At 36.7% G+C, this 71369-nt stretch overlaps 6 protein-coding genes and 1 long non-coding RNA gene across 12 annotated transcripts in view; 2 read left to right on the top strand and 5 right to left on the bottom strand.

The window, feature by feature from the left end:
* Positions 1-14539: 14539 nt before the first annotated feature.
* LOC111921768 (non-symbiotic hemoglobin 2) lies at positions 14540-15558 on the bottom strand. Its single transcript, XM_023917355.3, has 4 exons — positions 15400-15558; positions 15179-15293; positions 14948-15064; positions 14540-14857 (listed from the first exon to the last, which is right to left on the bottom strand). Exons 1-4 carry the CDS (start codon positions 15492-15494, stop codon positions 14699-14701), a joined length of 486 nt encoding a protein of 161 aa, XP_023773123.1. The 5' UTR covers positions 15495-15558; the 3' UTR covers positions 14540-14698.
* Positions 15559-16547: 989 nt separating this feature from the next.
* Positions 16548-19752, bottom strand: LOC111921761 (uncharacterized). Of its 3 annotated transcripts, none has more exons than XM_023917345.3 (4): positions 19594-19752; positions 18627-18812; positions 17764-18448; positions 16548-17127 (listed from the first exon to the last, which is right to left on the bottom strand). In XM_023917345.3, the coding sequence occupies exons 2-4, from the start codon at positions 18758-18760 to the stop codon at positions 16981-16983; spliced, it is 966 nt and encodes a 321-aa protein (XP_023773113.1). In that variant the 5' UTR covers positions 18761-18812; positions 19594-19752; the 3' UTR covers positions 16548-16980. The 3 variants fall into 3 exon arrangements, with proteins under 3 accessions (XP_023773113.1, XP_023773116.1, XP_023773114.1); XM_023917348.3 differs by having other exon boundaries at positions 18627-18807; positions 19594-19743; XM_023917346.3 differs by having other exon boundaries at positions 19497-19716.
* A 2123-nt stretch (positions 19753-21875) lies between these two features.
* On the bottom strand, positions 21876-25407 carry LOC111921760 (phosphoglucan phosphatase DSP4, amyloplastic). Of its 2 annotated transcripts, XM_023917343.3 has the most exons (14): positions 25250-25407; positions 25092-25164; positions 24950-24994; positions 24120-24219; positions 23924-24000; positions 23773-23849; positions 23600-23680; positions 23166-23298; positions 22995-23054; positions 22861-22917; positions 22616-22711; positions 22412-22471; positions 22237-22344; positions 21876-22143 (listed from the first exon to the last, which is right to left on the bottom strand). In XM_023917343.3, the coding sequence occupies exons 1-14, from the start codon at positions 25273-25275 to the stop codon at positions 22018-22020; spliced, it is 1119 nt and encodes a 372-aa protein (XP_023773111.1). In that variant the 5' UTR covers positions 25276-25407; the 3' UTR covers positions 21876-22017. The 2 variants fall into 2 exon arrangements, with proteins under 2 accessions (XP_023773111.1, XP_023773112.1); XM_023917344.3 differs by lacking the exons at positions 24950-24994; positions 25092-25164; positions 25250-25407 and having other exon boundaries at positions 24103-24219.
* Positions 25408-29618: 4211 nt separating this feature from the next.
* LOC111921759 (ATPase GET3B) lies at positions 29619-33507 on the bottom strand. 2 transcript variants are annotated; one of them, XM_023917342.3, is made up of 12 exons: positions 33173-33507; positions 32667-32878; positions 32493-32555; positions 32293-32403; positions 31780-31854; positions 31614-31682; positions 31452-31517; positions 30570-30644; positions 30367-30465; positions 30154-30288; positions 29905-30087; positions 29619-29816 (listed from the first exon to the last, which is right to left on the bottom strand). In XM_023917342.3, exons 1-11 carry the CDS (start codon positions 33360-33362, stop codon positions 29950-29952), a joined length of 1233 nt encoding a protein of 410 aa, XP_023773110.1. In that variant the 5' UTR covers positions 33363-33507; the 3' UTR covers positions 29619-29816; positions 29905-29949. The 2 variants fall into 2 exon arrangements, with proteins under 2 accessions (XP_023773110.1, XP_052624587.1); XM_052768627.1 differs by having other exon boundaries at positions 29619-30087.
* Positions 33508-60052: 26545 nt separating this feature from the next.
* LOC111921758 (SEC12-like protein 1) lies at positions 60053-63269 on the top strand. Its single transcript, XM_023917339.3, has 10 exons — positions 60053-60442; positions 60545-60642; positions 61382-61514; positions 61600-61691; positions 61820-61919; positions 62010-62082; positions 62163-62283; positions 62457-62576; positions 62723-62793; positions 62898-63269. The coding sequence occupies exons 1-10, from the start codon at positions 60269-60271 to the stop codon at positions 63089-63091; spliced, it is 1176 nt and encodes a 391-aa protein (XP_023773107.1). The 5' UTR covers positions 60053-60268; the 3' UTR covers positions 63092-63269.
* A 6756-nt stretch (positions 63270-70025) lies between these two features.
* LOC122196526 (uncharacterized) overlaps positions 70026-71369 on the bottom strand; it is a 1461-nt gene continuing 117 nt past the window's right edge. The window contains exons 1-3 of the long non-coding RNA XR_006188423.1: positions 71350-71369; positions 70760-70809; positions 70026-70682 (exon numbers count right to left, since the gene is read on the bottom strand). The exon at positions 71350-71369 is cut by the window's right edge and continues 117 nt beyond it. This is a non-coding gene — a long non-coding RNA (uncharacterized LOC122196526). The remainder of the gene's footprint in view (positions 70683-70759; positions 70810-71349) is intronic.
* The window catches only part of LOC111921757 (phytol kinase 1, chloroplastic), a 2893-nt gene continuing 2879 nt past the window's right edge, over positions 71356-71369 (top strand). For both annotated transcript variants that reach the window (XM_023917337.3, XM_023917338.3), the window contains exon 1: positions 71356-71369. This exon is cut by the window's right edge and continues 442 nt beyond it. The gene's annotated coding sequence lies outside the window, so the exon portion shown is untranslated.

Here is a 71369-nt window from a genome sequence, read left to right on the forward strand (position 1 = left end):
GAAACCCTTGTCTAACAGCTCCTGAAGCTGTGTAGACAACTCCTGCATCTCAGGGGGAGCAAGTCGATACGGTGCTTTGGCTATCGGAGCCGCACCAGGAACCAGGTCGATCCTGAACTCAACCTGCCTCTCAGGAGGTATCCCCGGAAAATCCTCGGGAAACACATCCGGGTAATCTCGAACAATAGGAACATCATCGATCGTCGTCTTGCCCTTATCCCGGGCATCCAAGACGTAGGCTACATAACCGGCGCAACCCTGCTGAACGTAGCGCCTCGCCCTAGCGGCCGAGCAGAAGGTCAATCCTCGCTGGGGCCTCTCGCCCTGAACCACTATCTCTCCCCCACTGGGAGTGCGAACCCTCACTAGCTGAAGCTCACAGTCAATCACCGCCCCGTTGGGGCTTAGCCAATCCATTCCCACAATAACTTTATTCCCGCGCAGGGGAATCGGAACCAAATCCACTGAAAACTGCTCCTCAAATATCTGAAGGGAACACCCTCTATATACTTTGTCGACCCTCACGGTCCTATCATCTGCTATCTCCACCTCTAACGGACAATCCAGTTTCCCTGGAGCTCTACTGAACCTCTTGCTAAGCGCAAGAGATACGAATGATCGGGTAGCCCCCGAATCGAATAATACCAAAGCAGAGATGCCGTTCACAGAGAACGACCCTGAATAAAACATACAACCATAAGCAACATTTAATCAATAATAATAAAGAGATAAAAGGGAAGATACATACCCGTCACCACATCAGGAGTCGCTCGCGCCTCCTCTGCTGTCATCTGAAATGCCCTGCTCTTCGCCACCGGCGCATCAGCTCGGCCCTGACGGCCATCCGTGATCCTCAAGGTAGCAGGGGCGGGTGCATGCACCTTCCCTGCTGTAGCTAAACTGGGACACTGGGACCTTTTGTGTCCCCTCTGATTGCACTGAAAGCAAATCAGATCCGATGCTGTAACCGTAGTGGCAGGGGCCGTACAATCCCTACTCAAATGTCCAATCCGACTGCACTTGTAGCAGCCGGAACTCCCTGCCTTGCACGCTCCCTCGTGCAATCTCCCACACTTTCCACATCGACCGTGGCTCTGCTGACTCCTAGATCTGTGATCTGAAACCTTGGGCTTTTTGCCCACACTGCCTGCACCCGAAACCGCCTCCGGTTTCCTCTTCCTCTCCATCTCGAGATCAATCTCCCTCTCTCTGGCTCTAGCAATCATGTCGTCCAGTGTTTTGCAACTGGACCGGCTCACAAACATACGAATGTCGCTCCGCAACATCTCGTGATAACGGGCCTTCTTCATCTCCTCGTCTGCTGCATACTGAGGAACAAGAAGGGCCCGCTCCCTGAACTTGGCGGTGATCTCCGCCACTGACTCGGTAGTCTGGGTAAGATCCTGGAACTCCCTGGCTAACTGTTGCACCTCAATGACCGGTGCAAACTCCGCTCTGAACCTGGTAGAAAAATCAGCCCAGGTCATGGCATCCAATGCCGCATCATCCCTGATGGTATGTCCTACCTCCTCCCACCAGTCACGTGCCCTGTCCTTCAGGAGACAGGACGCCAATCTGACCTTGTCCCCCTCGGGACATCTGCTAGTGCGGAATGCGTTGGCCACATCCGCCAACCACCTGGTACTCGCTATGGGGTCCCGTGCCCCGTGGTAGTCAGGAGCCCCGCACGCCCTGAACTCCCTGAAAGTGAGGGTGCGCGACCCCATCACGGCCGCCATCTCAGTACGGAAGGTACTCAGTCTCTCATCCATCATCTCCAAAATGCCCTCCTTGATCGAACCGAAGATCACAGGAGTCTGCTCAAGTATGATGCGAGTAATCTCAGAAGAAAGGAACTCTCTGGTCTGCTCATCCATCTGTCCGACCTCCGGGTCAGATCCCGATCCTGATCCTCCTCCGGCATCTGAACTGCCGGCTGCTGGCCTCGGACGCAAAACTACCATTCTGAAACATATCATAACAACATCAGAACATTGAAATATTTCAAGGGATCATAATACGACTACTAGCTTCCTGGTCTAATCTTGGCCTTCCTTGACTCGAGTACGGATCCTCTGTTTCCAGTAGTATGGGCCCCTACTACCTTCCACATCTATCCGTACTTTCCTCAAGAACTGCCTCGACTTCCCCAAGTCGCTTCTACCGCTGCTATTTTCTGCTACCCTCACCCTAGGCTTGCCCTAGAGAAAACTCGAGCTCAATACGACTAGTCCTCAGCTGCTGTAGGTCTCCTTGCACTGCCAGTTAGCCATCACCTGAACACCATCACATGTGATGAGGATCGGATAATCCTTCAAGTAAAAGATCCGTCCCTACAACGGTTGGACTCAAACAAGAGCTGCGCAGTAGGGCCAGTTCCAACACTCTGGGATTATTCAAACCTGATTACATGTGGTGTGACGTGTCCACCTAATGGCTAACTCCCATTACTCGAATCCCACTAAGCACAAAGCAAGCAGCATTCGGACAAGGGAAACAGACTCACGCAAGCTATTCTTATAACAAGAAATTGCACTAGCATAGGATGCTAAGCTCACACTATCAGGCATAACCTAAACAGGCTATCCTACTGCTGTCTACTCAATTCTAGCATGCAATATTCATAGAGCTGTAACACATAAGCAGACATATAAGGCATTCTCCTACACCCTTAGTCCTATTCTAGCATGCTGTTCTACTAAACTGAAATTGAACAAATAACTTGTATGGGTAATTTGGGAGTACTTACTTGAGCTCGGTTGACCGCATGCACACACCTCTATCTTAAAACAATTCTTTTCCTCCTAAGTGTTTTCAAAATTCTTTTGTAAAAACATTTTATTAAAAATCTTTTATTTCCCCTTAGTTTGAGTTCAGATACACCCGAGAGTGTATCCGAATCCCTCAAACCAGGGCTCTGATACCAACTTGAAACGACCCAAAAATACGACCCAAAAATTTTGTTTTTAATATAATCAAAACTGCAATCAGAGCATCATATAATAAAACCATACGTGATGTATTCCAAAACATAATAAAATACTGTGCGGAAAAACTGTATCATACTACATCAGATCAAACATTTAAATCAATCCCAGGCTAAAGCTGAGGCGGTGGTGTGTGCGATGCCGTCATCCAGAGCTCTTCCCTTTGCTTGCGGAAGTACCTGAAACCAAAACTGAAACTGTAAGCACGAAGCTTAGTGAGCTCCCCCAAACTACCACATACCATACAATAACACATAAACACATATTGGGCCTTGCCCACTGCATCGGGCCGAAGCCCGGAAACTGCATCGGACCAAAGTCCGGAACTGACTGGGACCTTGTCCCCTGCATCGGACCGAAGTCCGGAACTGACTGCATCGGACCGAAGTCCGGAACTGACTGCATCGGACCGAAGTCCGGAACTGACTGGGACCGTGTCCCTTGCATCGGACCGAGGTCCGGGACTGACTGCACATAGCATAGCATATCATAACCATTTATATTGCATACTGCATCGGGCCGTGGCCCGGAACATAAACACATACACATAGCACATAAAACATGTATGAACCACGAAGGCACCAAACATACGAACTACTACATCGGGCCGAAGTCCAGAAACTACTATTAACTGGACGGGCCGGCATTGTGGCCTTAGACCCGTCCCTACGGAAAGGAGACTCACCTCGTAAGCTAGCGGATGAGTGTGTGGCTCGGAAAGCTAACGGCTGCTGCTCCTGAATCTCCTCGGCTACAAATCCATAAACACACTCAATCAATCACTAGCACTATACTCAGGGTAAAATGACTCTTTTACCCTTGGTCAAAGTTGACTTACTCAGGGCTGACTCGCCGAGTCGGGATACCCGACTCGCCGAGTCCTAGACTCTCCGTTCAACTCTTACATGCTGTTACTCGTCGAGTGTGGCATCGACTCGACGAGTACCCTCTGGATCCAAGAACTCAGATGATCTTCATCCGACTCGCCGAGTCAGATGAACAGACTCGACGAGTTGTTCTTAATCCTCAAGGAGATTGCCTTGGACTCGCCGAGTTGTATGAACAACTCGCCGAGTCCCTCCATTACTGAGTCTACTCTTAACTCGCTGAGTCCACTCCCTAACTCACCTCGTCCACTCGACACTGAAGAAACTGGAGAACTCGGGACCCGCGACCTGACTCGTCGAGTCGTCCTTCCGACTCGCCGAGTCGCCGCCATGCAACATATTTTTACTCGATTTCTCTTGAATCCAACACATGCAAATGATAGATCTAGGTCCATTAAGCTGTTTTACCACGTAAAGTTTCCAACTTTACGTGCACAACCACATGAATGAGGGAAATAAGACTAAAATATGCACAATAAGGGTAGATCCATGGCTAATAAGCAATGTAACCCCAAAAAGACAGTGGATCTGGACTCTTCAACACCCCAACACTCAGATCCAAAGGTATTTCGGCTTAATAATACAATCAAGCAAGCATAAAGCTTGGAACAAGCATCAAATAGCCCTTAAAAGAGCTCTAATGGAAGTTTAAGCATGAAACCAGAAGAGAACTCCGAAAATACCTGAATAAGTTCACACTTGATCTTGGATCTTGGCACTAGAACTCGTTTCCTTGCTTCCTTCTTCTTCTCCTTCTTCACCCCTTCACAAAATGGAACAAGATCACTTATAAGCTCACAAGAGGAAGGTTTAGGGTTTCTCACAGTGCTCTCAGGGGAAAGTGACGAGATGGAGGCTATAAAGGGGTTTAAATAGTGAGCAAAACCCGGGGAGTTAGGGTTTCACCCAGACGGATGGACTCGCCGAGTCCAGGATATGGACTCGCCGAGTCGCCGGCTTCCGCTTGCCCAAGATGCGCGACCCGACTCGGCGAGTCAGGCTAGAACTCGCCGAGTCCCTCTTGAAAACTTAGCCCAAAACAAATTAATTAACATACCGAAAACGGGTCGTTACAATAGGAATTGAAGCTCTTGGTTTGGAACATTTTACTTTTGTAACATGAGGCTTGTCGCAAACTTTCAACTCTTCTTCCATCAACTTTTCAATCTCCTCTAGCTCATTAAGACTTTGTCCTTCCAAATTAGTCATCCTAAGCACTTCATCTCTTGGCATGTCATAAATCACTTTTGGATTCATTTCAAAGGTAATTTCTTCATCTTCAACACAAAGTGTGAGTTTTGATTCATGAATGTCAACAAGGGCTCTCGCGGTACTCAAAAATGGTCTTCCCAAGATTATGGGAAGTTCTTCGTCTTCTTTCATGTCTAGAACCACAAAGTCGATTGGAAAAATAAATTTTCCCACCTTTACCGACAAATCTTCAATGATTCCTCGTGGGTGAGTGATCAAGTGATCCGCCATTCTAAGGTAGTGTTTGTTTTTTTGTCTGCAGATCTGCGTGACCTCTTTTGTCTGCGCCGCGCAGACCACACGCAGACATTGGCCTTCGCAGACTGTTTGTTTTTTTGAAGACTGCAGACCTAAAAATGTATGCGTGTCATCTTCTTGGCGCAGACATGGACCAGAGTCTTCTAACATCTTCAGACATCTTCTAGCCTAAAAAAACACATATATCTTTATTTTTTTTAAGTTTTTTTAATTTATATTTTTTCCAACTTTATTCATGATAAACAATTTGAAAAAAAATACAAAACTTAAAAAAAAAACGTTCGACGATACAAACATGATATTTTTGAGACAAATTTATAAATAAAGATTTATTACAATAATAGTCGTTGAAGTATTTTATATAAATATGAAAAAAAATCATAATATATTCTTATATTTTTTTGCCAAATTTCGTAAAACATTATTTAATATAAGAGCGTCAATTTCTCGAGAAAATATTTATGGTATGTTTTTAATGGATTTAATTGAAAAATCGAAGTTTTCTTCCATCCATTTATGTATCAAATTCTTGATGCCTAATTATAATGTTTAGTTATAACTTTGCAACCAAAGTTGTTAGTTTTTATCAAATATATATGTTAATTCATACCATTTTTATTTTTATTTTTTATACAATAATACATAAAAGTTGATGTAGATTCGTTAATTATTTATAACAAAGTCATAAAAATATTTAAAAAATCATTTTGAAGTTTAAAAAAATCAGTTTATTTTAGTAGCCCGCAGATGTTAAAAAAACAAACAGTCTTCTTTTTTCAGACTGCAGACATTTTGTTCATCTCTTTTACTGCAGATGTTCACAGATGTGGTCCGCAGACTGCAGACATTTTGCCTCAGAAAAAACAAACAGCACCTAAGGGTCATCCTCGTGTTGTATAGCTTTGGTAGACCGAGCTTCTGGTAGAGAGAATGTGGCATAAGATTGATGCTTGCCCCCGAATCGGCTAAAGCATTTATGGAAGTGGAATTTCCAAATTCACAAGGCAAAGTTAGTGGCCCTGGATATCTCATTTTGATTGGCAATCCACTGATGATTGCAGCTGAACATAACTTATTAAGGACGATTGTGGATGCTTTCTCCAACTCCTTTTGATTAGTCATTACATCTTTAGCAAACTTAGGAAGCTTAGCCATGGATTTGAGGAATGGAGCATTAATAACGAGAGATAGTACTTGCCCCATGAACTTCTTATGTTCCGGCTCCAGAGCATGCTTAATTACACGAAATGGGAATAGTAAAGGAGAATGATACGAATTTAAAAGAGAACAAAATTCCAACGACCAGGACGTGGTGAATCGTCAGAACGTGATTCACCTTTTTGCTTCGATCTTTTCTTCTTCCCCCTGTCGAACGTGTCTTCGTATTCTTTCGCAGAAAAAGGTATGTCCTTGAGCATTGATAGAATATGTCCCTTGAGCTCAAAACTTCTTTCACCTGGAATCTTTGGTGGTATAAGACATGGTACATTATCCTCACGTATATGCTTCTTGTAATCTCCCATAGTCATTCTCGTGATGTCTGCTATATCTTCAACCTCGCTTTTTATCTTGTCTTCTGAGATTTCGTTAGTAGATGTTTATGGCTCGTATCCTATTCCATTTGTGCAGGTGTTCTCTCAAAACTTTCAAAACCCTTTATGTGATTGAAAATTGCTACTTGACTCGTTGACATTCTTGTCTTTCTTTTATGAAAAGTTGATTCTGGATCGTGAAGTAATGAGACTATTGAAGTTTTAGATCCTCGGGTCATAAATCGTTGAAACAAAAACAAAATAAAACAAAATGCGTAAAATGAATAAAAATTACTAAACTAAAAATTGATTAATACATTACCATGACGTGGCAAGGATAACCACGACGTGGTTGCAGCTCATATGGAAAAATAAATGCAGAAAAATAACTTTTTTACGGCTTTTACCCCACAAAAGGATCGAATAACTAAAACCAATTAAATTAACAATCAAATAAGTCATTCCCAGGAAAAGGCGCCAAAAACTTGATGTGCACAATAGTACCTATTTGTTTTAAATTTATAATATAACTAACTTAACTAAAATATGCACCTATAGGCAGTGTACCTAGTCGGATTATAGAATAGTTTGGGTTAGTCGGGTGTTGAACACAGGGAACGAAATTTAATCAATTAATATAAATACTTCTAATTAAACTAGAAAACACACTTAAATGAGGGGTTTTTACAGATTTTTCAAGATCAGAAGAACTTAAATTAAAATACCAAATTACCAACTAAGCAAGCAAATAAACACAAACTTACTTCAAGAATTAAAGAGTACTTTTGTTCAGTTCTGATTTCACCTTCTCCTATGGTTGATATCTAGTGGATGGAATATATTGACTACCAAATTATTAACCAACTATTATGATCAAATATCTAGACATACCAATTTATGAATTACCATGCAATGATAAGCACAAGTTAAACACCAAATTGATAATAAGCACAAATTAGACAATGAATGATAATAGTTACTTTCCTATGATCAAGTTAAGTAACCAAGAACAAATTAAGATTAATTATTCTCTCTAACACAGTTAAAGTTACTAGCTTTGATTACTTTATCTAGTATATGATTAATCCTATCTTTAATTATTTAATGATCATAAACAATTAGGTGACTAATTCATACAATTAGAATGATCAACTATCACACAGAACTTGATTAGTAAGCAATATAAACTATAACTAAAACATGTTAGGGTTTTAATTATCAAACACAAGTAACACCAACATATATCATTCAATAATCGAAATCAACACATGAGTATTAGATTCATCTTCACCAAACAGAAGTAAAAGGTTTCTAGCCTCTCATGATAGCAGAAAAACACACAAAAGGCATGCAATAAAGATTAGACATGAGTATGATTAGCAAACCAAATAGTTATGTGTAGAATTCTTTTAAATCTTCTTCAACACTTAAGATCCAATTGCTTCTTGATCTTCTTCTAAGTTTCCAAAGGTTTTTGGTCGCAATTCTCCTTAGAAAATCGGTCAGAAGTCTCTCCATTCAACCTAATGATCAGATATATATAGTTGCCTAAAATCCAATCACCACGTCATGGTTAACTGCCACCACGTCGTGGTCCTCGTGGATATCCCGTATTCTCCAAGTAAGCTTATTGGTCGAGAATCTTCCATTCGCCACATCATGGTGAAACATCACCACGTCTTAGTCTTCTATCTTTAAGCTTTATTTGTATTCCTTTTTTCCTTTAGCCCACATTTTCCTGCTTCCATCTTTTTTATCCCGAGTATGTCTTTGCTAATTCAAAACATAGTTCAAACATAATAAGTACCTTTTTATCCCAAATTAAAAATAATTGTACCTAAAAATATTAAGATGGTGTATGAAATATATGGTTAAATATGCATATATCAGTAACGTCCTAAAAATTACAAAGATATTTTTGATTCATAAAATAGGTTAACCAATAAAACCCTTGTTTCAAAAACCTTCGAGTGGAATTTATTTGATTAAAACCATACATTATCAAATTCAAATTAAAAACCGCGGAAACGAATATATTCGATGCGTATGTACAGTCCCGCCGAGCTCTTCTCATGAATAACCTGAAAAACATTTCATCCACAATTGTAAGCATAAAGCTTAGTAAGCTCTCCAATATGACCCGTATTTCACCATACATACAGTGTATACACATAAAGTCCTCGGCTCTAGCGTCGACCTATCAACAAACATACACATACATATCAGTGCAGAATGTGTGAGTGTTGTGGTCCTCCCACGGTCTTACGTATGATTACCATGGTCTTTCATACAGGTTTCATGATCCTCGCATGGTCTTTCATGTAATTGTCAAGGGCCAAATCCTGGTCTTTCATACATTTCGTAAAGTCATACGTAGTTAGGGATCAAATAGACAGTCGAATAGATGACCCGCCTGAGAGCAAAAAATTAGACAAGAACATCATAATAATGCATTAGACCAAGAGTTTTCATGTTATTCAACTTAAACTACATAGAACCCAAGATATCATTACCACATAATCATGTAACATAAACCAATAACATATAATAGCATATTACATATCTTTGGCAACTAGCCTTCCTTAGTTACTCTGTCATTAACCACTACTCAGTTAAGTCCTTCGCTGGTCAATCATACATAATCCTGATAACTGGCCTTCCCCAGTTAACCTAACCAAACATAACTCCTAATAGTATCATACAATCAATAGGCAAGACCCTACCAGTCTGGCATACCAAGTCACCAAGTGTTCTAACCGCATATGCATAACAAGGAGTTATCCTAGTCAACTAGCATAAATGTACTTTAACAGTACCCCTATTCTACCATGCAAAGGATATAGAATGGGATACGTAGCATAGTGAGAAACTCACATGAACTAAAGAACCGGAGAAACACAACAACACTTTAACACCTTGCATTGCTCAATCCAATGAACGGACTAACATCGAAAGAGATAAATCCTCCATCAAAACCCAAATCCTCAAGTTTGACCGCAAGTAAAATGGTCAAAAGTTAACTTCAACGAAATTCAACGGTCAAACAAGTCAACAGCCACCATGACGTGGAGACCTCCTGTCGATATCATGGGCATGAAAGGACAAAATAGATTACATGCAGGACTTCGCCACATTGTGGACCCTCCTTGGCCATGTCATGAGAATGCCAGGACAACTCAAATGCAAATCAACATTTCACCATGTCATGGACCCTCCTTGGCCACGTCGTGGTTGCTGGATAATTTTTCTTTCTTTATTAAGAACTTAATCCTTACATATCTAAGCCCAAAACTTCAGATCTAGTCCTTCTCAAAGACTTAAGTGATAAAATTTCCAACTTTATCCATTAGGAACTCACCACTAGCATACTTGTACTCTAAAGGTACCTCTATCCTACCATGCAAAGGATATAGAATGGGATACATGTCATAGTGAGAAACTCGCATGAATGAAGAACTGGAGAAACAGATCAACACTCTAACACCTTGTACTAATCAATTCAGAAAATAGACTAACATCAAAAGAGATAAATCCTCCATCAAAACCCAAATCCTCCAAGGTTGACCCCAAGTCAAACTGGTCAAAAGTCAATGGTCAACAATCAACAAAAGTCAACGGACAACCAAGTCAACAGCCACCACGATGTGGAGACCTCTTGGCCATATCGTGGGCATGAAAAGACAAAATAGACTACATGCATGACTTCGTTACATCATGTACCCTCCTTGGCCACGTCGTAGGAACACCAAGACAGCTCAAACATGAATCAACATTTCACCACATCATGGACCCTCCTTGGCCACGTCGTGGTTGCTGGCAAAACTTTCCTTTCTTTATTAAGAGCTTAATCCTTACAAATATAAGCCCAAGACTTCAGATATAGTCCTTCTCAAAGACTTAATAGGTAAAGTTTCCAACTTTATTAGGACCTCACCACAAGACAAAATCGATCGTAAACCCTAAGTCCATAAAGTCCTTAATATGACCTCAACTTGTGCATGGAGCGAAGGGGACCAAGACTTAACATTTTTCCCATCACCTAGGACCAAAAGATGTTCACCAAACAAGCCTAAGGTTCTGGAGTTGTCCAAAACTCCAAGATTACTTCTTCAAGGGACCTATGGCTTGAAAGAAAAAAGAGAACGATAAAGGTGGAAGCTTTATACCTTCCGAAGATCCACAAGATGCGGGAGATGCAAGGTCTGAAGTAGATACACTCTTCTAACTAGCAAGCACACCTTCTTCATCATCTAGTGTAAATTAAGACTTCAAACCTCAAGAACACCAAGAGTACAACAAGAATCATAAAAGAAGGGGAGGTTATGGTTGCGTTTAGGAAGTTTGGAGGCTGAAGAAGATGCCCTAATCTTGAAGTTAAAGGATTTAAATATGGAAGAATCCATAAAAGATCATGGGCTTGGGCGCGATCATAAAACCTATATCATTTGACTCCTTCAGGTCACCAACTGGTCCATTCTGTAAAACTGGTGTTAGAGTCAAAGTAACCCAACTAGTTTGGTGCATCTTGTCCTGAACCGAAATACACCTTTTTAACTCCAAAAAATAAACATGTGGGCACCTATCTTTTAAAAGAACATACCTACCCATATATCATCCCAAAACAAAGATAAAGACCCTTTTTCTAACTCTTTTTTTGCAAAAAGATAAAAGATCAATACATTTCTCCATAAGTTTTTGACCACTTTTAAAATATTCAATTGAGTCATTTTAGAATTAATAGAAACCACTAGACCTATACTGCTAGAATCGCAATCCTACACTGCCTTCCTAAGTACCTCATGTGTCACATCCAAGGTTCTAAACGGAGTGAAGCACCTTGGCGGCAATGTTAAGCCTCAAATCATGGCGAGACATGGTGTTTTTCAAGGTGTGACGGTTTTATATACATTAAAAAAGATAAATCACATGATTATAGAATTCTTATAAAATATATCAAATTTTAAGAGTGTTATATTAACACTTAATATGAAAAGGTTAACAAAACCTTAATTACTTTAGGCTCGACCAAAAAAACTCGCACCTTGAAAAAGAACTCGTGTCATAACGCACTAAGGCACACCTTGACACGTTATTTGAGCACTACACTTAACAACCCCGTCTTAGACGTTTTCATAATTGCTACATCATGTATCATGTCATGACACACATTGGCGTGCGCCTTGGCACGCCTTTTAGAACCATTGTCACATCACATTCAAGATCAACAAACTGACAAGGGAACTCCAACAACATAGCTGACTGTGGCTGATGTTTGAGCTAAAACGACTATAAGTACATAAAAAATTAATGTCTAATTATATTCAGAGATGAAATCCAAACCCCACCAACCAAGATGCCACAAATATCAAGATGACGTCTTTTTTTATTAAATACCGTAAAAATATCCAATATCAGTCGACTAATGAACTTTGGACTTTTACGCCAAATCCAAGGCATCAACACGATCAAGATCTAAGATGGCTTTTAAAACTGTAACACAATATCAACTTCGAACTATTGGCCTATTCTGCATCAACTTCACTTTTAACATCGGCCAAGGATCTAAAAAGGTCCGACTTTTTTACTTTGATGCATGGTTCTTTGTTCATACTCCAAGCTCAAATATTACTTTTCAAAGCCTTTAAATTATATTTAAACGCAATCATGACATTTCTATCATCAACCATCAGACCTCCATGAGTCTTCCACAAGTTTACTAAAATCTTCATCAAGAAACCAGAAATGAAACACACGAAAAAGCATTGGACAGTAATCCACCTTAAGTTCATGACGATGATTGGATAACTTTCGATCAAGCACCATACCTAACAGATTTGGGATCGCCTCCAAAAGAAACTCAAAAGAACATGTCAAGTTTTCTAATTTTGGAAGCCCATTTGTTAGTCCAAATAGTTCTCAAGAACATGTCAAGTTTTCTAATTTTGGAAGCCCATTTGTTAGTCCAACTATATAACCACCATGAGGAATTGTCAACCAACCCCTCAACCTTCCTAATAAATAAAAATAATTTTGCTACATGTCATTCTCTTATTAACTTGGACACATGTCATTTTTTTTGTATTTTTGAATAAATATTTTTTTCATTTGTCATTTTCTCATTTTTTTTTATCTTTTCTTAATTAACCCATTATATTTACATCTCAATTAATAATTGTCTTAATTGAAAATAACCAATAATTACAATATTACTCATATAATATTTAATATGTATCATTTAAAATCCAAATTTTAAAATTTAAATTTCAAATTTAAATAAATTTTTATTTAATTCTTTTTATTTATCTAACCCGTATAAGATACGAGTCTTACAACTAGTTACTAATAAATTTATTAAAAGGATTTGACAAGTTGAGTTTGGAACACCGAGCCAAAATGTTCAAATATGCCTATCACGAATATGTTGGATTAACCAAAACTCACCAAACATGCCTCTAATGACTATCATTATAGTTGTACTATTATGGGTATAAATTCAATAAAAGTATCCACCAAAACTCACCAAAGAGGCAAAGATACCTATCATGAGTGTACTGGATCCTATCATTATACCCTTCTGGGCCTAACTATAATACTCATCGACTATATCCTTGGTCCACTTAACGTATTAGCATCACCTCTTAAAAGAGACTATAAAAGTCTCAATAGTGACGATCAAGTATAGAAACAACATGACTCCATAAATTAACACCAAGATCTTATCATATTTGAACATAATATGTAAGAACTTCCGACAAATAAAATATAAGGTTACGATGTTATGTCTCTCATCGATGCTTCCAATATCCCAAAGCCCATATCTACTTATTTCTTTTGTTGCTACAACTATCCGGTAGCTTCCAAGGTTTCTTATATTTTTAAATAGTACAAGTTATGTGTCCAATACTCTCTACATGGTAATAACCATCTCTACATAGACTAACAAACTTGAAAATTCTTAATGAATTCCACCTTAGTACATGGACATTGTGTACATTGATTTATCGTGTGGTTGAATTCCCCCCACCCACCCACACACACGTCCCCTTCAACCAACCAAAATTATTCGTTTTCTATTGTTCTTAACTATAAGCCTATCAACTCATAGGACCATATAACAATATTCATATGAATTCCCGAATAATAAACATGTCCGGTTTATAACAAATTTAATCAACACCTTACTTGTATGAAAATTTTAAATACCACAATATATTGCAATTTATATTATGACAAGTAGAAGGTAACATTTAATTAATATGGACTAATTCAAAAAATTTAAAATTTTGACAATTAACTTTAGGTGTCTAAAAATATATTAATTGAGATCTTGATCAGATTCCACCGATTTGCAAACTAAAATTATAATAATATTCCAATATTTAAATTTATGTCTAAAGAGACAAAAAAAAAGCGGGCTTACCCCATTGCGATCTGGGCCATATGGTTGCAATCATTCTGGCCTTCAGCCAACTCCTCCGTTATTTTGTCAGACAACTAAAAATCTTAAATGACATTAACCTACAAAAAAATGGGTTAACCCAAACCCGATTTGTTCATGTCCCTTACCCGAGAACATAGAATAATAGGTCTTATATCATAGATGACAGATGTAAATACATATATATAGACAAGAAGAAGGATAGATATTTTTATTGATTCAAGATGAAAAAGACAGTGTACAAATCAACATTTTATAGATCTTATATCACATATACGTACGAATAGCTCCCTATATAATTTTGCACTTTATTCGAAGACCATCAATAAATATATCTCTCAGTATTCAAAGTTGAGTTTGAATTTGTGCAGCCTCTTGCTTCATTTCAGTTTTAATGGCAGCAGCCAAGTGATCATAAGCTTCACACCAGGCACTCTTCATTTCCTCACTGCATTTTTCTCCCATTGCCTTCTCCACTGTTCTTATCAAAGCCTCCTTCACCACCTTTATTCATTCATTAAAAAATAAAAAACTTTTGTTTAATTTAATTTATTTAATCAAAACTCGCACTTCTTAAAACATTTAATAAATTACCTCAAAGTGAGGATCAACTATTCCTTTCTGAAGATGAACGGATCCCAAATACTTGAGTGAAGAACCAGAAACCACGACTTCACCTTTCTCCCTCAGTTGAATTGCTGACTCACATACCTTTCATCACACATGTACATATAATAAGCAATCGTGATACATGTACGTATAGAAAACAAGGGTAACAATGGGGAAAATATACATATAGATCGATGTAGTATAAGTATAACTCACCATCTTGAAAACTTTAACAGCATGGGATTTGAGCTTGGGGTTATTTTGGGGAATTTCATTCGTGTCTTTCAGAAATGAAAACAACCCTTTTGCTTCCGGGGCTATCTCCAATATCCTGTATGTTACAATTTTATCATTTTATTTCATACATACATATATTAAAATATTACAAAATAGGAAAATTTTGTTGATGCAGATTTCATGAAAACAATCAAACATACATCGCGTAAAGATGGAGACTAAGAGCAGGAATGTCTTCCTTCATCACCTCCCATGATTCCTTCACCAATGCTTCTTGCTTCTCACTAAAACCCATCTCTCTCTCTTTTCTCTTGTTGTATCACACACTGTATCTGGTATATCTATCTATGATCTATCTTATGTATGTATATATACACATATACAAGATCTTACATTGTTGAGTATATGGCAATAATATCCTTAGGGATAACGATGTAAATTGATCTCAATGTGTAAAACATCAGGCGGCATGAGCGGTTTTACCCTTGGACTTCATTAAGGGGCGCTGTGGCTTAACAAGTGGTTGCATATGTATGACCATATGTCAGTATAATATTTAATAAATGCAAATGGTGCTCTTCCAATAAAAATTGGTTACCCATTATACCATATTGATATTGCTTTAATTCTATAATTTGTGCGATTGAATGTTTGATATCGTTTCATCTTAATGTCAATGAGTAACTCGGTGAGTGGGTTGTTAGGAAAATATTACTGACACCCAAGTGATAAAATATTTATCTTTTTTAATGGATCTATTCTAATAAATAAATAAAAATTTTGCCACATGGTACACTCTTATTTTTATAATATGTCATTTTATGGTTATTTTAAATTATATTTTTTTTTCCACATGTTATTATATTAAATTCTATATAGTATTTAAATATAATAACCATAATAAATATAATAATAAATATATATATCAATTTCATTAATATAACTTTCTGTTTCAATAATTCAAAATTCTTTTTCATTTTTTTATTTCAAAATTTCCAAATTAAAGTTCAATTATTATTTTTTTGTTTATTTCTTTAAATTTAAAAGATAAATGAACATTTCAATTTCAATAATTCAATATTTTTTTTCATTTTTTTGATAAATTCAAACTCTTAAATGTTTAGACTTTCATACTATTTAACTTTTTTTAGAATAAATCCGTGTAGTGCCTGGGTGTCACAACTAATAATTAATATTTGAGTTGTTCACTAAAACTACCTTGAAAGGTAGCCGTGTTTTGTTTTTTTGTTTGTTTGTTTTTTTTTTTAAAACGAAAAGGTGGTCATGACTGGTGCCCTTGTGGAAAACTACTTCTATCCGAAATTTAATAAAATGACCATTCTGTCCATAAATAGTAAATCGTGCATACGTTTCTATTACTTTTTTTGAAATAAAGCCAAACTGCTTACATTTTCATGCTAAGGACATCATTCGCAAGTCAAATAAGGATACTCTTTCTAACAAAAAAAACCACGCTATATCTTCGCGAGTTTTTGGCATAAACGAACAAAACATTTCCAAATATTTTGAATAATAAACGGATGATGCCAAAGCCATTACAGGTTTTGCACAAAGAAAATAAATATTACAATACATATTTATGTTTCGCCCCGCAACCAAAAATGGAAGTTTGCCTCCTGTCTTCTATTGCTAATACGCACATTAATAACCCAACTTTGAACCTTAATGACTTTCTTTGAAAGAAACATATCAAAATTATTTTCTTCCAACCCCAATTAATTAAATCCATATTATACAGGAGCAAACCTGAAGTTGAATATTTATTCAGACCATAACTTCATGAATGCAGCAAAGAACGTTTTGGTGAATGACACAATCGGATTAGTTTCTTGCCTCTCTGATTTCTTTATTCCTGCTGCTTCCCTTGATTCATTGCTTAAAGAACCATGATTAGGGATACTGGATGCCTGTCATAGTCCATAAATGTAATTTCATTTACTCCAAATTCAGAAATCACTAGTAAGAGGGCTAAATGCAAGAAAAAACAGTGTACTTTCATTTATGGTGTAGTTTATAGCATCCTACTTACATTTCTTTCTATTATTTACAGCACTATACTTCCAAAAAACATTCATATCACTCATTAAGACGTTGTACTTTTTAATTTCTACCAAATTATACATTCTACTACTTCCAATTTTTTTCATATTAAGACTTTGGACTTTCAAAAATCTACCCAATTATAGCATTGCACTTCCAAAAAAAATTTCCTTATTAGGACATTGTACTTTGAACAAGCTACCCAATTATAGCATTCTACTTTCATTTTTTTCTTATTCTGACATTATACTTTGAAAAGTCTGACCAATTATAGCAGTCATAATTGCTTTATATTTGGATGACATTGCTATAATTAGGTAGATTTTTCAAAGTACAATGCTGTAGTAAAGGGAAATAAAAGTAGAATGCTATAATAAACAAATCCAATTAAAGTACGTTATAATTACTTGCATTTAACCTTATGTTAAACTAGGACTACAAATTTATCATTAGTTTAACATAACCATTGATTAAGGAAATTAAGTGGTATAAAAAGAACTCACTTTGTCTTCAGCAGGCAATGTTTCCTCAAATTTAACATCTTTGATTTCATCCTGAACAAATCTTTCATCATTACCACCATCCAATACTTCTTTCTCACTAGTTTTCTCATCAATGTTATAAACCATGCTAGAAACAGGTCTCAATGGAAAAGTCTCTACCACTACATCTTCTGACAAATGACGTATTTGACCTTGATGCACTTCAACTTCTTCTGTTTCATCTTTTTGTCCTTCCATAGCCTGTTCCATTAGTAATTCTGTATGCACTGGTTCTTCAACTCCACTATCCAAACTTCCATTATTATATCCTGGATCTTCAAATTCTTCATTTTTCATTTTTGTATGAATACTCCCATTAATCATAATATCATCATCATCAAGATTCCATCTTTGCAGTTCAGAGATCTTTCTTGAACTCAAAACTTTTTCCCGTCTTAGCTCATACTCTTTAAGTAGGGTTTGGTTGTCTTTTGGATCAAATGAAATGGAACCCAATTGATAGTTTTCCAAGAAGCTATCTAGATTCTCCATGTTCTCCTCACTTGGAGGCAATTTAGGTGGGGCCAGGACTCGATTCTCCTGAATTAGCTCACGAAAAACTTCACGCACTGTGTAGTAGGACCCACCAACTTCCTTGCGTGTGAGACGCAGTGATGGGAAACTTCCATTATTTGACCCCTGATATCTGTAAGTTATCATATTGAAAACAATCATGAAAAATAAGAACTACACATCTTAAACAACATTAAAGAAAGAAATAATTAATTACTTCTGAAACTTGGAAGCAGATTGTGAAAGCAATAGCTCGGATGATATTTACTTAAAGACAGGGAAAAAAGGAGAATAAAATGGAATGAAATTACCTCTTTATAAAAGCCTCCACCATTTCTTTTCTTTCCTCTTTTGAGCGTCTTCTTGATCTTTTCCCTCCTGCAGAGTCATTGGATTTTGCTAGGGCAAAGGTTTGCCCTAGCAAACCTCCTTTGATAACTTGCATTCGGGTGAGGGAAGAGTTCACCAACAATTACAGCTACTCAAAAAACTCTACACTAAACATGATTAACATAGAAAGGTGTTCAATATCATCTCATATCATTATATCTAAACAAAAAGGAGCATATTATTAAGTATGGCATGTAACCCTCAAAGTCAAATAAAGGAGCAAGAAGTTAGCCATGGTTTAGGGTGTAGATGTTAATTAAGTCTGAAACAACCCTAGCAAATTCAATTTCTTTTGATAGCACTACAATAGAGATATATCTCGACTCTTGCAAGTCCATTTGCAGAAATAGAACCCAAAAAATTGGCATGTATTTATTTGATTGGTAACCTATTGCTGATGTGATGCATATACAAATACTTGTAACAACCATCCTTACAGTTTTCAAAAGGTCAATAAGTTTGTATCAGGTTTCACAGTTAGGATTTCAAACAATCCAAAATATATCTCTTCACAACTAAAGGCGTCCAATTTCACTCAAACCAACTGAAAGTGTAGTTCAATCGTCGAAAATCAGACCGCTTTTAGCCTCGGTTTTATTTTCTCTTTTGAGCCAGGTTCTTAAGACAGGGCAGGAAATCGGCTTTGCTGAATGTCTCTTTTCCCGCCTATGTTGTATGCAAAATCACCAAGCGACATTCATTTTACATCATTAAGAATAAACAAGAACAGTCCAACCTAAGCAACTCCAAAAACAAGAAAGAATTTAAACGCTCTCATCCAAGAAACTTACTCCTAATTAGGGGACGTACGTATGAGATTCAATGATTCAATCAAAAAAGATAATCATCAGATCGATCTAAAATAGGAGAATGAAAATGCGAACGGACCTATATAGAAGTTGTATGTGAGGGGTTGGAAGTCGTAGATGAAAGGGTTTAAGCAATGTCAATGCCAATGCCAATGCCAAGGAGGAATTGTGAAAACCTACACACCAGTTCCGAACAGTGGACTGTCTGAAAAGTGTTTTGACTTTTGACTATAAATAGAAGGAAGGGACTGTTGGTTCACGTAGTGCTTTTAAACGATGAAATTGTTGAAGATATTGAAAATAAGTGTTGGTTCTATTAATAAAATATTTTTATCGAATGCGTTGTCATTCTTTATAAAAAATAAAAAATGAAGTATAGTTCGCAAAAATCAAATAAAATTGACATACACTTTCTAGATGTAACTTTAGAAATAAAATATAAATACTAACAATTATTAAAACTAATATCGATAGATTTTTATGATATTTTTTTCGGTTAATATATATCTCTAATAATAATAATAATAACAATAATAATAATAGCAACAAAAAATACAAATAACTATAAATATTTATAATAATAATAAAAACAATACTAAATTAGTCATAAAGCTTGAGCCTTAACATTGCTAAGGCTTGGATTAATGTTTCACAAAAGCTGGAAATTAGCAAAGATCCTAGTTATTTTGGGAGCGGATTCTTGAAAGTTCAAAAAAAAAATCCGACAATAGCTCGTTCAAAATGAATTTTTTCTCATACAACGACATGAGACACTATGAAAGATCACCTGAAATGGGCATCATCCTTCTAATGTGTGATCTTGTCCAATCATCGAAAAGGACCTAGACATTGGAATCAAACACGTACACAATCTTTTCTGATGTTTAATTTCCGGGCAACCTTAACGAAGATGATGAGAGCTTTCACTTTGAAAAATAGGCGCAAAATGTAGGCGTTCAAAATGTAATTTCTTAACTTAGCAATTTTAGAAGATAAGATGTCGAGGACAAAAAATTGTAACGAAAAGAAGAAAAAAAGTTGTGCGCCACGAAGGAGGCAATAAAATGCATCATTGAGGAGAAGTTTTGCATGATGCAATAGGGTGTTCATAATTAGATATCCAATGTTTTTTTATAGAACCAATCCAATCCAATCATCTATTGGATATTGGATATTGCCAACCGATCCAATACAATTAACCTTGGTCAACCGATACAATTAAACATTGGACAATATTAGTTTTATCCATTGTACATTTACTTCGGTTAAGTTATCTGGTATATCCATTAAATCCTTCCAATAGATATCCAACTTTTATCAAATTTTACATCCAATTATAACCAACCAAAAGCATAATAGATATTTTTAAAAAGAACATCCGCTTTAAAATATAAATTTCAAATATTCAATGCAAACCAAAATACGATAACAATCAATAGTATTAAAAATTAGTTCCACGTTCCAACTAAAATACAACAACAATATGAAGTTAGATATACACTTAGACGATAATTAGATTATAAGTGGATAATAGTTACATAATAGTTGGATGATAGTTAGATATATATGTATTAATAATTGGATAATAGTTGGATGATAATTGGATATATCAAATTGAATGATAATTGGATATCCAATCGGATAACAATTGGATTGAATTGATTCGGGTTGGGATTGGATCTAGATGGTCATCCAAAAACAGGCCGATCCAAATCCAATTTGGATGTTGAAAAATTCAAACCAATCCAATCCAATTACGCCAATGAGGTCGTGACGGAGGCACGCTCCAATTTTCCCCTCTTAGGGGTTTTTGGAGGGAATGGTGTCAAGTTCTATCTGTGTCCAAAGGAGTGAAGCTTTAATAAGAAAGTGAGTTGCTAAGGATGTTGTTGTTAACTTGTTATCTCTTCAGAAAAGGATCTACCCTGGGTTCGTTGGGTGTTATGGCATACTGCCCTATCGGATGTCACTACCGGACCCTGGGTCCGTTGGGTGTTATGGCATATTTTCCTATCGGATGTCACTGCCCGGTGCACGTTCAAAAAAAATCCAATCCAATTACAATTGGATATCCAATGTATGTTGGTCGGTTTGAACTGGATCGGTTTTTATATGTAAACCCCTAGATGCAGGAAAAATGAATGGATAAAGATATGTAGTTATTTTTGAGTTGCACGATCATTTGATTAGAACGACGTTGAATATGGTACTAGGGTGAATAATCTCAACTGATTCACAAAAGGATGTAGCTGTTAGACGGACAAAGGAGAGAGGAAGGAAAAAATAGTACTCTCCCGTGTGGAATGCATGTATGGCCTTACGGACTCTTTTTAACGCTGTCCAACTCAGGGACCAAGAATGTAATGAAACTATTCTTTAGGGACCACCAATGCAACAAAGCAAACATATGATATCACAATCTTACATATACATGTGATTATACAAAAAACAAGTAGGCAAACCATGAAGTGATTCACAATGCTACATGTAGATATACGGTTGGTTACTCATCATCGGGATACTCATCCAAAACCCTTTTTATCGTCTCTCGCTCACTGTCCGTTAGATCAAAATCATCATCCCCCAATCTTGTCCATAAATCTACACTCTCTGGATCATTACCCACTACCTGCATCAGTAGTAAAAATAATTGAAATAGTAATGAAGCTATCAGTATTTTATTGGTCTATAAATATACATATATATTATATATAGCTAGTACCTGGATATAGTTGTTGACATGGCCATCCTTGTTAACAGGAGTAAGCGATTCGTATTTATTGGTCATCCATTCACCATCAACTATGTACTTGTACTCATAACGCCCCTCCTATTCAATCATAAGTCATTTTTAGGCATCCAAATATGTATAATAAAGAAAGGAGCTAGAGAATTACAAGCAAATCTCTATGAAGGATCCATGAACCATTTTTCTCCTCATATTTTAATGGAATTCTCTGCAATGAAACGATAAATCCATCGATATATATATAAATATATATATATATATATATATATATATATATATATATATATATATATATATATATATATATATATATGTTGAAAATTTTTACAATATCTGACAATTTATGACCTACCTGACCCCATCCAACATCAAGTCCAGCTAGTTCTACTGAAGAACAATTATCACCGTTCCATGTCAGCGTGACTGATTTTGTTTTTAGGCCTGTAAGCTTTAAAAAATATATATATTCTCACTTTAAGAATAATTAAAGTAAAACACATCTTTTTATTCATGTAGTTGATTTTCATCAAGGGTGGCTTCACATTTGTATATACTTATTTACGAATTCACAAAGCAAATGATTTAAGAACTTCTCACAATGTCAGCGGTTGCACTTTTTATAGCATCCACATTTGGGAAACATTTACGTTTACTCTGCACAGAAAGGAGAAGAGTGACTTGCATAAGCATAAAAGTTTACAACAAAATGAAAATTATCAGTCATAAATTACCAGGAGTAAACTGAGTGCATCATTGAGCTTATACCCTTGAACCCAGAACATGTATGCCAACTGTCATATAAGTAGAAACCACATCAATAACTTCATCATTATAATTTATACATAATGCAGAAACAGGTAAAAGGGCATAAATGTAACTTAAGATAAGATTTTTCAGCATACAGCAGTTGCAGGAGCTCTTCCAAGTCCAGCTGTGCAATGTACGTAAGTTACTCCACCATTTTGATTAACAGCTTTGTACAATTTGCTCACCACAGCAGGAAGACGCAACCGCAAATCAGTGGCATCAAAATCTCTGTGCTCCATAATATAATATTTGTGGCTAGTGGTTACCCACTTAATCTAGACAGCTATATATGGTTGTTTCCTTTTGACTTAATTTGTTTTTGTAATGCAAGGGTAAAATGGTCATTTATTTTCATTTAGACAGTTTATTTGGTCTAAAAAAATAGACCTTATGTATACAAGACTTTACATCATTATCGATTCAGCCACTTTGCCCTTACAGAACTTAATGGGGTTAAAGAAAATCCCCTAACACATTAAGCTTAGAACACACGGAAATAGAAGAGGCCAAACAGATTTATAGGAGTTACCTTATTTCAGCACGTAGGTGTTGAATGTCATCGAATGTGGTGGCATATTCACGAATGGCATTGATGTCCACACTAAAATATCTAGTGAACAGGTAAGATGGAAAACAGGGAAAGTTGTTAGTTTCTTTGTTTTCGTGTTTAAAGGATTAATGATTAAATGTTTTTATGGATACTCGAGATCTGAGTCTTGCTGCAAGCAGTATACAGTTTTGACTTTAATACTCCGAAGCTTGTCAACATCTGCAGGAGTCTGAATGTGTAAAGTACAGGTCAGAATTTTGAATGTGTAAAGTACATCTGCAGGTGTCTGAATGTGTAAATTACCTGTAGACATGACCCAACAATTAAGTCTGGACGAATGAAGCTGTAATTCATTCCAAGCTCATGCCTGTAAGTCAAAACTGAAAGTAATATATTAGCAACCTAGGCATTATAGAAATCAACAGATACCACTGGACCAAAGGGAAAGGCCACTTGGTATTGAGTTTAGATATAAAACTTACATAATCACTGTACTCACCAGCACCCATTGCTTCTGTCATGTTTGTACTGTAAACATCAGATTTCTCCTCTTTTTTGGCATCATCTATGTTGGTACTAGGTGTAGGACTAGAAGTTGCCTACACAATCAAACATACTATATGACACATGATGATCACCATGTTTTCACTAGAAAACTAAATTTGTGAATAAGTAATTAAGTTATTGTGTGTATGAAATTACTCTTATGCAATTTGGTCCATAGAAATTACAGGTCTAGGTAATTTATATGGACAATCTATGGCAGCCACCAAAAAAATACAACCGTACTAGCCACAATTAGAGCAAATGTGAATTAATGCACATTCTCTCTTATTACAACACTCTTGTTAGAAAAGGAAAACTCGTAATTTGGTGGTAACTTTGATCCAATCTTATTCATAACATCATCTTTATGTTCCTAAGAAGCATGCAGCAGGATCTTCAACGATATCAAATTCTAGCAGATAATTGCAGCTTTGAGTGACATGATATTTCCTTAATGATCAATGCGATGGTATGACAGGGAAAACAGAATCAGTGGTTTAGAAATTCATAATCATCGAAAGCATATCACACAAAAAATTTAGCATATAGAAACATCCCTCTACAGAACAAAAATCCAACTCTGCAACAGATGTCGGATCAATGTTAGAAAGATGAGATGTTATAAGAGACTAAGAGTTCAAAATCACAATCACGTGGGAGATGTTAGTTTTTTCAAGGCGCACTAAAGCAGTCAAGTCAGAGGTGGTCCTTAACTTTCCACAAGATTCAACATAAACAATAAACGCACAAATATAACAAAAAAATACGCAATAAATTAATTACCTTTACTAAACAACTTCCTCGAAGATCAATAGCGTTCACCAATCCCTGATCATGACGAAAAACACACACACGCACTCCAAATCACACGCTTTGAAACACATATATACACACATAATGCTCGCAATTGGATCAACGAGTTTACCTTCATATTGACAAAGCTCGGATAAATTGAAGCTTTACATTTGAAGCTACGTAAAGGCAAAGCTGAATAGGATCTGATAGAATTAAAACTCAATCGATCATGGTGAATTCAACACAAATTTAGCAAAACCTCGAGGAAAATGAGAAATTGAAACGAACCTTGAAAGATTTGTAAGGCAATTCATCTTCTTATTACGTATGAATCATAAACAACTGAATGTGATGAGAGATTCTTTCAGTTCGCTTGGAGGAGAGAGAACGATACTGTTGAGTTTATGCTTTTTAGATTTTATAGAGGTTGGATTCCTGGTACCAAAAAGGGGTCGCCTTTTCAAAGATTCTCCGAAATGCCATTCACTTTCCCTCTCTTATTCACCGATACACACGCGTTTTACGTGTTATGTCAAAATCGAACTGGTCCTTCATCCAACATATATGATACGAAAACCTTAGGAAATTTTAGTGAAAAAAAAAAAGTTGATTCGACATAAATTAATCCAACATATATGATACGAAAACCTTAGGAAATTTTAGTGAAAAAGAAAAAGTCGATTCGACATAAATTAATCCAACATATATGATACGAAAACCTTAGGAAATTTTAGTGAAAAAAAAAAGTTGATTCGACATAAATTAATTTGGGTTGATACAAAGTTTAACTCGTTAGATCTGAAAATACATTTTGATAATTTTGAAAGTTAAAACTTAAAACTCTAATTTATTTGGGTCGTATTTGGTAATCATTTTCTTTCTTTCTTTTGGAAAGAAACTTTCCTAACAAAGGCTTTCCGGCTAGTTTTTTTTTTAAATGAATGTTTCTGCACCATCTTTCACACACCAACTAAGGGGGTGTTTGGGATATCTTTTTGAGAGGCAAAAGAATTTTTGGGAAAAGATACAGGAAAAAAGATGTTTGGGAAAGGCTTCTTGAAAGCTTTTTTTGGATTTTTCAAAGAGGAAAAACTGACTTTTTGGAAAAGTCAGGGAAACCTGACTTTTTAGAACTTTTTCCAAAAGTTCTTTTGCCCTTGAAAAGATACCCCAAACACCCTCTAACTCCTATTGTAGCGAACTTTCATGACAACATGGAGTTGTGGTAATAACAAATAGTACCAATAATCATTTTCCTTATGATGGTATCTATTGTTTTTCCCTTGTGGATGTATATATATAATGTTATCTATAGGGAGTGTCATGAGAATGTTAGACTAGCAAACTTTTGACAGTTTAATACATAGCCTTCAGTACAGCTGTTTCTTTATGTTATGTTGGGGAAAATGGTGATTTAGGATGTGTTGATGATGAAAAGAACGAATTTGCTTGGATAATTATCATATCGTGATTTCACGTTCTTTGAAAACTATTTGCACCGGTTCAACAAATATTTTCATATGATTATCTAATAACAAATTGCTTTTTGTTTCTAATGCACAAGAAAGAAAACACTAATTGGAATCGTATTAGGAACGAGGGAGTCGTTCCAACCCACTGAACCCACTGCTACATGAGCTTTTCTCTTTGATTTTTCTTCATCTTTCCGAACCCACAACACACGGAAATCCTATCTTTTTCAACCCACTCAACCCACTTAATTAAAAAAAATATAAAAAATAATCAAGGTAAAATCTTAATTAGCAATAGAGTTATCACCGGTACCACTCCCTCTTCGGCGGGTTGTTTAATTGGTTTCACGAACCACTTCATCCTCTCTCTCTCTACTTTCTCTCTTTCATTTTCTCTTGTACCATATGTTTTAAGACTTGTACCTTAGTTGTTTAGTATTTTTTTTTAATTGAGTGGGTTGAAAAAGATAGGATTTCCGTGTGTTGTGGGTTCGGAAAGATGAAGAAAAATCAAATAGAAAAGCTGATGTGGCAGTGGGTTCAGTGGGAACGACTCCCTCCTCCCTTATGAATCGTTATTCAATCCGTGAGAGCCAAAAAAAAATGGAATATCACATACAACAAAATATTCACCATCAAACTCACTTTATATAAGCGTGCATTCTGCTCCACCGAACTTGCTTCAAAACACACTTTGATCCCCTTCGTATACATATAAATACCAAATACACCAAAAATGACAAATGACATTAAAATCACCTAACATGTTACCACATAGATATCGTATAACAAATTTGTTGGAGCGACACATCAGATAGCTAGAGAGTGTCTCATTCACCTTTAATATATGCTTAAATGTAGACTAAAATGCACAAATGGTCCCTGTGGTTTGTCGAAAATTGTCACTTTGGTCCAAAAATGTTTGGACTAGCATTAGAGGTCCAAACTTTTCATTTTGCTGCGAGTTTGGTCCAATTTGCTATAAACTTTTTCATAATGAAGAATTTGCCCTTATTTTTTCATTTTCAGTTTTTTTATTATTATTTAATGATATTTCTGATTAAAAGAAAATTTTCCTTTTATATTTTATTTTTATAATTTTTTATAACTAAAAAAAATTAAAAAAAAAATGAAAATGCTCTCTCTCTCTCTCACACACATCTAACCCGATCTATTAAAGAACGGTGGTGGATCTTCATAGCATAGATGGTTTCACAGTGGATCATCACAACCTCGACGGCGAGGGATTTCAGATTGAAGCTCCCACAACAAAACCTAACCCTAAAGTTTCAGGCGGCGACACATAGATCGAAGTTAGGGTTTGTAGCGGTGGCAGCGACAACTTTGTCAATCTCCTTTTCGTTCTCTCTCACACACACAAATCTAAGGTGGAACACCACCTCTCTCACTATCTCTTTTACATAATGGGTTTCAGATTAATTGAAGAACTAATGCAATGATTTTTCGTTTTGATTTTGGGGATTTTGCTTCAATTGAATGTGGACTCACAAATTTGGTTTGACCCCTTTTCACTTCTGTCACCGACCCTTTCATTTTTGGTGTATCATCTGGCTTAGATGTCGATAAATGGAATAATATTGGAATTTTGGTGTCTGAACAAGACAAGGGTGAGGATTAAAAGCAAGGTTTCGTCAATGATGGGGGTTGGGGGACCAGGTGGCCTGAATGATAGCAACCTTTGAGGCAAAGTTTTCGGACTTATGGTTTCAGCAGGTAGTGATGACAATGGCAGTGTTGGGGCGGCGGTGGTGCCATTGAAATGGTGAAGACGTTTACTGTGGTAGGGATCTCCTGGTGGTCGAAATGGCAGCTTTGGAGTAGAGGTTTTCATCGTGCTAGAGGTATTCACGATGGTACGTGGTGGTAGTTGCAGGTTTGAAAGATAAAGACTAAAGGAGAAAAACATATCCTCCTTCAGATTAAAACCCATCTCATTTTTCTGTTTGTAGGTATAAGAACATGGGATGAAGAGGATGAAGTTAGTTTAACAAAGATCCAATCAATACATTTTTTAGATTGGGATTCACTATAGAAAAATAAAAAAAATGATAGGGAAGACAATGGCAGGAGAGAGAGAGAGAGAGAGAGAGAGAGAGAGAGAGAGAGAGAGAGAGAGAGTATGTGTGTGTGAGAGTTTGCATTTTCATTTTCTATTTCTTCTGTTATAAAAAAATTATAAAATAAAATATAAAAGGGAATTTTCTTTTAATTTTTATGTTAATCAGAAAAATCTTTAAATAATAAAAAAAGTGAAAAAGAAAAAGTAAGGGCAAATTCGTCATTATGAAAAAGTTTATAGCAAATTGGACCAAACTCGTAACAAAATGAAAAGTTTGGACTTCTGGTGCTAATCCAAACATTTTTGGACCAAAGTGACAATTTTCGACAAACCACGAGGACCATTTGTGTAGTTTAGTCTTAAATGTACCATCTCCCCTCAACAACTCTTTTAGAAACAAAATCTAGAATTTCACATTTCTTATACCAGTCTATTTTACCGATTTAACTAACAAAAAAGCTCATTTGTAAATATCGCACATATGGTAACATAGTAACATGTGTAAAAAAAGCTATCGTCTTATCCTTTCAAGGTTTTTTTACCACTTGTCAAGTTCTCAAGAGTTTTGCCACATGTAATTTTGTGGGGAAGTTTTAGAATTATTATTATCCACTTGTCATTTTTTGGGAATTTCTATTTTTTTTAAAATAAAATTTCATATAAAAAAGAGAATCATTCTATTAATTTGAAAATAAAGTCTCATAAATGCTCTAAAGAATATTTGATTTCTTTTATAAATGTTCCAAAAGATTACATTATGTTATATAAAAGTATTATTTTATAAAATATTTAATGTTTAAATTTTTATATTAAATTTTTATTTTTAATAAACCCATGTAATACACGGGTCTCACACCTAGTTTATAACAAAATTGATTGATTTAATATTTCCATATTCCAAAGGTTTCTTGCATAGTGATATTAACATGCACCCTTTGGGGTAACTTTAGACCATTATCTCCACAAAAAGGCTATCCGGCCAACAGGTTGAACTAATCAAAGCAAGCCGGGTTAAGCACATGGAAGGAAGATGAAATTGGTCAATACTACTTGGTGCATACTAAAGAGCCTAAATGTGAGTACAAAAATAAATATACATCAAATAAGTAACAACAGCAATTTAATAGAGTAAATTTCAGTCTAAATATACTATTTACCACCGTTGCAGTGTATTTAATACTTTGAAAAAAAAAAAAAAAAAACGCCATAGTCACTAATTCTTCCTTTTCTATATATGTGTCTTGCCTTGTAACCAAAAATGTGACTTAAAACTCATCTTCCACAAGACTCACCAAAAGGGTCTCTGATATATCTTGTAGCAGTCAGTTGTTGCCATGAGTTACAATTTACATGATATGATAAGAATTGAGGATGGGACCCACCAAATTTACCTTATCATGCTGATGATAGATAGATATATATAGATATATGTAGTTTCATTTCCAAATCATGTCCCCTAAGAATTGAAGAGCTGGGACACCTCTAATTTCAACATCAACAAGAGGCGCCTGTACCAGAAGCAAACTAGACAGCTCTGGATCACTTCTGATCATGTCAATTGCACGTGTCTGGTCCTGAAATATCAAATATATATTTACAAAATGAAATTATAATATTCACACGAAAAGAGAATATCTTACCTTCCTTTTCATAGCACAAAACTTGCAGTCAGAAGCAGATGGGGGAAGAATTTGATTAACAATAAGTCTTTTAACAGGAACATTTTCCTTTGTAAGTGAAGCACGCAGTCTCGATGACTCATTGATTGCCATCACCTTAAATAAATAAAATATATATCTTGTATTAAAATTTAAAGAAAAACAAAATTTGTAGATGTTTCTAGAAGGTATTACCGTTGGAATCGTGACTATAACAAATTCTGTTGAGTTGGTGTCACGAAAAAGCTCGCGTACTTTAACCATTCTTTCACGTAGTTTCTCCAGTTTATCAGACTACATGAGAAAGAGAAAACAGAAAAATGGCATGTTATCATTGCTCTAGAGTCTAGTATTTCATTACAAATCTTATTATATTATTTAATATTTATAGTGCTTACAGCATCTTGACGAGTTTCTTCTTGCCCAAATACATTTTTGATGGCTGAAGTAGCTGATGATATCTTTTGTCTAAGCTGCAAGTAACATGCAAAATTAAACATAAAAGTTATTGCCAGGTTATACTATATATAAAAGTATAAAGGCTACAGATTTTGAAGTAAAGAAGTGGATAGTATAAAGTATAAACAATAATGGGTTCTAAATTTCTAATATCATAATAAAATTACAACAATTTCCTTTTTCAGGATGATCTATAAAAGTTGCAACAACTTTCTTGAAATTTCGAGAGTTAAAAGAGCAACAATATTGTTGTATTTTGTTGATTTTTAACGAATATATTGTGCAAATGGTTTAGTATTGTTCTATTAAACTAAAATGTTGACAAGACTGACTGAAGAAAGTGAAAATGCTTTTAACTTAGATGACTTAAGAGGGACACTTTTTTAAACTATAGCAACTAGTCTAGGTATGTTTTAAATAAGTTAATATAATGATTTGGCTACATTGGGTTTCTTTATTCAAATAATCAAACTATTGCCTATATATAACAAGTCAAAAGTTGCATTATTTGATTGAATACATAGTTTTAGGAGGGCGGTTTGACTATTTATCAAATGTCAACAATACGCATTATTATATGGAGAAAACAGAATCTTGTAAAATGAAGTCGATGGCATGGATCCTTTCAGTGATGAGAAAGAGTAAATATAATCCATACTTGTAACTTGAGAAAATTTCAGTAATGGAAATCAATGCAGTTTTCATGACATAATCTTTTAAATTGTCCGATTCTTGGTTAAAAGATCTCATAATTACTAAACATAAAAGTTCCTTGCAATGATATAATAAAAAATCCAAATTTTCCAAGTTTAGAACTTTACCTTCAATATCTTCCCAATTGATGCATCCAAAAAATCAGGCAATGACAAAAGCCGAAGAGTATGACCCTGTTACCACATCTTATTATGTTCAGAAAATTACCCTCAACACAAAAAATAATAATAATAATTAAAAAAATTAAAAAGTACAATTGTCTTCCTTACCGTGGGTGCAGTATCAAAAACTATACGTGTAAACATGTTATATTCTTGTGATTCAAGAAATTGAATAACCTGCCAAAAGATTTACACAATCAACAAGACATTTTAAAAAAGGGAGAATATATTTGCTACAAAGTCAAAATATATAAACCCTAATATTAATTATTACCTTGGAAATAGCAATAGCTTCATCTAAACCAGGAGGAGGTGTATCCAATAGCTCCCCTAGCTTCAGCTCTCCTAACTTTGTTGATCAACAATCATAAAATAAATAACACAAATAATCAAATACTTTGAAAAAATAAGTACTCCAAAACGAAGTATGCACAAAAAGAGGCTCAAAACAAACGACAGGGACAATGTAACTCAAAAATAGAGATGGCAATTCAAACTATTTATGTGAAAATGTGTCAATTTGTTGCTAATGGCTCTAATGGGTAAACTTTCAAAGTATAGTGTCCTGATATGAAAAAAAAATGAAAGTACAATGCAATAACTGGATAGATTTTCGAAAGCATAATGCTTTAGTAAGAAAAAAAATACATTGTTGTAAATTTGTGATAGAAAGAAGTGTAAGTAAGATGATATAAAAGAAAAATAAAAGAAAGTGGGTTGCTATTTCTTGCAATTGATCCTTAACTAAACAATGGAAGCTTAAAAAAGATTTGGTTAGGTGTTTTACTTGGTCAGCAAGCATTCCAAGACCCATGCCATCCATGAAGTCTTTGACTCCAGTTCCACCATTCTTCTTGCTTACATCACGAAACTCTTCTCTAGCTTTTTCAGGATTTATCTGCCACAAGTTTACAACTATCAATAAAAGGCATAAAAATCAATATGAAATAAGAAGAAATGTCAAAGCAAATGCCTTTCTCATCAAACCTCAAGGGCAAAGAGAGGAGAAAGGGGCCCTTCAACAGGTACAAGTGTCCCACCAGTCAGATCCTATAAACCACATATAATTAGAAAATCAAAATGTGTTGTTTTACTTTTACCATAAGAGAAAACAGATTGTTTTAGTTAAACAATTGGAAACAGAAGAAGACAAAGGATTGCCTGAGCGAAGGAATCACTTAAAGAATGTGCAGGATCTGTTGAAACTACGAGGGTTGGATGACCATTATTTGCGAATTTTACTGCAAGTGAAGCAGCACAACTCGTTTTACCAACACCACCTTTCCCGCCTAACATGTAATACTTTCTTTGAGTCCCAGAAACCATTTCATCAAACTCGGCTGTGGTTTCAACAGGAGCTACAGCTGATTTAACTGCAATGAATCAAAGATGTTCGCATTTTTAACTTTAGTAACTAGCCCGAAACCACTCCGATTCACATATAAATTCTAGACTACAAAGATTCATCCAGGTTCAAGAGGATCGAAAACCCTCATAAGAGAGAGTGAGGAGATAATCTTAAAATTGACACAAATGCGAAACCATCGAAACACAATACCCGAAAAAAATAATCAAAATTACCCTCGAATTGGAAAACCAAACCAAAATTAACGAAGGAACAGATGAAATTGGCAAGACAAACGCATATGGTCTCAACTAAAACGCACCTTTCAGTTTTCTTGGTTGTCTTCTTTTCGAAGAAAGGGAGAGAAGACTAGAACTGAAGATTGCGTCGAGTTTATATGGATTGAAAGGGGTTGGATAAGAGATAACCCCGGTTCTTGATACCGATGCAAAGCGGTTCGTTGAAGGATAAGAAGACATTGAAGTAGTCGCATAATAACATGTTGCTGCCATTTTTGCTTCGTTTCTTGTGGGAAATCTTGAAGGGAGTTGAAGTAGGTATGGTTTTTATACGAGAATTTGGCAGAGTGAATGCACTGCTAGATAACTTGCAGCCTTGCAGGGTTGGACGCTTGGAGCCTTGGAAGTAACCCAATAGGTATTTTGGTCAGTCCGGTTGACAGATGTAATAAAAGAAATCTTTTAAGATTTGTAGCTCATAATTAAAATGATGTTATAAAAAAGTATTAAGATTGGCAGAAAATGTCGGTTTTATTTTTTGACAAATTTTTGGTTTGTTTATATCGCAAACTTGTTATTTTTTTATCGGTTTTGTCATTTTACCTGTAATAGCAGGTTTCCAAGTTACCATAAATTATTTTTTGCGAAAAAACCTTTAAGTTTACAAATATTTTATAAAATAACTCTTAAGATTATAAAAATATAAAATATAAATATATATTCAAAATTTGATTAAACTAAATGGTTTTTAAAAATTTAATTGTCAAAAGTTTATATCAAACTAATATAAGTTTTATTTTATTTATATTATGAAACCAAAACTGTAACATATTTTTAGATTTACACACAGTAAATTTTACTTTGGTTCGATATAAACTTTTTATATTTAAATTTTAAAAAGTTACCTAGTTTTATCAAAATTTAAATATATTTATTAATTAATACTTAAACTTTTCAAAGCAAAATTAAAAAACGTCTGTTAGCTAATAATTAATTATGCTAAAATAGTTAAACATATCCATATGTCATTAATTAAATTCAATTAATTTTTTTAAAAGGAAAAATAAAAATATTTTATTGTTTAAAATGTTTGTATTTCATAAATAATAATGTATCATATTATTCATATGTTTAACTATTTAGCATAATTAATTATTAGCTAACAGGCGTTTTTTAATTTTGCTTTGAAAAGTTTAAGTATTAATTAAGGAATATATCGAACCAAGCTAGAATTTATTGTACGTAAAGCTAAAAATATGTTTCAATTTTGGTTTCATAATATAAGTAAAATAAAACTTATATTAATTCGATATAAACTTTTGGCAAAAATTTCTAAAAACCATTTAGTTTTATCAAATTTTAAATATATATTTATATTTTATACTTTTATAATCTTAAGGTTTTTTTGCAAAATATTTGTAAACTTAAGGGTTTTTTCACAAAAAATATTTTATGGCAACCTGGAACCCTACTATTACAGGTAAAAAGGGCAAAATCAACAAAAAAATGACAAGTTTGCGATATAAACGAACCAAAAATCTGTCGAATGGGTAAAACCGACTTTTTCTGCCAAACTTAAGGTTTTTTATGACATTATACCATCATAATTATATCAATTATTATCATCCATAAATAAATAACTTAATGTAACATAATAGTTGACAATAACAGTTGAAGTAAAAATATTTCTATATCATAAGAAAAATAAAAAATTTAAATAATATGTTGTAACTTACTTAAATGTCTTCACCATCTTGTAAAGTAGAGATAGAGAGATGCATGTTACAAATATAATCTTTAGTATTATCATGACCAATCTATTTGTAAATATTGATCACAATAATAAGAAACATACCAAAAAATATAATCTAACTTTATAGAAATAATATAAATTAACCCATACATTCTAGGTTGTTATCGGAAGTTGGTATTCCATTGGATTCTGCTTGGGTGGGTAAGTTATATCTCGGGTTGATTCTCTACTATTTTGTGGGTTATTGAGGGTCCTTACATGCCTTTTTGCATGTCGAAAGTCTTCAGTAAATCTTCAAAGGGTTGTAACTTGTTGAGTGGTTTCAGCGTGCTCCGTTGTTGTTTCGGGTGCTTGTCGGGATCAATTCAGGAATATTGTTTGGAGTACCTTTGTTCAAGGCTAACGGGATGGCTATCTAGTAAAGTTAATATTCAGTGGTTTTATCATCTGTTTGGGCATGATTGGCGGTTGCCCATGGAAGAACTTTTGAGTTCCAGCACCATCGTTGCTCAGAGAGGAACGGTAGCAGGAAGATGGTGGTGTCAACTGCATGAATTGTTTAATCATTGGATGTGTCAAGGGAATTGTATATTCACATGGACTGAAGTCGGTTAGAGTTCAGTGATTCCTTGAGGATAGAAATTAGAATGGAGGTTCATCAGTGTATGGCAAGGGTTATGGTTCTTAGTCGCAGGCATAAGATCTCAAGGAATTGGTATGATATCATGGGAGGTGATTTGGATCATCAGACTGGTTAAGGTCTCAAGGGTATTCTTCCGGATTCCACGAATTGGGCAAATCGTTGAGATTGGCTGGTAATGGAAGCTAGTTTTGGCAAGCGCAAGTCATAGGCATTTCATGTTATATGAGGTTGATGGGTTGGGAACCCATCAGATTTAAGGGATGAGAGCTTTGTCGAATCCAAGTGGGGGAGAATCGATTGGGTTTTACGGAAGGCGGTAAGGGTGTGAACTGGGGCAAGTTTCACATCCTGGCCAGGAGGAGATACGAATCGAGTGGTCATTTATATTGAGGTGGTGTAAGCGAGAGTTCAGGAAACTTCTAACCGTTGTTTGGCGTCTTCCTTATTATGTGTAACGCCCGCAGATCCGGTCTAGTCAAATTAGAGGCAATAAGTGTCGAAAATGACTTTTCGGCAAAATATTGTTTAGAATAAATAATCTTAACCAAGTTGAAGTATATGTTACAAGGTTTTCGTACATATAAAGAACGCTGAAATCTGAGTTATAACGAAGAAGTTATGACTCGTCGAAGTTTCGCGACGGAATCGACACGATACCAGGAAACGTAAATAGTGAATTTACGATAGAGTGAGATTTAGCCTTATAAATCTAAACAAAAGTTGTATAATACATTAAACCGAGAGCTTCCATAAAAAGAACGCCCAAATCTGACTTCGTATGAGGAAGTTATGATTTTTCGAAGTTTCGGATTAGCAGTGTACAGCCCGAAAATCGAATAATAGATCGAGCGGTTTTTAGCCGACACGACCTAAACGAGAATCGAATATCTCGTTAAGATTAGCGTAACGAGAAAAAGATGGGCGAAAACGGACGTCGGATGAAGAAGTTATGAGGATTTAACGGACCAATCCTGTCCCGGCCTGTTAATAATGTAACTTTTAAAATAAAGTCAAAATTAGCCAACAGAGTCTAAACGAAAGTTGTAGAGTACATTCCCGCCTTCGCGTTGATATAAAGAACGTCGAAAACGGAGCTCGTATGTGAAAGTTACGAATTTTTAAAGTTTAAACTCGAATTTGCGAAGCTGTTGCTAGATGCGATGACGTGGCCAAGTCTCAACCATCGCTTGCTGATCACACCTCGCTTCGGATGGGTGACACCTATACTCGTATACGCCCCGCGTAATCTGAAGATGCCCAGCGTCTGAGTACACCTCGCGTGCGAAGTCCCTACGCTCTGCGTTCTAGCCTTCCTCGGTCCACATGCAGCCACGTCGCACCAAGCCTGTTCGGACGCGAGCCTTACGCCCAGCGTACCTCGGCTACACCCAGCATAGTCCGAGGCCTCGTAGGGTATAAAAAGGGGGCGAGGGTCTCCAACTTTTTCACACCATTTTCCTTCTCTCTCTAGATTTCTTTCTCTCTCTAAGGGTTTTAACCCTCCCTTAAGCCTAGGTGATCCCCTAACACCCTAAGGAAGCCACGAGGCTCCTGGAGTCCCGAGAAAAAGGGGTTTTTCGGTTTCGGAAACGCTGCTCCGAGCAAAGCCAGATTTTCTTTAAAATCCTCTGTAAGTGAGCTACGCTTACGCAATTTTTAATATAGCTTCCAAATGATTATAGTAATGTTATTAGGTCCTTAAAATAATTACTTGGGCTATTATTATGAGTTATATTGAGTGTTATTTAACGCTTATATAATAATAATAGTCAGACTATTAATTTGTCGCGGTTATCGTTAGACTAAACCCTAGTGGTATTGATACTAGGTTTTATCGAAGGAAATTGTTTTGAGAGTATCGACGCGTTGCCCGAGTGCTGAGTCACCACCTTTCAGGTGAGTGCATGGTCCCTTTCATCTTACACATAGATATGAAGTATTCTATATAAATTATGTGTTATGTGTGCATATTATCTGAGTACTTGTTGTTTATGCTAGTTGAATGATTTTATACACATTTTAAAGGATTTAAACTGTATATGTATTTTATATCTACAAAAATATTGGGGTAAAACATGGGTATATGTAATAGATGGAAAATAAGTTGGACGATGAGATGAGAGGTGTTATAGACCACGAGGTAAGGGTGAAAGGTGAACGATGTGAGAAGCCTTTTCCCAAACGATGGCCCCGTCATTCAGCAGAGTATGGATGACAACCACGGACTATTCTAGACAGTCTTGTGGAACACTAGCAGACTCGCAACCTGTAAGTGTTGCGAACGATGTGTTCACTCGGTGTACTCTAAACCCTGGTGATCATGCAGACTTAGTGCCAAAACCCTGGCAACTATGCAGACTTAGTGCCTGATGTATAAATTTTGGCAACTATGCAGACTTAGTGCCTAAACCCCGGTGATGATGGACTTCGTGCCGATTCCTTAGGATGATCCTTAGGAATGTATGAACGAGGAACAATTGATTCTTAGGGTAGATGTAACATCCCGGAATAGCAAGAGTATAGTTGAAGGGCTAAAAGAGTAAAATGGGAAAGAGCGACTCGGCGAGTCCACGAGTGGACTCGGCAAGTAGGGTCGTGACTTTGGTCGCGTGTTAAGTGGCCGACTCGGTGAGTAGGCGCTGAGTGGAGAAAACCCTAAATCCAGAGGATGAGCACTATATAAAGAACATTATGCCCTCTCCCCAGCCTCCTTACCCTCTGTTAAAGTCCAAATAGCCCTAAGACGTGATTGTGAGGGATTAAAGTGCAATTGGAGCTTGGAGAAGTGGTTGTTGAAGAAATCTTGAAGGAGAAGAGACTTGGATCAAAGGGCTTTGCAAGGATCCGGATTAATCTTCTCTTGGAGCTTCCTTTTGAGGTATTATTTCATTGTTTGAGCTGCTATTATCTTGATTCATCATTTTGGAGGTGTTAGAGATCATATCTTTTTATGTATTGGAGTTTGGAGGTTAGATCTGCGGTTGCTACCTCAGATATGGAATGGAAAAGGGTTAGAATGCATAAAAGTCCCTGTTTATGAGTGATTGAAGGAACTATCTTGTCCTAAACCCAAACCCTAGAGTGAAAATGCCTAGATCTCCTTGGATTCACGTAAAGTTTGTCACTTTACGTGATGGATGGCCTTAGGAAGGGTAGATATATGGTTTGAATCATCTGCATGGCTTGGAAAGCCTCTGTATGGATTCAGACCCGGAGGTACTCGGCGAGTCACATGGGTGGACTCGGCGAGTTGCTTGAAGATAGGCTGGAACTCGACGAGTTGGAAGAACAACTCGGCGTGTTGGATGAAGATGGCATGGAACTCGACGAGTTGGAAGAACAACTCGGCGAGTAGGTTGAAGATAGCCTTAGACTCGACGAGTCTGTTCTGGGCTCGGCGAGTCTTGTCGAAGAGTCCCAAATTTTTCTGGTTGAGCCGTGAATCGGTGAGTCAAGGGATGACTCGGTGAGTTGTGTGTGAGTGGACTCAGAGATGTTGGACTCGGCGAGTCTCGGGGTGACTCGGCGAGTTGAGTCACGGATTGGGGAATTTCTGAGCATGGGGACTCGGCGAGTCATCGGGTTGACTCGGCGACTAGAGTCAGTCAGGGGTTGACTTTGACCTCGTCTTTGACCAAGGGTTGACCAATGATTTCCAGGGGCATTTTGGTAATTGTTGGATATTAATTTGAGTTCAGTGCTTTGGTGGTTGTCCAGTGGTGGAGACCGTATCAGTGATCGGAGCAGCTTGGAATATCTGCTCAGTCGTCAGTTTCGAGGTGAGTTATCCTCACTATATCAACAGGGTCTAAGGCACCAAGTCCGGCCCTTTATCGGATTGAGATCCGGGTACTTGTTGTATGTTATTGCTTTGATATGTTGCATCCTGGTAGCTAGGATGGTATATGTTGGAGACTTTGTTGAGATCGGTATCCTGAGATGTAGGGTGATGCTATGCTAGTGACCTGTTAGGTCGGTATCCTGGTTAGGATGGTGATATGCTATGTGATCTGTTTGATCGGTTTGTTGACTATGAATGCTTATATGATTGTATGTTTATGTGCACATGGCTGTTTGGACTGGAGTTGGGTTGAGGTGGGTCCTGCTTTGTGCTGTAGGCCAAGATACCCAGGTCGGACTGGTTGTCCCGAAGGCCCATCGAGCGGTCCGGATAGGCTGTAGGCCCCAAGAGGGCGGACCAGACGTGCCGAGGCTCGGATAGTGGACCAGGCCGACTGAAGGCCCGGTGCGGGCGGACTAGTCATACTGTAGGCTCAGAGAGTGGACCAGGTGGATTGAAGGCCCGGTGCGGGCGGACCAATCACACTGCAGACTCGATGTATGTGGCTAGATTCGGAGAGTGGACCAGGTGGATTGAAGGCCCGGTGCGGGCGGACCAATCACACTGAAGACTCGATGTGTATTGCTAGACTCGGAGGGTGGACCAGGTGGACTGTTTGTGACATCCCCAAAATCTCGGCCAGAAAAGACCGATTTTCATTTATGCTTTTAAAATAATTTCAGAGTAAGTCCTTTTGATTTGAAAGAGTTGCGGAATTTGTTCCCAAAAACAAAACATGATAAAACAATGTTTACCAAAGCATTTCATAAAAGAAATGTATTTTCATTATATAATCAAAACTCGGGGTGTCATGTTCCGATACAGACCAATAAGCATAAACGATAACATTACAAGTCATTCAACAAATATATACATATACAGACTTGTAAACAAAACAACTTGATGGTTCATCCATCTTATGCCCTCGCGCCACTTCCTGTAATACAAATAAAACTGAGTGGGTCAGGCTTGGGGGCCTGGTGAGCATATAGGGTTTTCAACCCACAATAAATAATCATATTTAATTTCCACCAACCAACAATAACCCAATTACCCATTCCCGTTATTCTCACTTTATGTCCCTAAAACAACTAACATAAGGGACCTAGTCTAAGAATATTTCATCGGGGCGACAACACATGCTTCGGGGGTTCCTCAGCAATATAAGTCAAATAAGGCAACCATGAGGGGGATGGAGTACAGCGAATGAACACCCAAGTTCATTAACACCTACAGGTGGCGAACCTGCTAATGTTTCCACAAGACTATCTAGAAAAGTCTGTGGTCGTCATCTAAACTCCGCTAGATGACTAAATCAAACAACAACGAGGCCTCTCATCTGTTTTATTACACACCAACTATCTACCCATGTTCTATCCAACATATTAGTAGATAAAATATACATTTTTATACATAGTTTTGAAAACCTGTATAGCATGCTTTAATCAATACATATTCCACATAACAGATGAGGCACACACACACATAACACGTATTTCATAGAGAATAAATCATATCTATGAGATAGAAGAAAGTGAATACACATTCACACATATAAACAACAATATACTTAATACACTCAAACCATACTTGTATTATTATCGTGTTTATGAAAGGTAGTATACACTCACTTGATCAGAAGATGATCGGACAGCACTACGACTTGCAGAAGTAGTAATCCTCAACAGATCTGGAAGATCTTCACAAAAATCGAACTTCTCGCGGGCAGAGCTTCGGCTCGGGAACCGCACTTCTCGGGATCTTCGGGATCTCGGGACTTGCCTCGGGGCTCGAGAATAATACCGAGGCTTCGGGGTATTTCTGGCACGCAAATCGATGCAAAACGGGAGAGAGAAGAGAGAAAATAGCAAAAGAACTCGGCTGCCCTCGCATCCTATTTATAGGAGGCTGGAGCCTCGGAGTACGCGGGGCGTACTGGTCCGAATTCGTCACTGCGTTCGTCATCCGAAGCCACTTGCTGCGAGTGTCGACATCTTCGGTGTACGCGGGGCGTACTTCGGATCGGATCGCTGACTCCCCTTCGGATAATGCCGGATTTTCCAATTAAAATTAAATACAAATTATTTAATAAACTTCGGAAATTCATATCTTCTTCATACGGACTCCGTTTTCGACGTTCTTTATATCCACGCGAAGGTGAGACTATGCTCTACAACTTTCGTTTAGACTCCGTCGGCTAATTTTAACTTTATTTTTATTATTTATTTTTAATAGGCCGGGACAGAAAAATTTCGTTATAAATTCATAACTTCTTCGTTTGACGTCCGTTCTCGCCTAACTTTTCATCGCTTCGATACCAACAACGAGACCTTCGATCCTCATTTAGATTGTTTCGACTAAAAACCGCTCGATCTCAAATCGAGTATTTCAGGCTGCACACCGCTAAGTCGAAACTTCAATAAATCATAACTTCCTCATACGAAGTCAGATTTGGGCGTTCTATATATATTCGGAAACCTCGTTTCAACTACTACAACATTAACCAAAGATATCAAGTTTATTTTACACTTAAATTTTGACGCTTATTTTTATTCTTAATTAATCAAACCACATAATTAAGCAATTAAGCACAAAACACATAATACTCAAATAATACACTTCTATTATTTTAAAACGGGTTACAAAGGTTAACCTAGACTATTACATTGCTAAAAATGGCAAGCCCGGAAACACAGGCGTTACAATTCTCTCCACCTTAGAATGATTCCGTCCCCGGAATCACACATCAACAAACAAATGCGGATAGCGACCCATCATGTCACTCTCCGTCTCCCAGGTGAGATTCGGCCCATTCGTGTGTTTCCATCGGACAAGCACTAACCCAACCATTTTGCGTCGCAACTTCTTAGTCTTTCGGTCAACAATTGCCTCTGGTTCTTCAATCAACCTTTTGTTCTCATCAAGTCTCAATTCAAAAATTGGAATTATGTCGGGAACTTCTCCCGTGAACTTCCTCAAATAACACACATGAAAAGTGTTGTGAATTCCATTCAGTTCTTCGGGTAATTCGAGCTTGTAAGCTTGGTTCCCAATTCTCTGAAGAACTTTAAACGGTCCAATAAACCTTGGACTCAACTTTTGTGACATCCCCAAAATCTCGGCCAGAAAAGACCGATTTTCATTTATGCTTTTAAATATTTTCAGAGTAAATCCTTTTGATTTGAAAGAGTTGCGGAATTTGTTCCCAAAAACAAAACATGATAAAACATTGTTTACCGAAGCATTTCATAAAAGAAATGTATTTTCATTATAATCAAAACTCGGGGTGTCATGTTCCGATACAGACCAATAAGCATAAACGAATACATTACAAGTCATATAACAAATATAAACATATGCAGACTTGTAAACAAAACAACTTGATGGTTCATCCATCTCATGCCCTTCCGCCACTACCTGTAATACAATTTAAAACTGAGTGGGTCAGGCTTGGGAGCCTGGTGAGCATATAGGGTTTTCAACCAACAATAAATATCATATTTAATTTTCACCAACCAACAATAACCCAATTACCCATTCCCGTTATTCTCACTTTAATGTCCCTAAAACAACTAACATAAGGGACCTAGTCTAAGAATATTTAATCGGGGCGACAACACATGCTTCGGGGGTACCTCAGCAATATAAGTCAAATAAGGCAACCATGAGGGGGATGGAGTACAGCGAATGAACACCCAAGTTCATTAACATCTACAGGTGGCGAACCTGCTAATGTTTCCACAAGACCGTCTAGAATAGCCAGTGGTCGTCATCTAAACTCCGCTAGATGACTCAATCAAACAACAACGAGGCCTCTCATCTGTTTATTACACACCAACTGTCTACCCATGTTCTACCCAACATATTAGTAGATAAAAATATACATTTGTATACATAGTTTAAAGAAAACCTGTATAGCATGCTTTAATCAACACATATATCACATAACAGATGAGGCACACACACACATAACACATATCTCATAAAGAAATAAGTAGATCTATAAGATAGAAGAGAGTGAATACTCATTCACACATAACACAACCAAATATATACACATAGCACGTATTTTTATATAAAATACTTCGTATTATTGTATTAGAAGAAATAACTACACACTCACACTCATAAACAACAATATACTTAATACATTCGAACCAAACTCGTATTATTATTGTGTTTATGAAAGGTAGTATACACTCACTTGATCAGAAGATGATCGGACAGCACTACGGCTTATAAAAGTAGTATTCCTCAGCAGATCTGGAAGATCTCCACAAAAATCGAACTTCTCGCGGGCAGAGCTTCGACTCGGGAACCGCACTTCTCGGGATCTTCGGGATCTCGGGACTTGCCTCGGGGCTAGAGTATAATACCGGAGCTTCGGGATAGCTTTGGCACGAAAAACGATGCAAAAGACTAGAGAGAAGAGAAGAAAATGAACAACAAAGAAGGCTGTCTTCGGATCCTTTATATAGAGGCTGGAGCCTCGGAGTACGCGGGGCGTACAGGCGTACGCAGCGCGTACGCGTCCGAAATCGTCATTGCATGCGTCATCCGAAGTGTCGACACTATGCTGAGTACGCGGTAGCGTAACCTCGTACGCGGGGCGTACTCCGGATCACACCGGTGACTCGGCTTCGGATAATGCTTCCGATTTTGAATTAAAAATAAATATAAAATGATTAATAAACTTCGGAAATTCATAACTTCTTCATACGAACTCCGTTTTCGACGTTCTTTATATCCACGCGAAGGTGAGACCACGCTCTACGACTTTCGTTTAGACTCCGTTGGCAAATTTTGATTTTATTTTTATTAATTATTTTTAATAGGCCGGGACAGAAACTTTCGTTATAAATTCATAACTTCTTCGTTTGACGTCCGTTCTCGCCTAACTTTTTATCGTTTCAATACCAACAGTGAGATCTTCGATTCTCATTTAGATTGCTTCGGCTAACAACCGCTCGATCTCAAATCGAGTAAAACAGGCTGTATATCGCTAAGCCGGAACTTCGATAAATCATAACTTCCTCATACGAAGTCAGATTTGGGCGTTCTATATATATTCGGAAACCTCGTTTCAATTACTACAACATTAACCAAAGATATTAAGTTTATTTTACACTTAAATTTTGACGCTTATTTTTATTCTTAATTAATCAAACCATATAATTAAGCAATTAAGCACATAACACATAATACTCAAATAATACAATCTTATTACTTCAAAATGGGTTACAAAGGTCAACCTAGACTATTACATTGCTACAAATGGCAAGCCCGGAAACACAGGCGTTACAACTTTCCCCTTTTACCAAATCTTATAAGTCCCTTCCACGGCGAGACTTTAAGCAAAACCGAATCTCCAATTTCAAAAGTCATCGGTCTTCGCTTCTTGTCAGCATAGCTCTTTTGACGATCTTGAGCTGCTAACATTCTTTCTCTAATTATTTTCAACTTTTCAGCAGTTTGATGAACCATTTCCGGTCCTATAAACTGCTTTTCCCCAGCCTCAAGCCAACAAGACGGCGTACGACATTTCTGTCCGTACAAAGCTTGATAAGGTGCCATCTTAATGCTTGAGTGAAAACTATTATTATAGGAAAATTCTACCAAAGGTAAATGTTCATCCCAATTACCTAGGAATTCCAGAGTACATGCTCTCAGCATATCTTCAAGTGTTTGTATTGTTCTTTCACTCTGACCATCAGTCTGCGGATGGTAAGTTGTACTTAAACATAACTTGGTACCCATTTCCTCTTGTAGACTTTTCCAAAACCTTGAGGTGAAACGGCTATCACGATCCGATACAATCGTTAACGGAACACCGTGAAGCCTCACAATTTCCTTCACGTAAGAATTCGCAAGCTTCTCCATAGACCATTTCTCCTTGGCTGCTATGAAATGCGCACTCTTAGTGAATCGATCAACGACCACCCAAATCATGTCGTGACCATTCTTTGTTCGGGGTAGTTTAGTGACAAAATCCATAGCAATGTCTTACCACTTACCCATAGGCACAAGCAATGGTTCTAAACTCCCGTACGGTTTCTGATGTTGTGTCTTGACTCTCGTACAAGTCACACACTCAGCCACATACTTTGCAACATCAAGCTTCATCGTCGGCCACCAGTAGTAGGGTTTCAGGTCCCTATACATTTTAGTGCTACCGGGATGAATCGAGTACATGGTCTTGTGAGCTTCTTCCATCAAAAGATCTCTGACTCCTCCTGTCTTAGGTATCCAAATCCGATCTTGGAACACCTTCAGTCCATGACTGTTTACACCGAACACCAACGTTTTGCCCAAACGTTCCTCCTTTCGGTCATTCTTTTCAGAAGCTTCGCTTTGAGCTTTCTTTATACTTTCCAAAATAGTCGAGACAACTTCAATTCTCAACGCTCTTGGCCTTTTCCTTTCAAGATTGACTTTCCGACTGAGAGCATCAGCAACAACATTAGCTTTACCGGGGTGGTAAAGTATCTCGCAGACGTAGTCTTTAAGTAACTCTAGCCAGCGTCGTTGCCTCATATTCAATTCTTTCTAATTAAAGAGATATTGGAGACTCTTATTATCAGTGAAAAGTTTGCACTTCGTGCCATAGAGGTAATGCCTCCATATTTTCAGAGCGAAAACTACCGCTGCCAACTCCAAATCATGAGTCGGGTAATTCTTTTCATGCTCCTTCAGCTATCGAGACGCATATGCTATCACCTTTTCTCTTTGGGTCAAAACACAACCCAATCCAACCCCAGACGCATCGCTATAAACAGCAAAGTCTTCAACTCCATCGGGTAAAGAAAGTATCGGTGCCTCGCATAGCTTCTTCTTTAGCTTCTCGAATGCTTCTTTATGCTTATCACTCCAAGCATAAGTAGCTCCTTTGTGGGTCAAAGCTGTTAATGGAGTAGCAATCGAAGAAAAGCCTTGGATAAACCTTCGGTAATATCCGGCTAATCCTAAAAAGCTTCGAATCTCCGTGGGACTTTTCGGTTGTTCCCACTTCATTACAGCTTCAATCTTTGCTGGATCAACCATTATCCCTTCTTGGTTGACCACGTGACCCAAGAATTGGACTTCACGAATCCAAAAATCACACTTAGAGAACTTTGCATACAGCTTCTCCTGCTTTAAAACTTCTAACACTTCTCGCAAGTGTCTGCCATGCTCCTCCTGACTTTTCGAGTAAATCAGAATGTCGTCTATGAACACTATCACGGATTTATCAAGGAACGGATTACAAACCCTATTCATTAAATCCATAAATGCTGCCGGAGCATTGGTTAGTCCAAACGACATAACCAAGAACTTGTAGTGTCCATATCGCGTTCTGAATGCAGTCTTCTCTATATCTTGCTCTCTTACTTTTAGCTGATGATATCCTGACCTTAGATCGATCTTCGAGAAATAGCTCGAACCTTGCAGTTGATCAAATAGGTCATCAATCCTCGGCAATGGATATCTATTCTTTATTGTTGCCTTGTTCGGCTCTCTGTAATCGATGCACATTCTCATACTTCCATCTTTCTTCTTCACAAATAACACCGGAGCTCCCCAGGGCGATGAACTAGGTCTAATGAAACCTTTGTCCAATAACTCCTGAAGTTGCATCATCAACTCCTTCATCTCCGTCGGTGCTAATCGATAAGGTGCTTTTGCTATTGGCGTGGTTGCTGGTAGCAAGTCTATTCTGAACTCCACTTTTCTATCAGGTGGTAATCCAGGAAGATCTTCGGGAAATACTTCCGGATAATCACACACCACTGGAATACTCTGCATCACCTTCTTTTCCTTCTTAGCATCGATCACGAATGCTAAATATGATGTACATCCCTTGGTCAAACACTTTCTGGCTTTCATTAGAGAAATGATACCAGAATTCACTCTGCGTTTGTCCCCATACACCATAAACGAATCTTTCCCAGGCGGGTTTACTTTAACTATCTTTTTCTTGCACAATATTCCGGCATCATTGGCACTAAGCCAATCCATTCCCAACACGATGTCGAAACCATTAAGTTCGATAGGCAATAATTCCTCGTGAAACTTATTCCTATTCAGATCAATTAAGATGTTTTTCATACGATGACTAACCGGTACAAACTTGCCACTAGCAACTTCGACTAATAAAGCATTATCTAGTCTATCAACAGGCAAAGCTAGTTTTCTACCAAACTCATGCGAAATAAAGGAGTAGTTGGCTCCAGAATCAAACAAAATTTGAGCAGGTAATTCGTTAACAAGAAAGGTACCTGAAGCGACATCAGCTTCATCTTTTGCAGCCTCAAGTGTCATCTGGAAGGCTCTCGCCTTCGGCTTTGGTGGAATGTTGGGCCTAGCTGCCTCTTTCTTCTTCGGACAGTCTTTCAAAATATGCCCCTCTTCATTACAACCAAAACACATCCTTTTGTTGTTCAGACACTCATCGGCAAAATGTCCAACCTTTCCACACTTGTAGCAGGTTACATCCTCGCTTCATTTCCCAAAGTGCTTCTTCTTACACTTATCACACCACTTCGCTTCGCCTCACTTTCCTCCAAACTTTTTCGAATCAGATTTCGAAAATTTGCCTTTCTTACCGGAACCAGATGTTCCCTCAAACTTTCTTTTCTCACCAACCTCAACCTTGTCGGTGGTTCTCCCATTAATCATGTTCTCAACAGACTTGGCAGCCCAGATAGCTGCCTCTAGAGTATGTGCCTGATGTACTGGCACCTCATACTCCCATGGGAGTCCCTTCGCATACCGGTCCACCTTTGTCAGCTCATCTGGAACGATACGCAAGGCAAACTCCATCTTATCGGTGAAGTTATTGGTGTATTCATCAACTGACATGATGCCCTTCGTCAATGTCAGAAACTTGTTCTCCAATTCCAATAAATTTTGAGTCGAACAGAACTTGCGCTTGAACTGCACCAAGAACTCTGCCCATGTCAATTGTAGTGGCTCATTAGGGTTTAACGTCTTCCCTAGAGTGTTCCACCAACGAACGGCTCCACCTCGAAACTGATGCACTGCATAGATAGTCTGCAACTTGCCTCTGCAGCCACATGTCATGAAGGCTAACTCCATTTCGGAGATCTAATCCATAACTCCAATCGGATCCTCCTTTCCATTGAAGGTCGATGGTTTGCAAGTTAGAAAGTCCTTGTACTTGCATCCCATTCCATCATTCCTTCCATCACGGTTATTTTGCCTAACTATCGGTGGGTTGGCTTGACCAACAGACCCACTGAAGTTTCCACCTTCCGAGTACCCTTCATTTAATTCAGGCTCCTCCACACGAATTGAAAGTTCTTCACGATTATGTTGAAGCAACCATCTAGTTTCATCCATCTGACAATCCAACATCGTCTGAATCATCATTTGCACACCAGCCATGGTTATTGGCTCAGGTGCTGCTGCTACGACAGGTACTTGTTCAATCACTGGTGGTTGATTCCTGTTTTCGTCAGCATTTCCAACTCCACTTCTTGTTCTCACCATTTTGATCTACACACCGAATAAGGTGAAATTAGATCCTCAATCACGATAGATATTCAAATCATCCTTATCACTCCAAAACGTTTACATGCTAGTTCTAATATCGTAGACGTACGCTTAGAATCCTACACACATAAGGTTTCTAGATCCGGACGGCAACAGACCATAGATCCGAACAAATAATATCATATATGACAACATATAACATTTAGCACATAAAGCATTTTAGGCAACTTTCCTAAAATAAACTAGTGCTCGTGTCTAAAACATAACAGACACACATCTCAAAATTTCACTTAGCATTTTAAGTTTAAGTCTAGAAATCCTACAAATTCCTATTTCGCTTAAACTAATGCTCTGATACCAACTGTGACATCCCCAAAATCTCGGCCAGAAAAGACCGATTTTCATTTATGCTTTTAAAATAATTTCAGAGTAAGTCCTTTTGATTTGAAAGAGTTGCGGAATTTGTTCCCAAAAACAAAACATGATAAAACAATGTTTACCAAAGCATTTCATAAAAGAAATGTATTTTCATTATATAATCAAAACTCGGGGTGTCATGTTCCGATACAGACCAATAAGCATAAACGATAACATTACAAGTCATTCAACAAATATATACATATACAGACTTGTAAACAAAACAACTTGATGGTTCATCCATCTTATGCCCTCGCGCCACTTCCTGTAATACAAATAAAACTGAGTGGGTCAGGCTTGGGGGCCTGGTGAGCATATAGGGTTTTCAACCCACAATAAATAATCATATTTAATTTCCACCAACCAACAATAACCCAATTACCCATTCCCGTTATTCTCACTTTATGTCCCTAAAACAACTAACATAAGGGACCTAGTCTAAGAATATTTCATCGGGGCGACAACACATGCTTCGGGGGTTCCTCAGCAATATAAGTCAAATAAGGCAACCATGAGGGGGATGGAGTACAGCGAATGAACACCCAAGTTCATTAACACCTACAGGTGGCGAACCTGCTAATGTTTCCACAAGACTATCTAGAAAAGTCTGTGGTCGTCATCTAAACTCCGCTAGATGACTAAATCAAACAACAACGAGGCCTCTCATCTGTTTTATTACACACCAACTATCTACCCATGTTCTATCCAACATATTAGTAGATAAAATATACATTTTTATACATAGTTTTGAAAACCTGTATAGCATGCTTTAATCAATACATATTCCACATAACAGATGAGGCACACACACACATAACACGTATTTCATAGAGAATAAATCATATCTATGAGATAGAAGAAAGTGAATACACATTCACACATATAAACAACAATATACTTAATACACTCAAACCATACTTGTATTATTATCGTGTTTATGAAAGGTAGTATACACTCACTTGATCAGAAGATGATCGGACAGCACTACGACTTGCAGAAGTAGTAATCCTCAACAGATCTGGAAGATCTTCACAAAAATCGAACTTCTCGCGGGCAGAGCTTCGGCTCGGGAACCGCACTTCTCGGGATCTTCGGGATCTCGGGACTTGCCTCGGGGCTCGAGAATAATACCGAGGCTTCGGGGTATTTCTGGCACGCAAATCGATGCAAAACGGGAGAGAGAAGAGAGAAAATAGCAAAAGAACTCGGCTGCCCTCGCATCCTATTTATAGGAGGCTGGAGCCTCGGAGTACGCGGGGCGTACTGGTCCGAATTCGTCACTGCGTTCGTCATCCGAAGCCACTTGCTGCGAGTGTCGACATCTTCGGTGTACGCGGGGCGTACTTCGGATCGGATCGCTGACTCCCCTTCGGATAATGCCGGATTTTCCAATTAAAATTAAATACAAATTATTTAATAAACTTCGGAAATTCATATCTTCTTCATACGGACTCCGTTTTCGACGTTCTTTATATCCACGCGAAGGTGAGACTATGCTCTACAACTTTCGTTTAGACTCCGTCGGCTAATTTTAACTTTATTTTTATTATTTATTTTTAATAGGCCGGGACAGAAAAATTTCGTTATAAATTCATAACTTCTTCGTTTGACGTCCGTTCTCGCCTAACTTTTCATCGCTTCGATACCAACAACGAGACCTTCGATCCTCATTTAGATTGTTTCGACTAAAAACCGCTCGATCTCAAATCGAGTATTTCAGGCTGCACACCGCTAAGTCGAAACTTCAATAAATCATAACTTCCTCATACGAAGTCAGATTTGGGCGTTCTATATATATTCGGAAACCTCGTTTCAACTACTACAACATTAACCAAAGATATCAAGTTTATTTTACACTTAAATTTTGACGCTTATTTTTATTCTTAATTAATCAAACCACATAATTAAGCAATTAAGCACAAAACACATAATACTCAAATAATACACTTCTATTATTTCAAAACGGGTTAAAAAGGTTAACCTAGACTATTACATTGCTAAAAATGGCAAGCCCGGAAACACAGGCGTTACACTGTTGGTCGGTGCGGCGGACCAGTCACACAGTAGACCCGAAGTGCATGGCTGTTCTGTGATCGGATATGTTATGGCATGTTATGCGTGTATGGTTTATGTGGTTGGTATTTTGGGGATATCTCACTAAGCTTTCGGGCTTACAGTTGTGGTTTAATGTTTTTTCAGGTTCTTCGGGAGACCGTGGCAAGGCGAAGGCGTGATCGTACCGCTCCTCGTGTTTATGTTGTGATGAGATTCTGGGAATACTTTAAATAAATTATATTGAAAACCTTTTTGTAATAACTTTAATGGAATCGGGTTGTTTTTGAAAATTTTAAATTGGTTGAAATTTTTGGTCGTTACAAGTTGGTATCAGAGCCTTGGTTTGAGTGAATTGGAGGAACACTCGTGTGACTCCAGTCTCAAATCGAGGAGAGTTTTCAAAAGAGAATTTAAAATGGTTTTCAAAATGAGTAAAGGAGGACACGGAGGTACGATCAGCCGGAGCCAGTAAGTAACCCCAAAATACCATACATGATGTTTGTTTTTGAGCTTTGATAGAACAACATGCTAGTGCTAGGCTAGAGATCTTCAGGATTTCATGATAATGTTGCCTGATTTGTGATGCCTGTAGCCTAGGGTTTCCTTGTGAGAGATTTCCAGTGTTCCTCTAGTAGTGAGGGTTGAGCGTTGTTATGCATGTTTTCACTAGGGTGTTGTGGTAGTACTTCATACAAATATGGGTAGGTGTGGAAGGTAGTATGGGCCCGTACTACTGAAAGCACAGGACCCATACGCGTATCAGGGAAACCATGACCTATAGGGTTGGGTTGAGAGAGTTAGTTCCCGGATTAGTGGGAAGTGTCTGAGATTTTGTGGTGTTTTTCAGTATGGAGATTCCGAGGCATGTTGGGAGTGGAAAGGATCTTGAGTCGTGAGTGAAATGCAAGTGTAGAACTGTGGATCTCGGGCTATGAGTTGAGCATCAAGTTGGTTTCTGGAAAGGATCTCGAGTCGGGTATTGCAAGAGTTTTGTGCGGGATTTTCATATCAGTGGAATAAGGATTGGGGTATCAATATTTCGAGGCCATCAGTCGAAGGGTTCAAGGGTAATGAATGGATTCATTTTTTATGATGGATCTAGCTCTCGTGATTGTGTTTTGGATTGGTTTTAGTGGTGAAGGCATCCAGATAAGTCAGGGCAGTCATATTGATTTTGAGCTTGTGTGTGGAGTAATTTGTTATTTAGAGGATATGTTAGGTCACTTATATTTAGGATTAGATAATCCTAGAGTAGATGATTTGATCCTGCTACACAGTTCTCGTCTGAGTCTAACTATTGCAGGTATGAGTCTTTTACTCGAAGGATTATCTGAGTCTTTGTCAAGTAAAAGTGTTATGCATGGATAATTGGTCTGTGATCATGATTTCTAATGGGAATCTCAAGTATCAAAAGTTAAGTAGTCAGTTGGGAAATTAAGTGGGATGGATTCAACAATAGTTCAGTATGGGCGGTCTGTCAGGGAGTCAGACCTTCTCGAGACTTTAGATTTTAGTTTGAGCAGTCGCAATTAATTCGCAAGGGATTATTGTCGAATTATGAAGGAGATTCGTTCATTTGCAGGTTGGAGAGCCCTGCAAGGGATTGGTTTTGGTCGATTTAGGAAGGTTGTGGTATGCCCGGGGACTTGGGATTGTGGTCATGTGGCTCAGGTTGTTTCACTTGCCAGGATTGATAAGAATAATTTCGAGGACGAAATCTAATTTAAGTGGGGGAGAGTTGTAACGCCCTATTTCAGATCTTTTCCATTTCGGCCAGATGAAACCTTAAGAAGAGCAACCGAAAATTGAAGTTTCCTCCTCCTTTTCATATCTCATTCTCTTGATAAGTGTGTATTTGATTCTGTGACAACCCGAAATTTAGGGCTACTATTATAATCGTCAATCTATCCGTGAATCTTTTGTTTATGCGAATTACTGATTGTTAATGCACCTAAAGTAAAACAAATAACTTTATTCCAATTATTATATGATGTCATATGATACATTGCTTCCGAGTGTGTAAACCGCTTAAATGACAACGTTAATCAATGCGTCTGAAAAACTGAAATTTTGCATTAAACAGTTTTGAGAAATAAAAAAAACATTCAAATATTATAGTACATGTTCCCGTGTTTCCGAAAATATAAATAACGTCTAAAACGGAGTTCGTATGCAAAAGATATAACCGTTTTAAGAAAAACGGACAGTAAAATACTGTTATTCTTTAATCGCGTAAACAAAAACGTTCCGTTGAGGCACTTACGCTTTGCCGACGGGATTTCTGAGAGCATTTTTGGAACCAGGATATAGTATATTATTTAATTCCACGCTCGAAATAATTTTTACGAAAATATTTATGAAAGTCGCGAAAACGAACACCGCCAACCATTAAGACGCAAAACTTCAAACGCACTTTCCCGGAGATCCGTAACTCCAAAAATTAATCCGTTTGATGTTCTAGAATCCTTGAATTATACTCTATCTAACAGAGCTTTCGAAAAATAAAATCAATGCACAAATACCGAGAAACCGAATTTTTGTAAGGGAGGTTTAGCCCCATGTGGGGCCCACCCATACCCCAACAGACAAAAAAAAAATCTGATCTCTTTTATCTTCACCTCACCCCCACGTGCCATATCTTTCCTGTTGCAGTGATAACCACCGATCGCCACCACTTTTGGCCTCCATTTCGTCACTAGTAAGCCATCTCCACCCCCCTTGATTTCGTTTTAAGCTTCCATGTATCAAGAACTATAATAATAATAATAATAATAATAATAATAATAATAATAATAATAATAAACCACTGCAAGATTTTTATTTATTTATTATTTTATTTTTCTTTCTTTCGTTTGCGTATCACGTCGGGGAAGAAGAACAGGAGGCATATGCCTCGTATTATAAACTTGTATATTGTTCAAACATCATTGCAAATTAAATATATATAGTCCACATACTTTTAAATTGCCCGCATTTAGTCCCTTCCTTGTGAAAGTTATTTCAAATGTAAGATTTAAACAATAAAAGTTTGATAAGAATGTTTAAAACTTACCCTAAACTGGAAAAATACTTTCAAAATTAATCCAATTTTAATACAAAACTAAATAAACAATTTTATAAATATTATTTATTAAATAAAATTTAGTATAAATAAATTTCCTTTTTAAGTTAGCCCAATTTAAAATTTTCTTGGTTTATTTAAAGCATTTCGGGAAAATAATAAATTAAATTTTTAATTTTTTTTTTAAAAAAAAAAAGAAAAAAAAAGAAAAGAATTATTTAAATGGATTATTTAAATAAATTTTGAGATAATTAGAAAATTTATAAATCATTACACTTAGTTCAACTACACAATGTCAACCCAATGTTAATTTATAACAGCTATTTCTAGGAAATCGGATTAATCACGGAAATCACGATCTCTCGGCAATACATTCCGGTCTTCAGAACAACTTGTTAACCACTCAATAAGGTGAGAGTTACGGCCCCTTTTTAATATTTTATTTATTCTTGGGGGAGAATACATGTGTTAAATAGTATTTATTATGCAAATATATAAGTTTTATATGGAATGCATGCTACAAGTTTAAAGTTATAAAGACTTCCATATCTGAATACTATCATGCATAAGACTTTTCACACTTATAAAAGATCGTTATGTTAAAATACATATCTCTATAAGAGCGAGTAATTTATACTTTTATAAATACGTCAACCATACTCGACTTTACAAATACTATACTACGAAATTCATTATGCCCGGTACTTATCTAAAATTAAGTTAGGGCTGAGAGTTATTCACAAACTTTTCGTTAATGGTTTTTGAGTGAGACGCTACTATTCATTAGCTGAGTTTAATCACTTAGCCTGCCCCACACTACTATAATCGTTAATCTTCGGAGCAAGGTACATATATATAGATCTATATGGGGTCGACAACCCCACCTGCGGTTGCTAGCTACAGCCATCGACTGATCAATCGAAGCAGGTGATATGTGTCTACGATCGTTACTACGACGTCCAATGAAGCGTCGTAGGGAGGGGTACTTTTCGTCTATAGCTCGATTATAGAACTCACTAAAAACATTAACACGAATCTCTCTCACTTTTTTCACTACAACCATAGGTTTGGTTGCTTTCAGAACTGTTTTTAAGTATAGTGGTTACTTATACAATGGATATATTTAAACTTTCATGAAGTTATATCAAACACGTTTTCTTTAAAAGCATAGATTTATTTATAAAATTACTTATTGGCTTTTAAAGACTCATGACAAGCATTGTTTCAACTATTGTTATACAAGAAAAATATACTTTTGGATTTTTGAAAGTATTATTACTGCGGCTAGCAGAAAACCTGTGACTCTCACCAACCTCGTGTTGACTTTTAAAATACATGTATTCTCAGGAAATCAGTGAAATTACGAGCACACTCAGATGATGGAAAACATGGCTAGCAAGTACTTTAATTTTCTACTTTTGAACTGTTAAGGCAAACTCGTATTATTATCTTATTACTATCTGTAAGAACTTTGTATGAAAACATAAATATGTAATGAAATGTTGTTTTGTTTATTGTTGTACTTGTGCTGTATATTCAATTTATCTATGATCCATGAACTTAGTCGCACAGCCCGGCATGTTCCGCCGCCTCGGCCGGGGGTGTGACGGATTCATTATAGGTGTTACACTTGTGACACTTGCTCTCAAGCTTCAACATCTTCAAGGTTTTTGGAATTTTTATTACTACATAACAATCAAAGGTGTGTATTATAACCCTCATTGTGTGATTTTCGATTATTTACTAGAGATCTAGGGTTGTTCATATTATATGTTCAGTTAGAAAAGACGTAGATCTTATTAAGGTTACATGCACACATAGGATTGTATGTTATGTTGAAAACTAATCAACAACAACTTGATATAATTAATTATTTATTAAAAATTGGTTTTAATAAACATTCAATAAACTCTTATAATTAAATTGGAAATTGTTTATTTCTAGGAAATAATAATTTTCATTAGCAAGTAAGATTACATAATTCATATGGTATGAATTAATAAGCCATGTACATCATTTTGGACTAGATGAATTCTTTTGTTTTTTACCAAAAAGTTAAAGTTTATATTTTATAAACTTGGTTTATAAAATATAAAAGTTTTGTCTTCTTTTGCTTTCTTATGTTTGAAATTATGAAAGAAAAGGAATGCATGGGCTTGTGATCAGTTTAATAAAAAACGTGGCTTGTCTTAAAGGTATGAGAGACAAGCTAGCTTTTAGGGACATAAATGCTTAACTAGTTAAGGACTTGTGTGTAATATATGTGCTTTTAAGAAAGGCTTTCACCCCTTTTTGTTCTCTAGCTAGAAAAAAACAAAATTTGCATTGTAGTATGTATTCTCTCTTAGTTTTGGTCATTTCTTGTAGATATTACTTGCTTTTATACTCTCTTGAAGTTCATACTTTGGTCATGAACTTCGAGCTTAAGAGTTAAGAGTTTTAGACTAGCATGTAACATTTCGTTTAAAATCAATTAAATAAATAATAAACTCAAAATCCCCGAGATGTAATCTTTATTATTATTTTATATAATGGTAGCCAAAATCAATAATATTTAGCGGGGTGTTGGTTTCGGGGAGCCACTTGGTATAATTTTGGATTTTGGGCTTAAAAGTGTAAGTTATGGATTTAATTTGAAAAGGATTTCAGAAGTCAGGGTGTGTTTGGTAATTAATGGACTTAAATTGAAAGGATTTGAAGGCTTAGAGGGTTGAATGGTAAATATTGGAGTTATATTGAGAAGTTTTTGGTGGAGTAGGGACCAAACTTGTAAAAACGGATTGAAGTTTGTAAAGAACACGGGTTTAGACCTGATGCTAATTTCCTTCCCGCTTCATGATGCGACGTCGGGTAACTCGTCACCCTTTATGTTTCGTAATCCTAAACCTAAGAGACATGTTTCAGCTGTTATCACCGAGAAGTCCAGCCGCGCACCCTTGTGCCCTCGTACTCCATCCATCGCCACCTCCTTGTCGCATGGCCGTCGAACACCACCGTTGTCGCTCCTGTCGCCAGCGAAGTCAAAGGTGAAGCGGTAACCGTCGTGAGCTGCTAAGAGAACCGCCAATGACCGAGTATTGAAGTTGTGATTCATCGTTGTGTTGGGCGTGAGCGAAATGGAAGTTGTCGGTAAGTCTAAACGCCACCCACATCCTCTCTCTTTCATTCTTTGCTGTGAATATGACGTCGTGAACTTCGTTTGTGGTCACTGGTGGCTAGGGATGAGCGTGGGACGGAACCGATACCGTTCCCGATTTCCCGAAACCCGAATTTGATCAAAAATCAATCCCGAGTATCGAACCGAATTAACATCATCGGTACCGGTACCGGGAATGGTACCGGTTTTCGGTACTAGTATCGGTACCAGCGGTACCGATTCCCGAATTTCATGTATTTTGAGGACCAAGTACCGTCCCATATTTTTAAATTCGGTACGGTTCGGTACCAGTTCTGGTACGGGATCGAGATTTGGGAAAAACTGCTCATCCCTATCGGTGGCCTTAGGTCGCCGTTCTTATGCTTCCGGTCGTCGCCTGCCACCCAAGGTGGTTGAGTTGGATGTGTTTACGTGTCAAGATCATATTTGTGAGTGTGTGTGTGGGTTTGATCGGTTGGAAACCAAGGAAGGCCCGCACACCACCACCCACTGTTGTCATTCTGCCACCGTTAGCCACCATCTCTGATGGCGGTTTGCTTTTGGGTGCATTTGGACTATTAGTTGGAGTACTTTTAGTATTGTCTTGGCCTAAAAACACAACCACCATCACCACAAGGTGGTGGTTGCCGCCACGGACCGCCATTGACCACCACTACCCGGGGTGGTAGTGGGTGGTGCCCAGTTTATGTAACACAAACTAATGGTCTAACGACACACGATTGGGTTGAAAACCCTAATTATGGTTTAGAAAACCCTAATTTTGGAAATGTGCATTTTGGATTAGTCGGGACCCGTGTTTGGATAGTTGGATTTGGAATTTTGAATCACACCCGACCACATTGTATGTTTGGACTAGTGGAGTGATGGACTTAATGGATTAAGTCTTTATTGGGTTAAGTTGAAACACTTAACCTTAATCGTCATTTTATTTGAAAACCCTAATTGGATTTGGGTTCTTATTGGGACATTTCTTGGACTAACTTGCTGAGGACCTTCCAAATCCTCAAACATAATAATAAATTACACGAAAGTTAGGATTATTCCAAATCCTTTTCGTTAAAGTTTGAGTGTTTAAGCCAGGTAAAGAATTTGTCGTATTTGGTGACAAATTTACCAAAAATCTGAACATGCAACATTTGTTATGAATTTATCATGTAGTATAAAGTTTATGAACTCAACTACATTGTGTTATGAATATTATTTATACCTAATAATATATAATTGAATTATCGAATTTTTACGCTAATAACCCCAATTAGGCTTTATATTCAATACTTGGTAACAAGAGAGGTACTCTGTCTTATAACTTGCTAATAGTTTATCCTAAAATTCAAATACGAGTTGAGTTGACATGGTTAACTTTTGTTGACTTTGTTTAACCAAAATTGACGATTGTCGCAATGACCAAGCAGCCCACATCTCTCCATCCAAGAGTCTTTAGACGGAATTTTTAGGCCCTTCCTAGAAGATTTTTTCCAACCTCTCATAAGGAGGTTCTAGAGCCTTTTCCTTAATTAAATTGCCAAAGAGCCCGTACACTGTAGATTAATCCAATTAAACCCAAAATTAGTTCCAATTAATTTATGATCAATTATTAATCAAATATCATAATTTCTAATTAATATATTATTCTCATAACATATTAACAAACTATACATTCAAATTTATTAATCAAATAATAAATTATTTTTTTTTCTCTCTAAAATAATCCTATCCAATTGTTAGCTTTGAGGGAAATCCAAAAGAAATGTGCTACTATCAATTCAAGTTTATACCAATTATAGTTATGAGCTTAGACACATAATCCAACAGTCTCCCACATGGATAAATCCAATAACTATAACTGCTAGTATAATCTTCCAAATTGATCAGCAAATTGTAGCCACCAAAAGCTGTTGTCGAACTCTGACCCACTCAGTTACATGTATTAAGATAAGTGATTATATAATCATCCTTTCCGCAAGATATCATTCAGACATGAGACATGGAACAAAATCAATCTCATTGTCCAATACTTTGTTTTCCGGTTTCTGATTTGTAATGACATGAAACTTTAAATCGAACACATCAATCAATTTCTGGTCGAGCCTGACACTGTAAGTCAACACCAAATGACTGAGGAGCGTGAAGATATCGTTTTTCTCGTTAAGACAAAAGGATTGACTTATATGCTTGTACTATTTACTCATTTATATGCTTGCACTATTTACTCATCAAATTATACACATCAATACGTTTTATAACATCAAGTTACTGATGCGTTTTCATATCATCAATGCACAACCAATTTGTAAACTACAACTCATATATATCCGTTTAAAGATTATAAAATCATTTGGATAGCCCATAACACTTGGATGTTAGACCATGGCCGGCCCATGACATTTGGTCGTAAGACCTGGATAGTAATATAAAGCCTTAAGGAAAAAAAAGAAACAATTTAATCTAAGACCGTTCACAAAAGTAGTATTTAACGATATTTTAAGCGTATTATAATGATAAGAAACTGGAGGGTCCCACGCTTCTACGTAGTTATCAACGATAAAGCGCCGGCCCACGCATTCACAATGTCGCCTCGCGGTATAATTCGGACCGGATATTCGGTTCGATCCGATACCCTAACAGTTGACCCGCGTTCATGATCTGTTTTATACAGTTGACCTTTGATTCTCATCTACTACTTAAGTACAACGAACAAAAAAAAAGTAATTAAAACTCGTTGAACTTCCCCCAAAACCCTCCATCATTCTGCAAAAAAAAATGGAAGGCGGCGTCGCAGCGGAGCAAGGAACGGTGACTTGTGCGTCATGGATCAGGCGGCCGGAGGAAGCGCATCTAGTTGCCTTAGGGAAGTCGAAGCACGGAAATTTCCCTGCCTCTTTTCAAATTTTCACTTTCGACCGTCTCACCACATCTCTCTCGTCATCTCCTTCGGTCTCTCCCCTTGCTCTCTCTCTGTATGAATTTACAGTAGACACTCGTATACGTTGACTTGTTTGATTAAGTGCGTTTTCTTGTTTTTGTTTGGAATAACAGGCCACATTCGAGTTTGAAGACGGATGTGATCCAGTAAGCCTAGCAGTGCATCCAAGCGGTGATGATATTATCTGCTCTACTACCAAGGGCGGCTGCAGGTAGATTTACTCAAACTCAAAAATGCTTAATGTCTTTCTCTAGTAAGAATTTATTATAGTTCCCGTTCAAGAAAAAGAAAACAATTGAATGCAATGTAACTGTAATTTTATGATATGATAGCAAATTGTGTTTACTCAAATAGGGTAGGAAAATAGAATATGGTACTCAAGAATCTGGAGGTCATTTTCCTTATTGATATTTGTCCCCTATGCCTATGCCTGGGTTATGAAATTCAATACCTCATAATCCATGAGGAACTTGTATTATATACAAGTGTGTATTTTTGCACCACCTAACTTGTGTTAGATCACAATTTAAATTCCCATTTGGCACTGTAATTAATTTCAATCACATAAAATGACCGGTGACACTAATATCACCAACAAAAAATGCCTATTTGATTATTTTCTTTTCTTCTTCTTGGGTATATCTGGTTTTGTCCTTTCTTTTTTCTTTTGTAGTTTTCTATGTATATTCAAAATTTCTATATTATCTGCCATTAGGGTTGTTGTGGATCTTTGAGTAGTGATGATTGTAATAAACTTATCATTACCCAAGTTACTTACCAAACATCCTCTTAGAACAATTTGTTGAAAAATTGCAACTACTTATGAACCCACGATCTACTACTTTAGATACATTTATCAGATAAGAAATGCCTTTTGGGATTTGTGAAAGGGAGTTGACTTTAGAGATGCATGTATAACTTATATTGATGGCCTTTTATATTATGTGCAGGGTGTTTGAATTGCATGATCAAGAGAAAAATTTGAAGTTGTTGGCGAAAGAGCTAAAACCCCTCCAAAATGTGGGCCCACAGAAGTGCCTAGCATTTAGTACGGATGGATCTAGATTTGCTGCTGGAGGTGTGGTAAGAATATTAAAAACTTTGTTATGTTATAATTTATAAATTTGGTCACAGGCTTATATATATTATATCGGCCAATTAATTGAAGGATGGGCATCTAAGAATATATGAGTGGCCAAGCATGCGTGTCATAGTAGATCAACCAAAAGCTCACCAGGGATTCAACGATATGGATTTCAGGTCTGTAGATTTTTTTTAACTTTCATCATCATTATTCATAATTATATGTAAACGAATTGTAAAACTAAAATTTAATATACTATAATTTTTTTCTACAAAATTTGGCTTTCTGATTGTTGTACTCTCAGCCTAGACTCAGAGTTCTTAGCTTCAACATCCACGGATGGGTCCGCTCGGATTTGGAATGCGAATGATGGTGTTCCAGTCAACTCTTTGACTCGAACTTCAGTAAGATCTAATTAATATTACAAAAAATGTGGTACTGTTGGTTTCTTTGTCATAATTATGTGTTGTTTTTTTTTTTTTTATTCATTGCAGGATGAGAAAATTGAACTATGTCGATTTTCTAAGGATGGAACAAAACCGTTTTTGTTTTGCACTGTCCAAAAAGGTATTTTTTTTATTCCTTTGTATAAAGGATATTTTGATCCCATTTTTTTTGCTAATATGGATGTTATATTATACACGCAGGAAATAGATCAATCACAGTTGTCTGGGATATTTCTACATGGGACAAAATTGGGTTCAAAAGGCTTCTTAGAAAGCCTGCTTGTGTAATGTCCATCAGCTTGGATGGCAAATATTTAGCCCAGTAAGTGTTACGCCTTTTTTTTTTTTTTTTTTCAATAATTAATGAATCAAAGATGATTACGAAAACTCTGCTGTTAAAATAGTGATATATATTTTTGTAAGCATTTAAATATCTGAAGGTTTAGATTAGGTTCTTTGTCATTGTAAGTTAAGTCCAATAATGTTACATTACAGGGGAAGTAAAGATGGTGATGTATGTGTAGTATCAGTGAAGAAGATGGAAGTTTGTCACTGGAGTAAGAGGCTTCACTTGGGCTATCCCGTCTCCTCCCTGGATTTCTGTCCCAGTGAAAGGTATGTGCTGTTTGATTTGCATAATTTTTTTCAAGGAATGGAATCTATCATTGGAATTGGAATCGGAATCTGTCACAAAACCGAATTACACAATGAGGGTATTTTTGTCTTTTAATAAAAAGAATGGTATCGAATTCCTTCTGCAGGGTTGTTCTTTCCACCTCTAATGAATGGGGAGCTATGGTGACCAAGTTAAACGTTCCTGCAGATTGGAAAGGTCTCTCTCTCTCTCTCACACACACACACACACACACACCTGTAATGAATTGGCTGTGTTATGGGTTGGGTATAACTAACATTAATCTTTGATGTGTGGTACAGAATGGCAACTATATATGTTGCTTATAGGACTTTTTTTGGCATCTGCGGTGTTGTTCTACATATTCTTTGAGAATTCTGATTTATTTTGGAATTTACCAATGGCGAAAGACCAACCTGCACGACCTAAACTTGGTTCTTACGTAGGAGACCATCAATCTGATGATAAAAACATGTGGGGCCCCGTGGACATGTAAACATACATCACTTGCTCTCTCTCATAAAATGATTTGTAGAGATCACGGAGCTAATTTTCAACCGGATGTTGACAACTAAAAATTTGGTTCTTCTTACTTGCAATTTGTAATAGAGATGACACCCTACAATTATTTATGTTCTGTCTTGTTTGTAATATTAATTCTTTTTTCCTCTAAATTTGTTTCGGATCCTTTTACCATCCAGTTGATTTAAGCAACCGGGTCATGTATATCTAAACCTAATTATAACTATTCCACTAATGATGTCTAAAAATGGAGGCTAAAGGCTGGTATTTGTAGTTGCTGGAAACGTGTCGTAAAACCAGCAGATTGAAGATTCAAGTCTTCTTTGGAGGAAGGTCTATATTATTATTTAGAGTAGATTAGGTGGTGTTTGAGTTTGCTGTTTGGTGTGTGTTGGGCATCGAGCTTTTAGCTTATAAGAACAAAAGAAAAAAAAATCAAAATATAGAAAAAACTTTATTTAACAGTGCAAGCTTCTAACTTTTATTTAAAACCAACAACTTGTAGCTTTTAGAAACTTTTAACTTTTGATATTATGTAACTTTATACATTTAAAAAAGGTATAACACCAAAGGGCCTTTGACCTAACGGTAAGAATTAACTCTCAAATGAGAGCTTATGGGTTTAAGTCTCATTATGAGATATATATGGTGTTTAAGATTAGATTAGGTAAGTTTGCCGTTTCAAAATAATAATAATAATAATAAATAATAAATAAAAAAAATACAACGTACAACTATTTTTGTCGAACAATTATAAATAAAAACTACACTTATCAAACATATACTAAACATAGAATTTCAAATTATTACATTTACACCTTATAAGGCTCCAATGTTTTGCAAGTTGGATCGATGTTCGAGTGGTTAATGGGGACAGGTAAACTGGTTGACAATAGTTCAAATCCAATTCAGATTGGCCCAAAATTTTGCCAATCTATTCCATTTAAAAAAAAAAAAACATGTGCAAAAATATAAAATGAAGCATTTCTCAGACAATGTCATTTCCTTAATATTTCGATTCTACTAGACTGTTTTTATTCCATCGGGGAGAATTTGTTTTTATTATTCAAAAAATGGAATGATATAGTATTATAAATCAATTTGGTTTGTATACTCTTCAATGATACCAACCTTTTGGAAATATTTCAAACATGGTTGTTAAGATCGGGATCCTATCTATGATCGTTTTTGGGTTTGCAAGATCGAAATCGAGATCCTAACATCCCACAAAATAAAATATAAATTTAATTTATAATAACTAATCATGAAAAATATTACAAACATTTAATTTTTCGTTCAAAAATTATAAAAACTTTAAAATATTAGTCATAAGTCACAATAAAAAATGATAAATGATAGATTGGTCAAGGGAAGGTAGGATCGGATCTCGATCCTACGATCCTAACTACGATCTTACGATCCTATCTGCGATCCTACCAAAATACGATTTTTTTACGATCCATATCGTTTTTCATACCTAGGATCGTATACGATCGCAGTTTTGACAAACATGCTTTCAAAGTTTCATTTAACCTTTTTCATTTTTCAAACAAAAAAATATAAATCTTATTTTTAGTCTATGTTGTGATTTTTTTAATAAAAGCTCATTTTCTTTTTCAATTTTAACTCTGACTATTGGGTAGATTTTATTTTGGTTTTACTTCCTAACGTTACAAAATTGACTAAATTGCCATTAATTTTTTTACTTTTCTTTTTATTTTAATTATTATTTACGCCTTTTTTTTTGGATACGGTCCAAAGAACTTCAACTTGCGTCGAAAAAATGGGTATCTTTTTTTAGATTTGTTCCCTATCAAACTTAAAATGATGATATATCCTTTTAATTTATTTGTATTAGTTTTTTAAATATTCAAACTTAAGAAGAGTCCAATTTCACCCAACCCCACCACCTCTCTCTCACACACAACACATGTCCCATTTCTCTTCACACCTCTCTATTTCATGAGGCCCCTCTGCACTTCTTTCTTCCTTGTCCTTTTCCTAAAAAAAAGAAAACTCAATTTTATCATGAAGGAAAACATTGAATCAATTTGAATTGATACAAAGTGCTAGTTACAAACGATTTTTTTTTTTTTTTTTTTACCTAACCCGAAAATAGAGAGAATGGAAAATTATATTTTGGAGACTAGACAATTATATTTAGTGTAGGGGTTAAGATAAGTTTTACTTTTTGGTTGAGACAGGTTAAATATGAGGAGATGTAATATTTATAGAACATGTATTTATTTTTTAGGTTTTGATCATATAAGATTTACTGATTTAGGTGCTGTTTGTTTTTTCTGAAGCAAAATGTCTGCAGTCTGCGGACCACATCTGTAGACCTCTTCAGTAGAAGAGGTGGACCAAACGTCTGCAGTCTGAAAAAAGAAGACTGTTTGTTTTTTTAACATCTGCGGGCTATTAAAATAAACTGATTTTTGTAAACTTCAAAGTGATTTTTTAATATTTTTATGACTTTGTTAGAAATAATCAACGAATCTATATCAACCTTTATGTATTATTGTATAAAAAATAAAAATAAAAATGATATAAATTAACGTATATATTTTATAAAAACCAACAACTTTGGTTGCAAACTTATAAGTAAACATTATAATTAGTGATCAAAAAATTTGATACATAAATGGATGCAAATAAACTTTGATTTTTTCAATTAAATCCATTAAAAAAGTACCATAAATATTTTCTCGAGAAATTGACGATATTGTATTAAATAATGTTTTACAAAATTTGGCAAAAAAAATATAAGAATATATTATGATTTTTTTGTCATATTTATATAAACAACTTCAACGACTATTATTATAATAAATTTTTATTTATAAATTTGTCAAAAATATAATGTTTGTATCGTCGAACGTTTTTTTAAGTTTTGTAATTTTTTTTTCAAATTGTTCATCATTAATAAAGTTGGAAAAAATATAAATTTAAAAAAATAAAAAAAAAAAACTTGAAAAAAATAAAGATATATATGTTTTTTTAGGCTAGAAGATGTTTGAAGATGTTAGAAGACTCTGGTCCACGTCTGCGCCAAGAAGAGGGCGCGCAGACATTTTTAGGTCTGCAGTCTTCAAAAAAACAAACAGTCTGCGAAGGCTAATGTCTGCGCGTGGTCTGCGCAGCGCAGACAGAAGAGGTCACGCAGATCTGCGGACAAAAAACAAACACTACCTTAGTGAATGAGGAAACGAAGTCTATGATCAGACTATTTCAAACGTAATGACATTGCAAAGATTGGTATTGGTTTTCGAGTTGGCATTCAGTTGAAACTTTACCTACGAATCATGTCCCTATAACATTTTAATGATATTTAAATTACAATTTATCTACTATAAGTATAACCTATTTCAATGCGATATGAATACTATAAGTATATTTGTACATGAAATGAAATGTGATTGTGTGTGACAACTCCTCACCAAAAACTATATTTTATTGCTTTTACATAAAATATCGACTGTACTGACATTTCATTTATAAATATGTTTCATAATTTAACAAAAATATAATTAATTATTAATCATAGAAATATTAAAAAACAAAAATATATAATGTAAACAAAATTACATAACGGTTCCTATGTTTACAAAAAGTTATAGATTTGGCCCCTAACTTTTGTCCTTGATAAAGATTGTCTATATATGGTTTTAATATGTTGCATGGTTGGTCCTTATGGCTTTACTTTGTTAAATATTTGATCTAAAATTACTACTTTATCCTTGTAGGACATTTAATTTTTTTTAAATCATTAATATTATATAAAGATGGTCCCAATACCACTAACCATCATTGAACTCCATCTTCTTCTTTCCCTTCTCCTTAAAACTTGGATCTGGAAGCTATGGAGTCATTATAGACCCTAAATTTCACCATGCCCTTACAACCGAGTTCTTTACACGAACAATCCGGTCTGTTCAATGAAGCTTTTATGGTGTGTGCGCGTGCACACACACACACTTTAGACTGTGTGTGTATGTTAGTTATTCTATAAATTATATACACATGCTAGACCTCCGAAGAAAATCAAAAGCTCTAAAAATCAAGTGTCATCCTCAGTTTCCGTTTGTTGAATTTTGTGGTGCGAAGAAAATTGTAACATCTTCATTATGGGGTTAAAACTTTCGACCTTTAGTAAATTAAAAATCAAATTTAAAAATAATAATCAAATAATCAAACCAATAAAAAATAACAAGTCAATCCAAATGAGATATGTATATATTAACTTTAACTTTAACATTAATATCAAGACTTCGGAGGACTGTAGTGTAACACCGAAAATTTCAAAACAATTTTTCATTTAAAATTAATCGTTTAATTCTTAAAAACACTTTGCTTAAAATCTCATTCATAATGAATTACAAAACATAACTCCATTTTCACTTGCATAATAAACCAGGATCCTCAAAACATGACTCTTTCTCTGGTGTGTACAATCGAGCCGGTGCCGTCCCGTGATCCTAAGAGAAACCTGAAACACATAACACAAAACACTGTAAGCACGAAGCTTAGTGAGTTCCCCAAAATACCACTCTAACACATATTAGCCACTCGAGGCTATAACTCTGTTGTCCCTCCGGTCAGTGTGTCTCAGTGGGACCCTCCAGTCCCAGCTCTCTGTGGGCCCTCTGGCCCTAACTCTATGGACCCAAGGGTCCTAACTCTGAATCATGCATATCACATATCACAATAAATCTCAAACATATAAATAACATACAAATATACTGGCACATAATACGAAAAACACCACATATAGCACATATTAGCCACTCGAGGCTATAACTCTATGGACCCTTGGGCCCTAACTCTGCGAACCCTCTGCTCCTAGCTCTGTGGACCTACTGGTCCTATCTCTGATATACACACAACATAAATCACATAGAAATAATGCGGCGCCACACGTCACATACAAGAACTCTGTTACCACTCTAGGTAAAGTATAGTGAGAAGACTCACCTGGAAAGCAGAAAGCAGATATCCCCACACTTTAATCTCAAACTCGCCATCGCCTAACATATAAGGCAAATACTCTCATGAATATAACTCTCGAGACTAGAATCAACCCTCTCTTGGCACCCTCTTAAGGGTAAAAGACCATTTTACCCCTCTCTTGGCCCAAAGGCCACATCGCTGACCAAACCCTAAAAGTCAACAAAAGTCAACGGTCAAATTTGACCGGACTCGGCGAGTGCACTAGGGCGACTCGGCGAGTCTACATGTGTCCACTGACTCCCTTGGATCCTTTCTTGACACATCGAGTATTTCTCTGACTCGACGAGTTTCACCTGGCATAAATCGCGGGGCCACCACGACTCAACTCGTCGAGTCTCAAGAACAACTCGGCGAGTTCCGGCTTGACTCAGCCCCCCTGACTCTCCCTGACTCACTGAGTCGACTCCTCAACTCGACAAGACCACTCGCTGAGTGGTTACGGGCAAACTTCATGCTACTCACCGAGTCTGTTCTTCAGACTCGGCGAGTCTATACCATGCATAAACTCAAACTCACTCCTGAGGTCAGATCCGTTCCAATAACTCATAGATCTAGTCCTTCCAAGCACATACATCACGTAAAGTTACTATCTTGGTGCTCATGCAAAGGTTCAAAGGCCTTATTTGATGATATGGTCTCTAGAATGCTATTCTAAGCTCATGGCCTCCATTAACACTCATAAAGCTTGAGGGAAAAGAGTCTCTGGACCTCTTTGGGTCCAGATCTAAAGCACCAACACGAGAAGAGGCCAATTACTCCATGGATCATTCCACAAAGAAACTCTAACTCTAAGATTTACACCAAGGACTGAGAAAGGAACGGATGGTTACCTCAAATGAAGTCTCTGAGCTCAGGAATCACTGGATTAGCACCCTCTTTGGTCTCCTCTTGCCTTGATCCTCTTCTATATGCAAAAACACCCACAAATAGTCAAGGATCTTCCTCTTCTCTCTCACAAAACGCTCAAAGACTCTTTAGGGTTCTCTCTGGGGTTGGTGGCCGCAAATGACGACCATAAGCCCCTTTAAATAGGTCTCATACCTTAAAAATTAGGGTTTCATTGAACAGCGTGGGCTCGCCGAGTCCACCTTTTGGACTCGGCGAGTCCGGACGCGAACCCGCGCACAAAACCGCGATCCTACTCGGCGATTTTGGACTCCAACTCGCCAAGTCTCCTCACACTCACCTAAAATAAAACAATAAAATAATACTTGGGAATCCGGGGTGTTACATGTAGCTCACTGAATATGTAACAGAAAATAATGAAATTACAACATAAACTCAAATATAAACTCTAAACTACATTCTGAAAAAGTTCTCATGTCAATCTGACTTCAAATGAATAAAATATGCATCTTTTTAAAATTTTACAGATTATAATGTATTTATACTTTAAAATTTTGGTTCCAATACTCGAAACTAGTCGGACTTAACTGGTAAAAAAACATACCGAATTTGCACTATCAAAGGAGACTTGATAACCAATAATATTCTTGTAAATCGATGTCGGTCCATATACGGTTCCCAACCCATTTTGATCTGATCCGAAGGTCTAAACGTTCACCCCTATTACACGAGAATATCCTCTAAATCCATAGTCCGATTTAAGAGCATCCAAACGTCATTTCATCATAGGGAAAATGTCATATTAGCCCATCGAACTTGTTGTGTTTGTTTTATAAGGTCACCCAACTTTTTTTTTGGTACATTAAGGGAATGAACTCTCGTTTTCCTGTTTTAAAATATCCTTATGTGACCTGATACCGGGTAAAGCTATAAAATGTGTGTCTTGACCACTGTTTGACCATCAACTGCACCTCCACCTCCATTAAAGTATATTTACTGTATCTATCCTTCTTGATCAGGTCAAGAAGTTATTTTCATTTTTAGATCAATCGAACGAAAAAACTTGGTGATTGATTATTGATTTGTATGTATATGACTCTGTACACTGAAAAACAAAGAACAAATCAAAGAAGACGAAGGGGGGAAAGAGATAGAGAGAAATTATCTCTGAGGATTATGATAACTGCCACTTGCTATTCTTCACATAATTAACTGCTGAAGCAGCCCCATCCATTTACCTGCAACCTTTGACAGTCTCGAGACATCGATCCCTCCTAGTGATCGATTAAGAGCCACCGACCCACTGATTTCTTGATTTCATTCATATTCCTTCCTTCCCTGATCTGCCTTCTGTTCCCCGTTTCCCTCTGCCTTTACTTGTTGACCCACCAACGCCGATGTCACCCCTCGTAGTTGTTTCTCTTCCCTCGATTAGTGAGTATCGATGACGAAGAGCAAACCAAAAAAAGGGCCATCGCAGGTCGACTACCCCCTGCCATCACCAGGCCAAGAACCATCACTATCGTCTCCTTATTTCTTCGAATCGGACGAACCCCAGAGTAACTTCCCGAACCACCCACGATCGATGCCCATCGGAGCTGCTTCGATGACATTATATTCCTTTTATCGTTCCTGATCAGTCAAAGGGGGAAGAAGACGATGCCCTTTCCTTAGCTGGAGCCGTTTGATAACTGATACAAGGCTTCGACCTAAAAAGAAAATAAACGACTTTTAATTTTGACCAAGTTAAAGGTCAAAGCAAAAAATCAAACTTTCATTTTGTAACCTGCAATGGAGGACAAGCTAACTGCAGAGAGGAGGTTGGAGGATATGAGGCTACAATGAGATTAAAACTTGTTATAATGGGTTAAGTGATTTTTTAAACAGGTTGAACGAGAGTTCATTTCCTTAATATACCAAAAAAAAAGTTAAGTAACCTTTTAAAACAAACACGACAAGTTCGATGGACTAATATGACATTTGTCCTTCACCATATAGTGGATAACATATTTCAGATATGGTATCCACTTATTTTAAATTTTTCATAAATATAAGAAACCACAAAAACTAAGGTCATAAATAAAAGAGACCACAAAAAATAAGGGGTCGGATCAAAAAAGAAAATAACAATCTGGATTCCATTGATAAATTTGTAAAGAAAAAAAAAGTTGCTATTTGTTATAATTTTGAAAAATCATCTGATATTTTTGTGATTTATCACTATTTAGTATGTACATTTATAGGTCGGGATAATATTTAAATGAAAAAGTTTAAAATTTCTTAATTTTATTCATATAATTTTCTTATGAATTTGAAATATTTTGGAGGAAAAATCCTCAAGGAAGAAAGGCCGTGTGAGAAAAAACTGATAGTTACATGGTACTGACGAACTTAAT

Source organism: Lactuca sativa, chromosome 2, assembly GCF_002870075.4.
Source record: "Lactuca sativa cultivar Salinas chromosome 2, Lsat_Salinas_v11, whole genome shotgun sequence".
Classification (NCBI taxonomy): domain Eukaryota; kingdom Viridiplantae; phylum Streptophyta; class Magnoliopsida; order Asterales; family Asteraceae; genus Lactuca; species Lactuca sativa.

What these genes read in the sequence shown, in the direction of transcription:
- LOC111921761 (XM_023917345.3), bottom strand. Translation starts at nt 18,760, where the DNA reads ATGCAAGTTATCAAAGGAGGTTTGCTAGGGCAAACCTTTGCCCTAGCA. An exon ending in GTGGAGGCTTTTATAAAGAG is followed by an intron (nt 18,449 to 18,626) that starts GTAATTTCATTC and finishes GATAACTTACAG; the next exon opens with ATATCAGGGGTCAAATAATG. An exon ending in CATTGCCTGCTGAAGACAAA is followed by an intron (nt 17,128 to 17,763) that starts GTGAGTTCTTTT and finishes GGACTATGACAG; the next exon opens with GCATCCAGTATCCCTAATCA.
- LOC111921768 (XM_023917355.3), bottom strand. Translation starts at nt 15,494, where the DNA reads ATGGGTTTTAGTGAGAAGCAAGAAGCATTGGTGAAGGAATCATGGGAG. An exon ending in AGTCTCCATCTTTACGCGAT is followed by an intron (nt 15,294 to 15,399) that starts GTATGTTTGATT and finishes TGTAACATACAG; the next exon opens with GATATTGGAGATAGCCCCGG. An exon ending in TAGTTGATCCTCACTTTGAG is followed by an intron (nt 14,858 to 14,947) that starts GTAATTTATTAA and finishes GAATGAATAAAG; the next exon opens with GTGGTGAAGGAGGCTTTGAT.
- LOC111921758 (XM_023917339.3), top strand. Translation starts at nt 60,269, where the DNA reads ATGGAAGGCGGCGTCGCAGCGGAGCAAGGAACGGTGACTTGTGCGTCA. An exon ending in ACTACCAAGGGCGGCTGCAG is followed by an intron (nt 60,643 to 61,381) that starts GTAGATTTACTC and finishes TATTATGTGCAG; the next exon opens with GGTGTTTGAATTGCATGATC. An exon ending in GATTTCTGTCCCAGTGAAAG is followed by an intron (nt 62,577 to 62,722) that starts GTATGTGCTGTT and finishes TTCCTTCTGCAG; the next exon opens with GGTTGTTCTTTCCACCTCTA.
- LOC111921759 (XM_023917342.3), bottom strand. Translation starts at nt 33,362, where the DNA reads ATGGCAGCAACATGTTATTATGCGACTACTTCAATGTCTTCTTATCCT. An exon ending in ACAACCAAGAAAACTGAAAG is followed by an intron (nt 32,879 to 33,172) that starts GTGCGTTTTAGT and finishes GATTCATTGCAG; the next exon opens with TTAAATCAGCTGTAGCTCCT. An exon ending in CTCCTCTCTTTGCCCTTGAG is followed by an intron (nt 32,404 to 32,492) that starts GTTTGATGAGAA and finishes AACTTGTGGCAG; the next exon opens with ATAAATCCTGAAAAAGCTAG.
- LOC111921760 (XM_023917343.3), bottom strand. Translation starts at nt 25,275, where the DNA reads ATGAATTGCCTTACAAATCTTTCAAG. An exon ending in TGCCTTACAAATCTTTCAAG is followed by an intron (nt 25,165 to 25,249) that starts GTTCGTTTCAAT and finishes TAATTCTATCAG; the next exon opens with ATCCTATTCAGCTTTGCCTT. An exon ending in AAAGTGCAACCGCTGACATT is followed by an intron (nt 22,712 to 22,860) that starts GTGAGAAGTTCT and finishes TATTTTTTAAAG; the next exon opens with CTTACAGGCCTAAAAACAAA.